This window comes from Rhinatrema bivittatum, chromosome 1 (assembly GCF_901001135.1).
Source record: "Rhinatrema bivittatum chromosome 1, aRhiBiv1.1, whole genome shotgun sequence".
Lineage (NCBI taxonomy): Eukaryota > Metazoa > Chordata > Amphibia > Gymnophiona > Rhinatrematidae > Rhinatrema > Rhinatrema bivittatum.
This window is the reverse complement of record NC_042615.1, coordinates 358,646,519-358,718,058: the sequence shown is the minus strand read 5'-3', so window position 1 is coordinate 358,718,058 and position 71,540 is coordinate 358,646,519. Positions and strand designations below refer to the sequence as shown.

The 71,540-nt window shown below is 42.2% G+C and overlaps 1 long non-coding RNA gene across 1 annotated transcript; it reads left to right on the top strand.

Annotated features, from left to right (window-relative positions):
• The first annotated feature begins 32,932 nt into the window (after window positions 1-32,932).
• Window positions 32,933-48,978, top strand: LOC115080811. Its single transcript, XR_003853675.1, has 3 exons — window positions 32,933-33,643; window positions 40,463-40,620; window positions 47,304-48,978. It is a non-coding gene; the product is annotated as an uncharacterized LOC115080811 (long non-coding RNA).
• The last annotated feature ends 22,562 nt before the right edge of the window (window positions 48,979-71,540 follow it).

Below are 71,540 nucleotides of genomic sequence, written 5' to 3'. Positions count from 1 at the left end.
AAACAAGAAGTAAAAGTACTTACTGGTATAATGGGTGTGGCACATATTGTTTTCTTGACTTAATGCAATAAAGATGTTTCTTTTATTTTTGCTATATTGTTTAATACAATATAATATTATTAGTGTCACAGGTACATTGAAAGGTAACAATTTTTAGCACACCATGAAAAACTTGATCTGGACAGTCGAGAGGGAGGTAAAAATATAAATATATTTTTCCATTGCAATACATTTTCTTATAAAACAAAAAATTCTTAGGCGAAGCAGAGTTGCTTACCTGTAACAGGTGTTCTCCGAGGACAGCAGAATATTTAGTCCTTGCACATGGGGAATGTCATTGGATGGAGCCCAGGTCGGCATTCATCATCTATCACTAAAGCACTTTAGCAGGCTTCACTGAGCATGTGCATGGCTTCTCGCAATGTAGTGTCCAAGTGGAGCCCTTCCCATTTGGGTGATTATAATCTATTAAAATAAAAGATCCAACTTGGAAAATGAAATCCTGTACAGAGAGAGATTTACCATTTACATAGTGATGGCTAAGCACCAGTTGCACTGAGATCAACCCTAATGGTGTTTCTCCGAGGACAAGCAGGATGGCAGTCCTCACACATTGGTAACATCATTTGACGGAGCCCAGAATGGAACTTTGGGCATCGATGCCATGCCACCATTGAGCACTGTGGATGCCAGTGCCGTGCTGCAATCGGGTGTCGTTGACATTGCCAAATGGCAATGAGTGTATTTGATGCTGTGGATAACTTTACCGTTGAGCAGTATGGGCATCTTTGCTGTTGAACACCGTGAGCACCATTGGTACATTGGGCACCACTGAGTGGTCAGGGGGTTCATCAGTTTTGGTCGCAAGTCACACAAGAAATTGCAAATATTCCGGGTTGTGCTGTGTATGTTGTGCCATTACTGGGCCTTTTGGGAAACTGGGATGGATCATTGATATCAATGAAATCTAGGAAATTGGTCAGACAGCTTCTGCTCACAGTCAAATTTACTATTGCAATCTTCTGGAAGTTTAAGCCAAGTTTAGATCACTGGAAAGTCAAAGTGTGAGATATAGCAGATATCAAAAGATTAAGACATGCTCTAAAAAGTGAACATTTTAAATTTGACAGGGTTTGGAGCATATACTAACAATATCATGGTCTTTCATTAACTACTTCTGTCTGCTAGCCAGCTATTAGTCTCCTTATTGGTATGGAATTTATGTATTATATTCTTATATGCTTTTGTATATGTTGCCTTCTCATTGTGTTCCCCACTTATGCCAAGTTATTTGGTTATTGCAATTTATGTTGTATGTCAAAAAGTTAAAAAAAAAAAAAGACAGTTGCATGGCAATGGTCCCCATTGAAGGTAGGGGTATGATATGAATTTGTGGCAAGAAGCCCATTTCACCGCACAAAAACCAATGCAGTCAGAGCTCCAGCACAGCAAGCTCTAATGTGCCCCACCAGATCTAGGTCCTTCTGTGTACAGGAAAGGGCACAAATCACTGACCAAGAGAAAGAGAGGTCTTGGATCAGGACTGCACAGGTTTCTGTACTGTCAGAAAGACAACTGAATAGGCCATCTGAGAATGGAGAGCCCTCCAGAAAGAAAACTGTGGATCACTAACATCTGAAGAGGAAGAACAGATTGCTTACATATAACTATGCCTGATGTTTGGCTATGATGAACCATTGAACCCAAGTATTTGTTTTGAAGAAGTGGAAAAGGCATCAAGGTCTGTGGCAGACTCCACCTGCCGAATGACTACAACGAAACACCTGACCTCCCAGGTCAGATGGCGTGAAAACAAGAGTACAGAGGCACAAAAGAGCTGCCCCCAGTGGGAGCACCATGCTGAGATCCCAAGCAAGGGAGCGAGCTTAGAATTAAGCCCATCCAGTTTAAGCACTCCTATGACAAGCACCTGGCAGGATAAGTCGGAGTCATAAGGAGACAGCCACGATTTTTAGAGAAACATGATGATTTCATGAAGATAAAGTAAAGTTAGTGGCGGGTCATAAAGAGTGAGATTTTCCTTATTACGATATATATTGCTAAGTTCATTATAAGGGGTGAAATTCTTCTCATTTAAATAAAAATTGTTGAGTTCATCAAACCATAGGTTAACATCATATTAAAGTGACACCGTATAAATAATAAGGAATTCTTTGAAAGAAAATTTTAGTAAAACAAAAATAAGAGAATATAAGACCGGTGACTGAAACAATTGGCTTTAAAGCAGTTTCCAAAATTTTGGGATCTCTTGCCAATACTGAGGTCTTTTTCTCTGAAATAAAAAATTGTTTACTTATATTAAGAGAAATAAAGTTGTATGATTTTAAAATAATAAAATATTTAAGATTTAAATAGATTCTCAGCAACAAACACATAGCTAGTTATTTTTCATGAAATAAGTTATAATCAATTAATACAATCAGGTGAAAAATATATGCGTAGAAAAGAAAAGTATTATAGATACATTGTATTATATCATATGAAAAATAATATAGAGGTGCAATATAATTATGGAATGCTGCAATAATGTTCTTAATTGGGTGAATCCGGTATGAGTGTGATAGTGAGAATTTTAAATGTCTAGATAGGATATATGGGTTTTCTGATAATAAACAAGTGTAAAAATCATTACTGAACACTGAAGTTTCTCTTTGTGTGTGTAATATATTTTCCACTTCTGGGCATCTGGTTCAGTATCAGGGAAGGGCTTCTGCCCTTGTCAGTATCTTCATGGATCTGGAAGAGATTGTCTTAGGAATCAAGAGGAAGTTGAGACATTTTGAAAGCGTTTTTGTCCTTTGCTGAGATTTTTGTGCTTTGAGACCTGCTTCTATCTGAGGAGGCTGTTACCCTGCCTTGGGAGGGCAGGAAAATGCTCTGATTCCATCTGTCCAATTAATGAAGGGACAGCAATGACCTGCCATTGTATTGAGAGAGAAGTCTTTTTTTTTTATTACAGTTTGATCTTGTGTTTTTTGGGAGGAATTATTTTGCCACCAATTCCTGCCCACTGAGAGAAAGGGCGAGAGGGTTTTTTTTGGACTTTGAACATTTTTTGGACTTTTCCACCAGAAGTCCAGTGAAGCTTTTACCATCAGAGAGAGAGGGGGGAGATTCCAGCCCTATTTGGAGCCTGCTTTCTACCACTAAAGAGTTTTGTGTTTTCATGGTGTTGCCATGAAGTAGCCACTGCTATTAATTGCATCAGTAGCATGGGATCTTCTTGGTGTTTGGGTACTTGCCAGGTTCTTATGGCCTGGATTGGCCACTGTTGGAAACAGGATGCTGGGCTTGATGGACCCTTGGTCTTGACCCAGCATGGCATGTTCTTATGTTTTTATAAAGAGACACTGACTCAGCTGACATCATTGAGATATGAGGCACTTTTGGACTGTTTAGTTTTATATGAAGATTACCTGAAGAAGTTTCATTGGAATTGGATTTTAAAGTATTTTTGGTTGCAGTAAGGTTTTGTTGAATACCCAACCAGAGGGTCCAGTGTCTTTCTTAGGTGCCCTAAAGCAAGAACATCCCAAGTATGTGTACATCTGTGAGAGCAATCAATAGAAAGACTGAAAACCAGTGTGTGGGTCTCCATCGCTGTGAGCCTAGGGATTTATCTTCTTCCTCCTCCCCCTGGAAGAACCCTGGAATCTCAATGGCCAGAGGACTGTGTTTATATGTGGAGAAAAGGGGGTTTGGGAGTAAGAGTGATCTCAGGGACAGCCATGAGCCTCTGCATTCTGGAAGGTCCTCAAAAAGAGGGTTACACATCAATAATAGTAAAACCATACTAATAATAAGAATAAACATTTAAAAATAGCCAAGAAGCAATAACATCCAATAACTAAAAACTAAAAAAAAAAGTTCTAAACACCAAAAAAATATTTAAAAATATCAGACATACTAATTAACACCCAATAATTAAAACTAACATGGATTAAAAAATTCCCAGATCTCCATATCTGGAAACTTTTGATTTCCAGATGTCGTGAGATTATCATAGATTAGCAGGTGGGATGGGGAAGGGGAGTTGTTGCACACACATTTTCCCCTCTTTCCTTCACACACATGAGCACAAATACTCTCTTACACACTCACTTTCTCACAGGCTCCCTCTCTCTCTCTTTCACAGGCTCCCTCACTCCCACACACACATCCTGACTGTCTCTCACTCACATACAAATGCAAAGGCTCTTTTGCTCTCTCCTTCCCAGACACTATACAACCTTACAGGCTCCCTCTTTCTCTCTCTCATTCTCACACACAAACCTCAGTAGGCCCCCTCTCTGTCACTCATATACACACAGGCTCCCTTGTTCTCTCATACAAATACACTGGCTCCCTTACTCTCTTGCTCCCTCTCACACATACAAAAAACCTCACAGGCTCCCTCTCTTTCCTCTTACTCCTAAACATACCCACAACTTCCCACTCTTCTTCACTATCATACACTGGCTTCTTCTCTCTCCCTCATATACAAACAGGCTCCCTTACTCACTCATGCTTACATACACACAATTTCACAGGCTCCCTGTCTCTCTCACTCCCACACACAGGCTCTCTCACTCTCTCTCGCTCACATACAAATACACAGACTACCTTGCTCTCACTCTAGACCTCTCCCCATTGTTGTCTGCTGCAGATAGGATGGGCTCTACCCATGGCCCTCTTGGGCCTCTTTTCTTCTCATTTTTGGCTATGGGTAGGATGGTATCCACTCGGGGCCCTTTCAGGCCTCTCTCTTCCTCTTCATCTTTGTCCATAGACAGGTTGGACGCTGCCCAGGCCTCTCCAATCTCTAACTTTGGCCAGCGGCCAGGGCTTGCACTGGCAATATTATTTCCCCCCACCCCCACCATCACCACCAAGGGTTGATGCTGTAGGCAACTTTGTAGGCAACTTCCCATTTCACCTAGTTGATGCACTGGCTCTGTAGTGATTGGAGCAGTGGTGAGAGCAAGGCAAGCCAGGGTTCATATTCTGCTCTCTCACTGAACTTGAGCAAGTCAGTTTATCCACCATTGCATTAGGTTAGATTATATGCTCTCTGGGGCAGTGAAATACCTACTGTATTTGAATTTATAACTCACTTGGATTTGGAAAGATGAGTAAATCCAAAATATCAATATTAAATCCAAATATTTGGAAAAAAGTGAAATTATTTTCAATAGGGTGCTAGAAAGGGTCCCTCCCTTCTTCAGTGTATGAGACTTGCCATAATCACTGCCATTCACAGATTGGGGAATGAGTCAACCAAATATAGGTTGTCCTCACTCTTGCAGAACAATATTGATATATTAATGACGTTATTAGCAAAAGGATTAGAACATCACATGCCAGGTATATATGGATCAGGCAGAATTTATCAAGACGTGAAATATGGGTAGACATCATCAGCAGGGAAAATAACCTAATAAATGTTTCAAAATCCAAAGGCAAGGCATTGGATGCTGAAAAAGCATGAAATCACCGGCACTATTTGAAATATAACTGCACCAGGGCAAGAGCAACTGGGGATCGCTTCTCCGCATTTCAAGACAATGGAAATAGGGTAAAATAGTGGAGGGGGATCGGAGGGGTGGGGAAAAGGCAGAAAGGAGCTTCTGAGTTTTAAAAAATATTTTTGTCGGCTGGGGAAGGGGGCCAGAATCCTGGATACAACACCATTTTTTATTTTGGTTTGTATTTTTATTTTCATTTTGATTCTTTCAATTTAAATAAATAAAAGGAAACAGAAAAGGAAATGCATGGATAAAAAGGAAAATGAAACAAAAAAAGTGCAGTGCAAACCTTTATTATTCATCTCCATGAGTTAATCATATGCCTGCAGAGGAAAGATCTACTTATCACCAATATATTTGATCATGTCAAAGCTTTCAATATTAAACTTTAATTCTGGGACTCACAATTGAGAGCTGGAAACTATGCACGCTTTTGCTGTATTGGTAATAGTGTCATATCATTAATACAGAAAAATGTGTGTATTAGTCCTGGCTCTTTTGTTAACATGACACACAATCAGGAATTTTTGTCTATAAAGGGGAGAATAATAGACAGTGCTCATTGGTGGGGGAACACATTCTCTTGTTCCAGTTGATATCATAAAGAAACCAGAATACTTTTGCTTGATGTTCCCAAACTGGACAGCAAAATGGCACCAGCCTTAGGTTGCTGGCGCCATTTTGAAAAATAGCAGCAGTATGGCAGGAGTGATTGAGGATCACTATTGCTCCATTTGGAGCTGATAGATGGATTAAGATACTATGGAGGGAACCTCAGGAGATTGGAAGAGTGGTTAAGAGGCTCAGAGGAGCCTGAGAGGATTTTAAATTTTAAACAAAATGTGTTTGTTTTTTCTTTTCTTTCATTTTCAAAATGAAAGGAAATAGGACATTTTGTTGACATTTCCTGTTTCATTTCCAATGAAAAAAAAGATCCACAAAAGATTCTAAATTACCATGAGCAATGTTGGATTTTTCAATTAAACAGCATGCAACCTGATGGATTAAATGGCGCCATCGAATGGTATTCCTTGTCATAGCTAACTAGCAATAAATGACTTCAAATTACTTCCTGATGAGGTGGCCTTAAGTTATTGGCTGTTTTTCCCTTTAAAAATGGCGCCAAAGCGGCCCCTCTGGTAGAGGAGACTCATTACCGGTCTGGAAAATGCCGCTGCCGCATCTATGCGTTAGGCAACAATACAGAATTAGAAGCCAAATGTCCGATCTGGATTCCTTTATTGGACAGAGACACACATTTTCAAACAAGCCTGGAGAGATAGAGTTTGCCGATGTGTGACCAGTTTCTTTCAGCGCATCAAATACATTGGAGAGCATTGTTCATTAATCACACTGCGGCACAGGATATCATTTTTGACTAGAAACCATTTGATGTATATTTATAATTTGAAACCCGGACACTCAGAAACCACAAAATAATAAAGCTGAGGCCCTGATGCAGCCCCATTGAAAGAGGGCGAAACTCGGCCTGAGTCAGGCTTGTTTGAAAATTTGTGTCTCTGTCCAATAAAGGAATCCAGATCGGACATTTGGCTTCTAATTCTGTATTGTTGCCTCCACGGCTTTGTTAGACAGCCTCCCTTGCTATTTCATCAGTGCATCTATGCGTTAGTCCCCATGATGTCAAGAAGTATGTATTTTTTCCATTTACACTATAAGGCTTTGAATAATTTCTCTTTGAATTTTAGATTCAATCGGCCCCTTAAAGAAGGCTGTTATATGCTGAAACGCGGTCCGTGTTGGGCTCGTATCATACAAAACCTCCATGACCAAGTCTCAGGCATTTCCTCCAACAGCATAAAAGCTAAGTGTTTAAGCCAAAGTGCTACTGCTATACTTTAATAAGTGGACATTCACAGTGTTAAATTTCACTATTTTACAGCATGACATTGCTAGTTTGAGCGTTGGTATTCACCTTATCACAACTGTGAATATTGAAAGAAAAAAGAAAAATGAAAGCGATGAAAAAAGACCTATGATTATACTAGTGGTATACTCAGTTTTGTGCTAATTAGCACAGTAATGTATGCATTTGTATGAGGTCTTATAAACACTAATTGCTCATGTGTAATCACACGTATATTTGGATTATCATATTGGGTTGGTAGCTTTCGCCTGTGTGAATATTAATTTGGCTATTACCCAGCACTGGCATATCGTGTGAGAGAATATTGTGTTTTTCATACTGATGTTGTTGTTCTGTCATTCAAGATAATTTGTTTTTGACATCAAATCATGTGGTCTAATGTATACAGTTACACCGACCAATAGGTGGCACAAGCCCTGCAGGGCACATTACTTCTAGATGAGCCGGTTCCATCTGATAAATCTTGGAATTCTTTGACTGATTCACATAAACGGCTCATTAGATCAGAGTTGCATGTATCTACACTCTTGCAATACATTAAATCTGAGATGATTCCTCGCGGGCTAAGTCTCAATTTGGAACCATCTATCTATGGCGATGACGAGGAGTTTGTACATAAATGGATTGCGATTCTCAATAAATGTTCTCTCGACATCATGCTCCTGATTGTGGAGACCACGAGCATATTGACGGAAACAGTAAAATCTACTCGTGATGAAATAAGAACAGCTTTACAATCTACAGAGAGTTTGGAGGAGTGCGATAAGAAACTCCATGAATTCTCAATCTATGGAAAAATTCCGCTCTGAGATTCGACAAGCTAAAATATCAAAGTCCTCTTGCAATTTCTCACAATCCTCTTGTGTTTTAACAACTTTTTAAATATTGGGGTTACTTTGGCCACCCTACAGTCTTTAGGTACAATGGATGATTTTAATGATAGGTTACAAATTTTAACTAATAGATCAGAAATTTCATTTTTTAGTTCCTTCAGAACCCTAGGATGCATACCATCCAGTCCAGGTGATTTGCTATTCTTTAGTTTGTCAATCTGGCCTACTACATCTTCCAGGTTCACAGTGATTTGGTTCAGTTCGTCTGACTCATCACCCTTGAAAACCATCTCTGGAACTGGTATCTCCCCAACATCCTCATTTGTAAACATGGAAGCAAAGAATTCATTTAATCTTTCTGCAATGGCCTTATCATCCCTAAGAGGTCCTTTAACCCCTTGGTCATCTAACAGTCCAACCGACTCCCTCACAGGTTTCTTGCTTCATATATATTTTTAAAAAAGTTTTATTATGAGTTTTTGCCTCTACGGCCAACTTCATTTCAAATTCTCTCTTCGCCTGTCTTATCAATGTATTACACTTAACTTGACAATGCTTATGCTTTATCCTATTTTCTTCAGATGGATCTTTCTTCCAATTTTTGAAGGATGTTTTTTGGCTAAAATAGCCTCTTTCACCTCCTGGACATAAAGTGCCACACCCCCACCAAGTTCGTCCTCCCTATCTTTGCGATAAAATTTGTACCCTTATATAGCACTGTCCCATTGGTTATCCTCCTTTCACCTATTGCCAATTATGTCAATCTCATTTACTGCTATACATTCTAACTCTCCCATCTTACTTCTTAGACTTCTAGCATTGGCATACAGACATTTCAAAGTGTTTTTTGTTTGTATTAACAACCTGCTTTTCAGTTGTTAGGGACAATTTGGAAATCTTTAGCTCAGGTGATCTATGTTTGCCTTTATTGGAACCTCTCTGTTGGGATGCCCTAACTCTCCTGTTTCATTAGAATCCTTCAAGGATACATTCCTCCGAACCATGCACTGTTGACTTTTCCCCTTGTTCTATTATAAAAGCTGCTCTATCTCCTTTTTAAAAGTTTGTGCCAGCAGCTTGGTTCCACTCTGGTTAAGGTGGAGCCCATCCTTTTGGAAATTTATTTATTTATTTATTTATTTAACATTTTTTATATACCAAGGTTCTGGTAATAATGTTACTAATCACCGGTTTACATGTAACATAAGGGTGACTTAGCATATGCGTCTTACATAGAACAGGAAAATGAACTTGGAGAAATTGAATTAAATAATACATAATAAGACAAATAAATAACAACAATCTTATAGACAGGCGATTAGAATGAATCAGTTGAGTATCTAGTATTTGAAACTTGACAAGATGGATTTGCAATTAATTCTAGTATTATTGAATAAAGTGGTATGAAATGAAATTGTCCAGGAGGGAGGGTATTGTGAAGATAAGCTCAGGCGTAGGCTTGAGAGAAAAGCCAAGTTTAAGTCTTTTTTTAAATGTAATGGAGCATTGTTCAAGCCTAAGATCAGATGGTAGGGAGTTCCAGTGGATAGGACCTGCTGTGGATAGGGCTCTTTTGTTTGACGAAATTTTGAGTGGAGGGGTTTTTAAAGAGCCTTTTTGCGCTGATCTCAATGGACGGGAGGATGAATGTAGCTGGAATGGGATCCTGAGGTCGAGGTGTGTGGCTTTGTAAATAGATTTATGGATGGATGAGAGGGTTTTGTAGAGGATCCTATATTTTATGGGGAGCCAATGGAGATTCTTTAAGATTGGAGTTATGCGGTCCCTTTTTTTTGTTTTGGTTAAAATCCTGGCAGTGGCATTTTGGAACATTTTGGAAATGTCTCCCCTTCCCCAAATGTTTCCCCAGTTCCTTATAAAACTTAACCCCCTCTTCCCTGCACCATCTTCTCATCCACACATTGAAACTCTGGAGCTCTACCTGCCTCTGGGTACCTGCACGTAGAACAGGAAGCATTTCAGAGAATGCCACCCTGAAGGTTCTGGATTTCAGCTTTCCAACTAAAATCTGAAATTTGGCTTCCAGAACCTCTCTCCCACATTTTCCTATTTTGTTGATGCCCACATGTACCACGACAGCCGGCTACTCCCCAGCACTGTCTATAATCCTATCTAGGTAACACGTGAGGTCCGCCACCTTCGCACCAGGCAGGCAATTTACCAGGTGGTCCTCACATCCCTCAGCCACCCTGCTATCTGCATTTCTAATAATTGAATCACCAACTATGATGGCCGACCTAACCCTTCCCTCCTGGGCAGTAGCCCTGGGAGACTTGTCCTCAGTGCGAGAGCTCAATATATCACCTGGAGAGCAGGTCCTTGCTACAGGATCACTTCCTGCTACACCAGGGTGATGTTCTCCTACTGGGAGACCTTTCTGATCCAAGGCAGCACTGGGACTGCCAGACTGGATTTGGGACTTGGCTACTATGTCCCTGAAGGTCTCATCAGTGTTCCTCTCTTTCTGCCTCAGCTCCACCAAGTCTGCTACTCTAGCCTCCAGAGATCAGACTCGTTTTCTGAGAGCCATGAGCTCTTTGCACTGAGTGCACACATACAATCTCTCACCGGTGGGTAAAAAATCATACATGTGACACTCAATGCAAAAGACTGGATAGCCCCCCTCTTGCTGCTGGACTGCTGCCTTCATCTTAATTTTATTGAGTTCCTAATTAAGTTAAGGTCAATAAGTAGATGTGTGTTTCAAGATATTTAAAATGAATATTTGTGAAATACACTTCAATATATTAGTCTAAGAATCAAGTTGATTTATATATGTTGGTAATTCCATAGTACAGACTTGTTTTGGGGGGTGTCGAGGATTAGATTTGAAAACCACTGGTTTAGAGTGTACTTTTTTGTGTGGCTCAAAGTTACTTTTTCATATCATGGTAAACAAGGCTGTCGACCTGACAAACACAATTGCTATGTTTTCGCTTATCTGGAAGAGTTTGGGTTGGGATCACATAGAATGCTCAATGATACATCATATATTTTTAATGGATGTAACATTTTAATAAACATTCACCTCCCTGAGCACTAGATTTTAAAATATGCTTTTGCCTTGAGCCATGTAGCTACCCAGCTGTGAGTTTTATAAGGCAACAATCTCCACATCATTAAATGTTATGACTGAAATGCTGTGTACGTTGTTACAGCTTCTGAAATAATAACTATGAAGAAAGCCCACAAAATGTAAATAAATTGTCATGATTACCCGTGATCAAACTTCTAGAAATGCTGACACATGAAGCCTCACATTTATTTCTGCATTAATTACAGTATTTAAAAGTTTCTTTGCAAGGTTTAGAAAAACACATAGTTGCTATTCTGTCACTTGACATGGTTTATATTACTGCATTTAAAAATATCAATGGACACATCACTTTTTGACATGCATCATGTGGCTGCTGATGTTTTTAAGTGACTAACTTTTCAATGGCAGTCCAAGGGAAAGGCTTCAGGAAGGCAATATTTTCTTTATAGCATATCACATAAGTAACATAGTACTTGATGGCAGATAAGGATCAATTGGCCCATTCAGTCTGTCCAGTTATGATGCTGTAATATTACGACTTTTCCCTATTTGCTCTGGGGTCAAGTCATTCATTTTGAGATTAGAAAAGAGACTAAGGGGCTCATTTTCAAAGGATATGGATAATTCAATGGTGTATATTGTAGCAATTTTCAAAAGTCCATTTATTTGAGTAAGGTGCATTTACTAGAGTAAAACCCAGTAAAATCAGGTCCTATGTGAGGTGAATAGACTACAATAGCTGCCTCATTTCCCCTATGCAAGAGCCTGATTATCTGTTTTCAGATGTGCAAAATCACTTGGGTGAGGACTATCTCCTACAGCAAAAAAAGCAAGATACCCACACTGATATGCTTGAAGAAATACTTAAAGTAGATAAGGTGATGAGGCCAGATAGGATATATCCAGGACCAGGAGTATTGAGGGAACTTAGAGATGTCCTGGCAGCTCCGCATGCCAATCTTTTCAATGCTTCTTTAGAGTCTGGAGTAGTTCCTGAGGACTGGAGAGGTACAAATGCAATTCCTATTCATGGATATATAAGAAGGAGGAAGCTGGAAACTTCCTATTCATGGATATGAGGAGGAGAAGGCTAAGAACTATAGGCCAATTAGTCTGACTTCTGGGGTGAGAAAATTAATGGAATCACTGCTAAAATAGAGGATAATGCAGTTTCTGGAATCCAAATGGATTGCAAGATCCAAGGCAGTACGGTTTTGCTGGAGACAAATCTTAGATGTAATGTATCTGGATTTCAGCAAGGCCTTTGACACGGTTCTTCACAGGAGACATCCTTGGTATGGAACCTAGAATGACTGACTAAGTTAAAAAAGTGGCTGATTTGGAGGAGACGAAGGCTAGTGGTAAATGGAATTTACTCTGAAGGGTGGTGGTAGTGGGGGGGGCATTACTATGGTGTGCCTCAGGGATCATTTCAACATTTTCATGAGCAATATAGCAGAAAGTGTGTTGGGAAAAGTTTGTCTTTTTGCTGATGATACAATAATCTGCAACAGGGTGGACAGCCAGGAAGGAGTGGAAAACAGGAGGACAGACTTAGTGAAGCTCGAGGAATGGTCTGAGACTGGCAAGTGGCAACTAAGATTTAATGCTAAGAAATGCAGAAAAAATGCATTTAGGCTGCAAAAACTCAAGGGACAGGTACAGTATTGGAGGGAAAATTCTTCTAAGGACAAAAGAAGAGCAAGATCTGTGGGTGATTGTATCTGGTGATCTTGAGGTGGCCAAACAGGTGGATAAAGTGACCTTAAAAGCCAGAAAGATGCTTGGCTGCATAGGGAAAGGAAGGGTCAGCAGAAGATGGGAGGTGATGTTGCCCCTGTGTAGGTTCTGGGTGAAACCTCATTTTGAATACTTGTCTGTACAATTCTGGAGACAGCACCTTCAAAAGGATACAAACAGGATGGAAATGATCCAGAGGGTCATTGGTCTTTATTCTAATGCATATGGGGATAGATTTAAACATGTATACTAGAGAGGAAAGGTGAGATAAGGGAGATATGATAGAGACATTTAAAAATCTGAAAGAATTCCATGTGAGCTTCTTTCAATGGGAAAGGAGGCTTTAGATCAAGGAGTCATGGGATGAGGGTAAAAGGGAGCAGGCTCAGGAGTAACTTAAGAAATATTTATTTACAGAGAGGGTAGTGGAAGCATGGAATGGCCTCCCAGTGGAGATGGTGGAGGCAAAAACGTTATCTGAATTTAAGAAAACACGGGTTATTTCTGAGGGAGTGATGGGAATTATAAGGGCTATATAAATTGAATGGATGGGCAGACTAGATGGGCCATATGGGTTTTTTTTTTCTGCTTTCATGTTTCTATGCTGTTAGCATGAGCTCAAGACAAAGCTAAAAACACCTGTGCAGACTTATATCTCCACACTGCCTCATTTACATACTTTCTGGAACATGTATTCATCTCAGATCCATAGGAATAAATTACAAAAACCTAGCACCTACATACATGAAAAAAAGACTTAGTACAATGACAAAATTAACCACCAAATGCTTTATTAAGCTACAGGACAGGAGAAATTGCTGGCATTCAATGCAACTATATATTTTCAAATTAAAAAAAACAAAACATTCTTTATTCTGCAGCCTTCTCTCAGTCATTTTGCCTTACATGCAGCATGCAATCCTCAACTTCTGCATTATTGTTATGGATCACAAATTTGCACTCCCCTTTCTTATAGGCCAGCAAAGCTAGGCGCACTTACCAATGGAAGCCTCATCTGTCACAGATGAGAATTTCCTTACTACATCACTAGGATGCATGCCATAATAGAGCAGGCTGCTGTCTTGATCTATTTCCCTGCTGCAAACGCCATGCTACATCATACACCAGGGGTCGCCCACTCCGGTCTTTGACAGCCACAAAACAGGCCTGGTTTTCAGGATGTCCATGATGAATATGCAGGAGATAGATTTGCAATCAATGGAGGCACAGCATGAAAATCTATGTCATGTACATTCATTGTGGATATCCTGAAAACCTGCTCTTTTTGCGGCTCTTGAAGACCGGAGTTGGCCACCCCTATCACACATATAAGTTGAATAGTGCCTTTTATGCTAGGATACTTTGCATATCCACTGCTGTCACAGCTCTGAACAGGGATACATGATAATATTCATGGAGGGAATTAAGCCATAAACAAATGGACACATTTGAAGGCCAAAATGTAACTGCTCCTTCTCCTTCTCCATTTTGTTTGCCCCAACTCTGAAGCCAAATGTTTAATTGTAATCAAAGATGGAAAATTCAGGAATAACAGCTATCCTAGATGTATTAAGTTTAATACACTAGTCTAGATGTACAAAGTTCTGTTATCACTATCGTTATACTGTTATTAAAGTCCACTGGTTACTACTCCATTTACCAGCCTTGATCCTCCAGCTCTCCTGCCTTTCCTCCTCTATCTCGCATTTTACTCCCAGTTCCTCGCACCCCTGTTATATGTAACTATTATTCTTTTCCATATTACGCATGTTATATGTAAACCGGTATGATATCTCTTGATGAATGTCGGTCAAATAAAACCTTAAATAAATAAATAAAATAACAATATTTCTGCTTCAGAAAGTGTGGTGGATGCAAGCAACAACTTTCCAAAGGAACTGATGAAGGGCAAAATTCAATAAAATGTAATTCCTGGCTATCAAGGATGATATTTGGGTACCAGTATTTGTTTCCATTGGTATTGGTGGTGATGGTGATGTTGGGCAAGATTTACTTCTGGGACCTGCCGGTGCAAGCATTAATTTACAAGTGGACCCCTTTAAAATCAGCAGTCAATACACAAATAGTTGTTCCTAGGAATTCTTTTTATTCAAACAATCAAACAAAAAAAACAAACAAGCATAATAGGGAAAATCTGATACAGGTGCACTTTCCACATGTGGCATCCATTCTTCATAAAATGTATATTAATCTTAAGAAACAGTTTCTTCAAAATTCTTTTAAATTTCCATAAAGTTACATGGGAAACCACTGACACCTTTTGTCCAGCGGTTTAAACTTTGCAGGGCCAACAGCTCTCAGAGAATATTGGGGCCCTGCATAGGGCTGTGCATTTGTTTTTAATGAATGCAAAAAATGTAATGAATGGAACAAATTGAAAATGGCAACAAAACTTCCCAAATATTTTTGGTTATTTTTGTATTCACTGTAATAAAAAAAAACATCACTTCGGCATCGTCTCCAGACAGTGCCATTTTTAAAGCACCGGGATCCAGGCAGGCGTGACTATGTAGGGAAGAGGAAAGAGGAGGTCCACAGTGGGAGCTCTCTGGCCTTGGCACTTCTGAAAGGCTCGGCCTGGTCCGGGGCTAGGCCTCAGTGCCCAGGGCTAGCTTTGGTATTGGGCCTGGCCTAGGCCCCAGGGCTCAGCTTGGAACAATATTTTGGCTCAGGAAAGCCAGTCAAGGCTGCTGGTGGCCCTTTTTTTTTTTTTGTTTGTTTAGTTCGCAGTTTTGGTTTTCGGGGGGTTTTTTTGGAGGGTTATTTTTTTTGTTTAATGTTTCTTTCAGTTTGCCACATTTAAACAACTGAAAACATTTTTAAACAAACTGAATTAAAAAAAAAAAATCCAAAATGAAAAAAATTAATCAAGGCACCAAATTTTGGGGTTGCACATCTCTAGGCCTGCATGTTTTAAACCACAGGATGACTGAAGAGTGCTTGGTGAGTTGAGGTCTGCAAAGTTGTTGAAGTGGGCCCTCGTATTTGTTTCACATCATGCGGGTGCCATGTGTATGGCCTGCCCAATGATCCTGCTCTTCCTCAGCATGTACAGGAGCCAAAAGTGCAGACTGCAGCAGAGAGGAGCAGAGCATCATGGGAGTCACAAGTGCGCTCAGTCTGCTCTCAATTGCCTCCTGGAGCTGCTGTGAAGGCAGCCTGCCCCTTGAAGGTGGTGCGTGTATGTGTGTGTAATCTGGAAAAGAAACATGGATGATGTTGCGGTGACAGAGAGAGAGAGAAGGTTGCTGCTTGCGGATGGGGGAGGAGGATACTGGGCTGGAGGGTGGGACAAGAGAGAAGAGGGATGGATGGATGGATGCTGCTCTGAGCAAGGAGAGATAGAGAGGGGACACTGGGCAGAGAGTGGGTGATGTTATGCTAGACCCAATGCTGAAGGAAGGGGAGACAGAGAAGGGATTATATTATGCAGGGGAGGGGAGAGAAATATGCTGGGCAGAGAGTGGAAGTCCCTGGGGTGGGGGCCAGGTAGAAGGGAAGATGCTGCTTGGGGATGGATACGGTGTGGTGGTGGGGCCAGGGAGAAAAGGGTTTGATGCTGCTGCTGGGGAGGGAGAGAGGGGAGGATGATGGTCAGAGGGTGAGGGAAAGAATAAGGAATTATTTGCAGGAGGTGAGAGAGAGAGGATGCTAACCTGGGTGAGAGCTAACAGAAGAGGTTATTGTAGGGGAGGGAGGGAGGGATATGCTGCTGCTGGGCAGGAAGAGCGAGAGAAAGAGGGGGGAACTGGGCAGAGGTTAGCAGAAGAAAGAGCTTGGGATGCTGTGCTGGAGTAACTGATGAAGAAGGGAGAGAGAAGGGGAGGGGGGAATACAGTGCAAGGCAGAGGCAGCGCAAGGCTAAAGCTTTGTTTAGAGCGACTGATATGCTTGCACCAGCCCTGGCTGCTCTTAGGATTGCTGGCACTCTGGACAAGAGACAAGAGAGTCATTTAGGAACCCCTTAGGCTTTATTTTAATGACCTATAGCATGGCTTCCCAAACCTTTGGCCAATGTGACCCTATTTTAGCCTTTGAAAATTCCCATGACCCCAGACAACCAAAACAAATTAGTAGAGATGTGGTTCCCTTTCAGCAATCACACTGCTCCCACTTTTACCACACTCCAGTTGATCCTCTCTCTCAAACTCCTCTCTCATTAGTCTTCTCGCTCAACTTCTTCCCGCTCCAAAGGACCTTCTTTATTAATAGCCTGCCCCCAGCGGACCCCCTCTCAACCTCTGCCCCTCCAGCTTATCCCTTCTTGCATCTTCCAGATCCTCTCACCTATCTAGCCCAACCCCTCTCTGACTTCCTCCATCCCTTTCTGCATTTCCCCTTACCACAAGCCTTTTTTTTTTTATAACAACCAACTGATCCTCTGTCATTCCTTCCTCTCATCTCCATCCTCTCATTACCCCCCAACCTCATCTCCTCTCTTCCACCCCTTCTTTTACATCCCCCAGTTGATCTTCTGTCATTCCCCTTCCCTCCCCCCTCCACAGCCAATCCCTCTCACTCATCCAACCCTCATACATTATCCATCCTGCATCTGAACCCTTCCTTCTAGCAGTCCCTGTAAAGATCCCTCTGACCACAGTCAGCGACTACATTTTCCTGTGGGTCCTAGGCCAAAGGTGGATAACAACTGGTGGGACGAGAGGGGAGGCTGAGGCCGAGGGAAACATTTTTCTCTTGGGTAAGTTTAGTGATGGGTGAGAAAAGAGGAAGAGTGGCAATCTCCACTGGCCCATGTGCACACAGCCCTCTCCTCCCCACATGGCTGGTTCCAAGCATGGCAGTGATCTGCAAGCAGCAGCAGCAGCAGCAGCAGCAGCAGAACATTAGTATTGAAAGTCAATGCAGGGCTTGTGAGTCCCTGCAAGCTCAGACCCTGCAATGGCCCTAAAACTTCCTGATGCAGGGCTTCCAGTTACCACAAATTCAGGCAAGGGCAGGGCTGCTGCAGGGCCTGTGAACACATTCTAGCTCACAGGTCCCATGCTTATACTACTAATGCTGCTGCCAGCTGAGCTACTTGGGACCCCAGTTGAAGCTTTTGTGACCCCATTTGGGGTCCCGACTCATACTTTGGGAAACCCTGCCCTATAGGCAAGTTGAATATCTTGTATTTGTTTCACTTTGCCCTATCCATGAAACTGTAATGAAAGTTGTATCATGGAACCTTTTAATATTCTTTGGAAGAATTAGATAAATAGTTGAGTAGTAAAATGCAAATAGACCTTCTTCCTGCAAAAACTTCATCCTAAAAAATTTGTTTGAAAATTTTGGAGCTCTCTAAATTGTGGGGCTCCGGTGGGGGGGGGGGGGGGGTCATCAGGTTTGCTACCCCTTAGGGCCTCCAGTTCCTTGGTCCTATCTCTGTGTGAGAATGGTAGGGTAGATACACATTGATGAGTGGCCCAATGCAGGCTGCTAAAGTGTCAGTAGGTCTTTCTTCTAGACTAGTACTTGGCTTTGCATTTGATGGATTCAGTCCACTATAGAGTGTCTTCTTTTGGGGGGGGGGGGGGGGGTCAGAGTAGGGCACCCTGTCTCCAGGATACCACCTGACAGAAGTGGAGAAAGCTAGGGCTAAATGTTTCTGGAAAAGACCCATCAGTGTTACAAGGGCCCAGGGGATCTGGTACATGACAACCAACCAATGAGAATTTCCCATACACATCTGTTGTCTATTATGGCATCTGATGTGTGTGTTTGTGTTAGCACACGTCTGTCTGTCTATCATATTAGTGTGTCACATGCTCCAACTTTTTTACATTGTATGTGCTCTATCTTCTGTCCACTCTATTAAGCTTGTTGGTTAGGCCCTGTGGGTTTGTTTCCTTTCTTTACTTTGGCCATGGTTCTCTGTTGCATGCAATAGAAACGCACGTACTATTTCTGTCTTAGAGAAGACTAGTAACATAACTAGTTGTGGTGCTAGTCTTTGTCTTTATCACTAATACTGTATATTCTGTGCATCATCCTAACTTTGCATTCTTTGTTAATACTTCTTAGGAGTCTATAAACAAAAGGCATTAATGCATGGTATTTCCATGCACGTTAGCGTTACTCCATGGTAACACTAATGGGCATACAAATAACTTCATTAGGTGTTAACGCTGAAAGTATTATCCAGCGTTACTCCCTACGAGGTTTAACACAGTCCTTCTAATGTTGCAAAGTTAACTACACCTCAGGTGGCTGCATGAACTCAGGCCTCCAGGTTCAAACTGCCCCATTCTCTAAAACAATGTGGGGCTTTTGTGCCCCTCCAGGCCCACCACCCCATCCTGCCCTAGACCCAATGCTTCACTGAAACTGGTATCTTTGTCTTTGACAGTAGGGAGGATATGGCTTCCTTCGTGCTAACAGCAACATCAAAATCATAATGGCGCTATTGACACTCTGACCCAAAAATCAAGTATGCGGTTTGGAGATTAGGTCAGAGTTTCAGTGATGCCATTTTGATTTTGGTATTAGTGCTGGCAGGAAGGAAGCAGGCTTCCTTCTGTTGACGAAAATGAAGATACTATTTTGGGGTGTGAAAGGGGTCAGGGAGGGGAGCCATTGATCTGTTAAATTGTGTGTGTGTATTTTGGGGGGGAAGGGTGGAGAGCATGGAGGCCTGCTGAGTTTCGTGGGGGGCGGGAGAGCCATGGTTAATTTTGGAGAGGTAGGAGAGGTTCAGGGTGGCTCAGACACAGTGCTGTTCTGGGTGGGGGTGGGCTGAAATCCTTTAAATTATGGGGCGTGGTGATTCAGGATTGCTAATGATGTTGCAGGGGGGAGGTTCCCTATGCTATCCCTTTAACTGTGGACTGATTACTGAGGGGAAATCGGATTTGTGAAGGCCATGGTATTGCTGCCATATTCTGTAAATTGTACTTTGTACATTGGGCGTTAAAGCCTGATTTACTGCTAGAGTTAAAGCTGACAGGTAATTCGCATTGCCATTGCTAGTTTTAACTTGGCTTAGTATCTAGATCCCTTAATGTAACTGTAACTTCCTTGTATCAGAGTTTCTTCCCAGTTCCTGTATTTCCCTCTGACTTCCCAGCCTATGCAGCAGCCTTTCCAAAGGGCTGGTGGATCCATGCATTCTCTGTGGGTTTTCTCTCCAGGTAAAGAGATTCCCCCAATGGAGGATTTGTTTTTATAGGCTACCTTCTTTCTTGCCTTGCACTTGCTACTTGCTGATGTGTCTGGGAGCATTCCTGAGTGACTGGTCTGATGTTTTTTTTCTTTCTCAGCCTCACGTAGACACATGCCTGTACTCTGCCTTTGAGAGTTGCAGGAGGAGACAGGATCTTTCCCCTGTCCTTCCCAGAGGTGGAGACAGGATCTTCAACCTTTATCCCCTCAACCTCCTCTTTAGAAGCTCTTCAACTTGGTTCCTGGCCCCCGTGGGATGGGAAACAAAAATTTAACCAAAAACAACAAAGCAGAAACCAAAATGATATATTGATCTTAGCCTTGAAGGTGTCAGCAAGCCTGACGTTGTGTAACTTCAATAGTAACCAGCCGGTCTTCTAATCATTCACCTTCAAATAAAACTTTTAATTCAAAAAGCATTTTTTTGTTATTTTTAAGTTAGTCTAAAAAAAAGTCCTCTGTTTTCAAAACAATATATATCAGAAGACTCTTTAGTACTGTTATTAAAAACAGCCCAACACGGCCGGTGTTTCGCGATGTAGCTTCCTCAGGGGCATGCGAATATTTTTGCATAGAGTCATAAGGGTTTTACCTAGAAGCAACAATAACAATATTGTAAAAAGTCATCCATAATAAAGATGAAAGGTACTTATCTGAATGTCAAAAGGCTACCATCTCAAAATGGACACTGCGTCTTGATGCCTCTTCACTGAAAACGGAGGAACCGAAGCCGAGGCTTACGTCTCTTTAAATGTCAAGTTAACCACCGACTCCCTTTGATTAAGCTGTGAAACAAAATTTAACCCCAGATTTTTTTCCCCATTAGTATTTAATATGTAACCATCTAGCTCAATCGATTACACACAAAATAATTTGTAATACAGAATTCTTTGTACAGTGGGACAGAATAAATCTGTTAGGCCCACCAGTGAAGTAGGACACTGCACTTCCAATACTTCAGCTGTCTTTCTCCCCAAATAACACCCAGCACACTTGATTTTATGGTTCCTAAAGAAGAGCAGACTTGTTAATGAAGAAATTTATAGCAAACCATCCAGATAATATTGTCTGCTCCTGCAGAGATACGGCAGGATGAGATTACAGAGCAACATCACAGTTTTTATAACTTATCCTCATGAATTTTATTCTTTGAACTGCTGGCAGACATCCACAGGCTGACACAACTTTCTCTACACCTCTGCACTGCATATCTTGGATGTTGGAAACATCTTTGCTTGTTGCAGGAGCTGCTCCTTTACTTTTCACTTCTCCCTGAAAGTTACTTTCTGGCTTTCAATGAACTTGACCTGCTTTGGAATAGGAGCTATTTTGGCTTGGCACGAGCTCCTTTCACTCCAGTCTCGGGACTCCTCCTTCACTGGAATCACAAGTTCAACTCCTTTTTCACTGCCTTCTGCAAGAGAACGTCTACTGCTTCCTTCCCGTAACAGGGAAAAAGCTCAGATCAACATTTTTCCTTTAGGGCCTCTGCACTGCTACCTACTGGCAGAAGCCACGAATTGCATTCACCATAACAGAGCAGCAATAAGGGAGCAGGGCAAACACACAAATATATATGTTAAGTCAGGGAATGCCGCAGTAATTGAAGATCCACTGGAGAAGGGTCCGATTCAAAGAGGGATTTATTCAAAAGTACCACAGAAAGTATCACATCACAGCCGAAAAACGGAATCCTCAGGTTGCAGGGATACTTACAAATTCTCTTTTTGTGTGTAGCCATGTCTTTCCCAGGCTGGTTCAAGTCCTGACATGGCAGACAAACATTTTTGTTCTGTCACAGAGGCTATAGAAATTAGGACCTCTGGTGCAGCAACAGGGCAGCTTTAAATAATAAAACTAACTGAACTGGCACAGAGTAGCTGGCTGCCTCTTAAGGGTTTTCTTCATGCTGAGGTAGTTAAGGTTCAATCGATAGCAAAATAACACAGTTCAGCCTCTGCGGTAAAACGATTACCATAAATCAGGTTTACAAAAGCCGATACAATGTAATAATAAGCAAAAGATCCAAAATAACCGGGTCCGAATGATTCAAATACAATAAGATGTAACAAGTTTAAACTTCAGAGATGTTATTTGTCTCTGCTTTCAGCCATGGCTCTCAAGCTATCAGTAGCAAATCAAGAGGCAGATATAATAAGCTGAGGTAGACCTGCTGCCGGTTTGTGTGCATGATTTTACACGCATTTTTCCCCACTAATCTTATGCGTGGTTGTAATAATGTGGTTAGCGCAGAAAAAAAAAGCACGTACAAACACGCTTCAAAAGCCGCATCTGGTTTAGTGGCGAGTCCATGCTAATGCCATGCAGAGGAGGCAATTAACTATTCATGGGCAATGCAGAGAGCCGCGCTGATATTAGTGCGTGTTTTTTTAAGCGGGTTTTTAAGCATCTGGGTGAGGGCAGGAGTTAGGTGTAAGCGCCTGTCTGGAGGTCGAAAAGTTAAGCGGCAGAAGTCAGAAGAGAGGTTGGAGAGGGAACAGGCACGTGTCAGAAAAGCTGAATGCTTTTGTAGCCCTTTCCAGATCTCTGCTGCATTTCCCCAACTCACCGGCATCCACCATTATAGCTCCCATGAGGCTGGTGACGGATCATGAAAGGGTTAGACATTGCTTACCCACCTTCAGTCCCACTCCTGGACCACTAGTTCACTTCTGTCTTAAAGACTTTCAACAGAGCATCAATCACGGGTCACCACATTAAAGCGGGTTTATGCGCGGTGTATTGCATAGGGCCTTCAGTGCGCGTTCTAGCACGCATATCTGTGCGGCTGTTTTGCGTGGATTTTCTGCATGTATCTCATTTGCCTGCCATCCCCTCATTATATTCCGTGGAGGCGCCTGCTTTTGCCGCACACTAAAAAAAAAAAAAATTATGCGCAGACAACTAGCGCCAATTTCACTTTGGGTCTTATTACATTGACCCCCCCAAGTCACTCTCGTGACTGATCACAGCCATGCCAACCCCATAGGATTCTTGGGTTTTCACCTTCGTCCCGAATAATCATTGATCTAGAGAATTTGATCTTGTCCTATAGGTGGATTTCACTTACTGAGCCCAAGAAAGGCAGCTGCTTAAGCTGTTAGCAATGGAGGAACACACCTTCCTGAGTCCTTAAGCATGACTCTGCCAAGAAAGATTTGCTCTGAGGATTAGCTTTATTGAAAGCACAGAGACAGTTTCCCTTTTGCCAGCTGATTCCAGCTTCACTCTGTATCCACTACCAAATCTGGATTCCCATAGCAGCTCTCTAACAAGAAATGAATATTCCACACTTGCAGCACAGCAGGACCCTCCCAGGGCCTGACTGCACCTTCCAGCAAGTCACAACAGGAGATGACCCTTATGGTCTGATTGCTGCAGCGACTTGCCCACAAAAATTCACGGTTGCTTCCAAAAGTCAGTGGAGCAAATTCACTGGGTCTTACTGACTCTTCCCACTGGTGGCTTTAGGAGTATTCTAGTAGTGGTGTTCTGGGTTATAGCACTTTTCCAACTTTTGTGAAAGTAAGTTACAGGACCCGTTACGTTTTAGGCTTGCGGATAATTTTCAAAAGCCATTTACCTGGGTAGATGCTGACTTATCTCGGTAAAAGGGCTATCTGGAAATGACCATGCATACATCATATTTTCAAATGTGCATGTGCTAATTTCCATGGCGAATTTAGCTCACGCAAAAAGCAAGTGGAACATCTGCTGACCGATGGCACCCATGGAGAATTTTCAAAGGGAAAAGTACTCACACACAGTTTTCCCTTTGAAAGTTCATACAAAGCCTTTGGGGTGCAACGTACTACTGTGGACTTTGTACCTTGGGTAGGCTGTTTTGAAAATTGTCCTCTTGGTGTCCTTTGTGTTTTTCCTAGGTTTGTGGTGTGCGCGCCTATAGGATGGAAGTACATATGTGGGTTCCAGTAGAGCGCATAGTTGTGAGAATGATTTTGAGAGAGAGGTTTGGATAGGGAAGTGGGCTATATGTGCAGGTAGTGCGTGGAAATGCTTTTGCTGTAGGTAGAGATGGTTAATGCCACTTTTCAATGGATATATGCTACGATGTGCTGTAGCCATTGCAGGACTCTGGGCCTGATTTACAAATGCTTTTTTTCTCATGACCAAAAAAACCCAAAACTTAATAAACCAGACCCTGTGTCTTTAAAAGCAGCAAGAAATGATACTGAAACACACTGTTTCCTGAAATGTTTTTGTGACTGTTTTCCAATGAAATTGGATATAATAAAAGTAAACAATGTGTTGAGGGCTAGCTCCCATGATTTTTCATGGGAGGAAATGAAAATAAGAAGGTCTATATTTATTTATTTTTTATTTAGACATCTTATTAACCGTCGTTCCATTTATAGATCACAATGGTTTACAAAGTGACATTCATAATTGTAACTCAACGAATAGACAGTAGGGGATTGGTTACAGTGGTGGTTTGCCGAGGCAGGCAGTTATCTATCAAATCAGAAATTTTTAGTCCATAGTAACATTGATCTAGTCCTTGTTTTTGTGGTTCTTTATATTCTGATGATTTGTTAAATTATGTGCGTTTTTGAATAACCATGTTTTAAATTCATATTTAAATCTCTTTCTATATAGTAAAATACGTAACGTCTCAGGCATAGAATTCCAGAGATTTGGACCTGCTATGGAAAATACTCTATCTCTTATTTGCATCAGAATTGTGCTCCATATTGTGGGAACAGTCAATAGTCCTTTATTTTGAGATCTTAGTATTTGCTGAGGATTATAAGGTTATAGTGACATTCCTAACAAGCCGGTGTTATAGGAATGAATGATGTTGAATATTATCATTAATACTTTATAGTAGATTCTGGATTGTTCTGGTAACCAATGCAGTGATATCAGCGATGGTGTAATATGATTATATTTCCTGGATCCTAATAATATTCTTGCGGTAGCATTTTGTAATAGTTGTAGTGGTTTTAAATGACTTGCTGGGAATTGCAGTAGTCAAGGTTTGAGAAGATTAGCGTATGCAGTACAGTACGGAAGTCTGCGAGAGTTAATAGTGGCTTAAATCAATGTAGAATACTCAACTTGGCATAACCTGTCTTAATTAATTTACTGATGTACATTTTCATTGTAAGGTTGTCATCTAGCTGTTCCCCTAAATCCCATATTTGATTTGAGGGATTAATTTGAAAAGAACTCAGGTTTAGGGCAGGTGGTTTATCTGTCAATGAGTTTCTACTCAGCCAGATGATTTCAGTCTTTTTAGGGGTTAATGTCAGTTTGTGTTGCGATAGTTCTTGTATAGCTTTCATATAGGTTGAGAGTATCGAACCTGTGTTTTCAAAAGATCTAGAGAGTGGTATGTAAAATTATGTCAGCAGCATATAAAAAGAAAGTTATTCCTAGATTTGTCAGTAATTTACACAGTGGGAGCATGTAAATATTGAATAGTGTTGCTCAGAGGGCTGAGCCTTGATGGATACCTCTATCACACTGGAAGGTGGCTGCCCAGTTTGACTTGGAATGTTCTGTTAAATAGGAATAAAGCAAACCATCTGAGAACCATTCCATCGATTTCTATATTTCTCATCTGATGCATAATAGGTTATGGTCCACAGTGACAAAGGTGGCAGTTAAGTCAGTTAGAACAAGGCAGTAAGTATGATTCACTTGCTTCAAGCCCTCGTATAAGCTAGTCTGTTAATGCCTCATTTGAGTGTTGTTTCCTAAATCTTAAATGGATTTGGGTAGAAAATTCTGGTCCCCGCATCTCAAGAAAGATATAATTGCAATGGAGAAGGTACAGAGAAGGGTGACCAAAATGAAAAAGGGGATGGAACAGCTCCCCTTTGAGGAAAGACTAAAGTGGTTAGGGCTGTTCAGCTTGGAGAAGAGACGGCTGAGGGGGGGATATGATAGAGGTGTTTAAAATCATGAGAGGTCTAGAACCGGTAAATATGAATCAGTTATTTACTCTTTCAGATAACAAAAGGACTAGGGGGCACTCCATGAAATTAGCAAGTAGTACATTTAAAACTAATTGGAGAAAATCTTTTTTCACTCAACACAAAATTAAACTCTGGAATTTGTTGCCAAGGGATGTGGTTAGTGCAGTTAGTGTAATTGGGTTTAAAAAAGATTTGGATAAGTTCTTGGAGGAGAAGTCCATTACCTGCTATTAATTAAGTTGACTTAGAAAATAGCCACTGCTATTACTAGCAACGGTAACATGGGATAGACTTAGTTTTTGGGTACTTGCCAGGTACTTGCAGTCTGGATTGGCCACTGTTGGAAACAGGATGCTGGCCTTGATGGACCCTTGGTCTGACCCAGTATGGCATGTTCTTATATTCTTATGTTAATTTTTGCTAGAAATGGCAGGTTGGATATTGGACTATAGTTATCCCAATCATCAGTTCTACCAGTCTTATTTTTAGTATCTGTTTTATTACTACTTTCTTTAATCCATGTGGTATAGTTCCTTCCAATAGTGAATGATTAATTAAGGTTGTCATTGTCAGAATTATAACATAGTGTATTTGTTTCAGGGAACTGGCTGATATTGGGTCAATGGGTGAGTAGCCGGTTTAATTTTAGCAATGATTTGACTGATTTCCAGTTTTAATACTTTGTCGAATGTGGATCACATAATTATGTCATTTGAATCTTCAGGTGTTTTGGTTGGGGAACTGATAGTGAATTGCTTTTTCAACTTATTGATTTTGTCTATGAGTGCATATTCATTGCAAGAGGTCTTTGTGAAGTTGTAGTTAAATTTTTTACACTCTCAAAGAGTAGTTTTGAGTTAAAAATAACTCAGTGAATTTGTTTAGCATAGTAATCTTTTTTTGCTTTATTGGTTAGTGTACGGTATTTTGTAAGGAAAGATTTATATTTTCCTAGGGATTCTGCAGATGGATGTTTCTGCCATTGTTTCTCTAATTTTCTAAGGTTCTGTTTAGTTCTTCTTAATTCATCATTGTACCAGTGCTTCTTGTGTTTGGAGTTATTCCTTTCATTGTTAATAGTTTTTGTCTGGGTTGGGCTAAAGTTTTCAGCTACATCATTGACTGTCTTATCCCAGGAATCAAATGCTGATGTGGAATTGGTTTGATTTAGTTCATGGATCTTTTTTTCCTATTGCTTCCGTCTCTAACTTTTTCCTGAAGGTAAAAGGAAGCTGATTATCTATACTGTCATGGATTTGGTTGGTGAAGGCTATATCCACTTTTATTAGTTGGTGATCAGACCAGGGCAATATCATGTGTGAGAGGTATTGATTAGAAGGTACTTGTACTGGCAAATATTAGGTCTAAAGTGTGGCCTGCTTTATGAGTGGCTTTAGAGACAAATTGACCATCCCCAGACATTTCACAAGCTGAGGTTCTTGGTGTTTTGTCTACCTGTAGGTTAAAGTCTCCTACAATTAAAGTAGATTCTGGGGTTGAAAATACTTCAGTGAATAATTCATTAAGTGGTGAGCGGTCTTTTTGAAGTGAACCTGGTGGACAGTAGACCATTCCTATATTTATTCGATAAGATTTTAGAATTGCCACTTCATAGGGTGGGTTAATCTCAACTTTGCAGGGTACAAGCTCAAGTTCATTTTTTTTTTTTTAACTGATTATTATTAATCTCCCACCTTTTTGTTTAGGTCTAGGAAAATGAAATATTTCATAGTTAGGGTGGAAAATTTGGTTTAGGGGTACATTGTCTTTGTCAGCCAGGTTTCAGAGATGCAAAATATAGAGGGATGTAAATCTTCTAACAGGTCATTAATCAAAGGGATTTTTTTTTTTTTTTTTTACATAGACTGAACATTTAATAGGAGCAGTGTTAACGTCAGACAGGAAGAGATAATGGTAGCATTAGTACTTATCGTTGGGAGGACCATGTCTGTTATCCTTCTTTTCTTCTGACTCAAGGCACTCCTTAGATCTCCGTACAGGCCTCTCATCCTTGTATGGGTTCAATGAAGCGCTTCTGAGCCATGATTGTAGTATTCGGACTAGTGATCAATAAAATAATGCACGTGTTGCTGCAGTGGTTTCCAGGTGTTGGTGGGCAGGTTGTGGGCAGCGCAGGTGCCTTGGCGCTGGGCGGTTTTTTCCTTACCTCCTCCTTCCGGGGTGGGGGTAGGGGGAGAGGACACCCTCAGCTCATTCGGAGCACTGCTCCTGTAGCCTGCCGCTGCTCCACTCTCGACCACTGCTCTGATCACCTTTTACATGCTCTGATTATTTTTTTCAGGTCCTTCTGAATAAGTTTTTGTATTTAGAAATAGCATGATTAATGGTCAAATAGTCCCTTTAAATGACAATAGATACTTGAGGAAACTTGATAGTTGGCTGTTATTTACCAAATGCAGGCCCAAATCTCTGGGGCTGAATTATTCCCATTATGATCAGATCCAATGAATAACCCCTTCAGCCAGAGATCTGCATCGTGGGAAGTGTAGTTTAAAAAGTCATCCACATCATGGAAAGACCTGCCTTTTGAATGAGGGGTTTCTTGTGAGAAGTATCAGAACATTTCATCTAAAACTAGGATTGCCAACTGGTTCCATTTCATTTGGAGTGGGCAGACATGAGCTGGTCTTTGTTTTACCCTATTGCTCACAGTTGCAATTTTTCAAAGAAAAGCTGCACTTCAAGTCCCTGCATGCAGCAGGGTAAAGCCAGTACTGGCTCAGCCTGTCTAGATGGCATGAAGCCAGTTGGTAACCCTACTGACAAGCTGCTAGCCATTGTTTCTTCTGTAGAGCGTGTAGTAGGCAGAGTAGTTCCATGAATGAGAATTGCTCCACTTAATGCTGCTCAGTAATGCCTGAATCTCAATTGCAAAGGATGCTAGAGCATGAGAGAGCTTGTGCAAGGGAGAGAGAAAAGAGAAAATGAGTGGGAGAAGAACAACTGAATGAGAGGGTACAAAAAAAGATAGGTATGTAAGAGGAGTCAGCAGAGAGGGAGGGAGAAAGTGCTAAGCATGGAGAGGGGAGTGGAAATGCAGAGAATAAGAATAAGGCTATAAGAAAATGTAGAATACAAAATTTTAAAAGGAAAAAGAAGAGCAAGGGAACGTGAGGGAGGATAGAGGGGAGGGATAGGAGACAGGGAGGTGGGAGGTTTGAGACTGAAAGGGGAGTGCGAGCCAAACAGGAAGGAGGGACAAGATGAGGAGATGGGAAGTGGTTTAGGAGAGCAGAAAGATAAGAGCAATCTGAGAAGTGAGATGAGAGAGAGAAAGTTGGCAAGGAAAGGTGAAATGAAAAGAAAACCAGGAAAAAGATTTGGAAGTCAGACAAGAGGAATGATCCTTATGATGGGAAAAAAAATCCTCTGACATCAAAGATAGAAAAAAAAGGTTTTTAAAAATTGTATTTGGTAGTAATTGGAATCTCCTCCGTTGCTGCTTACTTTACAGTATTATATCGATTGTTTTCTGTACCATTCGTAATTGTTTAAAACCATGAGAACAATTATCACAGCAGTACAAGTGTGCTTGATTGCCCCCAGTCTGGAAATCGCCTTCCTCTTCCCGGCTGAAAGTATGTGAGGGCTTCCACGGCTCGGTCTACCCCCCAGCCATGGGAGAAAGAGACGTCCCCCGAGCACGTTTCCGGTTAGCAGAGTAAAACCGCAGCACGTATACTCTGCTACCCTCCTCTACCGCCTGCAATCACAATAAGCAGGTGCAAGGTGTTTGGGAGCTTATATGGTGCCTGCTTTCTGCTGATTTTCAAAGCAACATTACCCGGGCAGTTTTTCTCTGAAAGTGAACCCAATGTATGCGAGCTTGAAAGTCCCTATGAACTTTGCATCCAGTGGGGGGCTGTTTCCAAATTGAGGGCAAATTTCAAAGCCATTTCCGTCGCTAAACATAAAGCTTTACCTGTGGGAAATAGTCTTTTACAAAACTGCCTTCCTTACATGCAATGTGCGCAGCCACAAAATGATCCCCTGTATGTGCAATGAGTGATAACTTTCCTGCTCTGCAGTTTGAAGGAGATGTGTTTGATGCCCTCTTTTTTAGCTGGTGGCTAGAAGATCTTGCTGGCTACCAAATTGTTTGGAAACTGTGGAGCCCTGCTTAGACACTATGCAGTGGCCGTAGGATAAAGAAGTCTTACCGAGGAAGTTACTATAAAATGAAAAATTCTTAGACACAGTAAGAAATCAGAAACTTGTTGCTGAGGCTTTCTGGTTGTTTGGGGATTGCTGCAGGAGTTGTCTCCCATTCTTTTGTGCTCACGTTGCTGCCCAAGCAGAGAGAAAACCTGATAAGCTCATACATAGACAGCTGCAAGCTTCCGACTGGCCCAAGGACTACAGAGGGGACACCCCTATCCTTCTCAAACTCTGGTAGATTAGGACTTGCCCTGGACCCGAGCTCTGAATCACTTCAAAGCCTTTGATGACAGGCAAGATGGCCGCAACATTGGAGGAGTTTCCCCTCCCCCCAAACTACTTGAGGAATCGTGGAGCCCAAGGACTGTTGTGTTTGCTGGGATGGCTCCACTAAGTATATCTGTGCCTTCACAACAGTGCTGGATTAGTGCTCGGGCCAGTCTGAGGGGCCCCTGGAAAATATTGAATGGATTGAAAGTAATTAATACATTTGGATACAGTTATGTTTTCAATAAGGTATTGAGGCTCTAAATGTTCTTATGCCCAGGGTCCCATTAAATCTTAATTTGCCTCCACTTCAGCATGTGCAGAATGCTTTCCCCTCTGCGTCATCCCAACACTAATGAGGAGGTCCTTGGGTCCCAGTTAGGACAGTTCTACAGCTCCCTGTGTAAGTGACAGGAACAATTATCTGTGGGACTGAACTGAGTGTTCTCCAAGATGGCCTGAATATCTTCTTTTTTCTGCAGCAAGAGAGAAAAGTGTTGTGAATTAATAATTTCCTTACATTAGGCCACCGATGGGGCTTGGAAATTTGGCAGACTAGAAGTCACATCGTTAAACATTAGGCATGTGCATCGTTTTTATGACGAATTAAAATACTGTACGATATTTCTTAATTTGTCATATATCAGTAAAAATCGATAAACAATCGCATTTTCCCTGAATTTTCATGAAAAATCGTTTTTTCAGCTTAGTGAGCACTAGCAAAAAACTCCCGTTAGTGCTCACTAAGCCGAAAAATGATTTTTTACTAAAAAAAAAAAAAAATGCCGATCCGTGGGAAAACGAGATTTTCCCGTGGCCACACGAACTCGAAAGCGCAAATGATCAGGCACTCGATGCACATCTCTATTAAACATACCAAGTTACATCAATATTGCTAATAAGTCTGCAAATACATGTAGACTGATGCTTGCCAATACATGTTTAAAATGCAGCTGACCCCAGCTGAGAGTGCTTCCACTGGACAGGAAAGCTTCCTTTATCCTCCCTGTTATCGTTTCACACAAATTCCATTCTACCATCCTGTGGGAAATAGAGGCACCACTGGGTTTGATTTTGGCGATAGGTAACCGCCAGCCCTCGTGTACGCCAGTTCACTCAGGTGTCCAGGATATCCGTAAAGAATATGCATGAGGTAAATTTGCATGCACATGGTTATCATGAAGGCAGAATGCAACCTTGAACATGCCGTTCTGTAATTTATCAATATGGCAATTTTTGGAGTTACCAACTGCATCACTTATACAGGAAGCGCTGAAGCCAGTCTTGGCTTTAGGGCAATAATTAAGAACTGCAAGTCCATGAATGCCGCATGGCAAAAAATACCAGTACCAGGCCTTCCTTTTTTGGGGGGGAGAGGGGGATTGCTGATTGACAATCCTACCAATTCCTCAGCTATTTTGGCATGCAGACTTGACTGAGGGAGCTCTCTGCTAGGAGCACTGTTTAATTTACATTCATTTTCACTCCACATGCTACCTTGAGAAGAGAACCCAAAAGTGGCAGACTTCAAAGTGAAGTATACAGCCTTTGTTATGTTTGTTGTGGTTCGTCTGAGAAATTAATTCAAAGTTGCCTGCAAGGAAATCTGAAGGCAATTAGAGCAACCAGGGAAGACAACAGTGTCCACATCGGTTGGTGTGTGTTCAGGAGAGTTGATCCGTCTCTCTTGGAGATAAATCAGAGAAGCATGAATTTGTACTGTTCATTGAGATGGAAAAGCATCTTTCAATTAATATATACTGTCTGAAAACCTGTTGCATGCCCGCTGCACAAACTAGATAGGAATATTTATTAGCAGACTGTTTTGTTCTTTTAGCACAATATTTTCAAAGCATGTATACAGATTCGGCGAAATCCTGAAAGACACGGCAGGTTATGACATTTCCCTAAATGTGCTGAGCTTTCTTTAACCTTTCATAAAACATTGTGATCTTTATGGACTGTATCATATTGTGCAGTAATGTGCTTTATTGTCCACAGAATAAGCTTTTCTTAAAGATAATTGGAAAGCTGGAAATGGCTGCTATCGGCTGATTTTTTTTTTTTTTAAATACATTATATCCGAAATGGGGCTGGTGTAATAATGACCCTATCTGTTGAAGATTTAAGATTGGCTTGGCAGAGAAAATTGATCCATTTCACCTTTGTGTAATGGAAATTTTTATCTGGGATTATCTGTTTATGTAAATGAATGTTCCCTCTGAAAAGGAACTGGAGGGTGCTGTAAATCTTAATGACGCTTTGGTTTTCACAGGGTGGGTAGGTGCGTGGGGGGGGCAGCATTGGAATAGGTTCTAGTATTTATCTGCCTGGAATTGGTTATAAAAACAAAATTATCTTCATGTACCTGCAGCATCTGATGTTTCCTAGCATTTCATTACGCTCTGTGAATAAATGTGACATTACAGGGTGAGCAGTAATTCTGTATTATTCATCTGCCTGATTTTTTTTTTTTCCCTCTAAACTTCCAGCAGCCTGAGAATGCAGTGAATGATGCTTCTGTTTATAAGGCAGGCTTTGGGGCAGTGTATCAGGTCGAGAGAATTGAACAATTGCCAAATTAACATGAGGAGCTTCTATTTTTTTTTTCTCTTATAGCTGTGGCATATAAAGAACAATGCTAAAAGATGACATTTTAAATGGTTTTTTTTAGCTGCTTGTATACTCATCACATAAAGGAATAGCAAAGAAAATCTACATTGAAACCACACTGATTTAGATTATTTGGCAGGTAGGTGAGATCAACAAAATGTATTATTTGATTTATTTTTCACTTAATTTCCTGCAGATTTGTTGACCCATTATTTTTCCTTTACGTGAAATAACAAGAGAAAACGGAGGGTGTCTCCTTTCAAGGAGAGCATCACATGACATGCGCCACTGGGGCATTCCAAAATGTTGCATGATGTTATGGATGTTTGCTGAAGTCCACATCTCATAGAAAGTCGCACCTAGAACGTGGTGAAATTTAAGGCTACAAGCAGTGGGGATGATATGCCAATAGTTGTGAGGTAACACTGGAATTTGTGCTTAGAAAACCCACTGAACACCCCCCCCCACACACCAAAAAAAAATAAAAAATTAAATGAATAGTTTAAAAAAGTTAAATTCAAATTTGCAGGGGAAAATAATGACGTTAAACGGTCATAGTGCATTCCAGTGCCACCAATTCTAGTTTTGCTTAATCTTTCCCTGGTAATTTTTTTTTGTCATCTTGTCCAATATAACACATCCTTTCCTCATATTTTACCCCTCTACTTTTATTCGCTATGCCTTGGATTTGCCTTTTTTTTGTATGCTTTAAATACATGGGCTTTTGTGAAATCAATTAAAAAAAATGCTTTTCTTAAAATTCTCAAGAACATGTGTGGGTGTGAAAACCTGAACCACCAATGATGTTTCCTCTAAACTTTGCTGAGTGGTACTGTTATCTAAGCATCTCAGCTGATTGCTTTGTTTTTATTTTTTAGTGCTTTTTTTTTTCTTTAAAAAAAAATCTTATGTATTCACGTTATCTGTCTACCTGTACACACATTATCTCCTCAACCATTCAACTTGCAGCTACCACATTTTCTGGATAGGTCTATCTAGATAAAAACTAGAAACCAAAATAATGTTTTCCCACTAAACTCGTAGATCTAGCCCAAAATGGAAAAAAAAAATAAGAAAAGAACTACTATTCTTTTCTTATTTGTTTTGTTTATTGTGTGTGTGTGTGGGGGGGTGTGGGGGTGTTGTTATAGGATTTTTCAAATAAATGTTTTATCGTTTTAATCAATTTAACAGGATAAACATAGTTTTAATACTAAAAATATAGATATCTGTTCACTGTGTTTTGTGTTTCTTCTATAAGCTCATTGTTGGATGTGTATGGAAACTGTCCTTTCATTCTAGAGCTTATCTGCCACATAAAGGCTGATGCAATAAGGTGTTTTCTCAGTTTAACTCTCAATTGTAGGCACATTTTTTGGTGTGGAAACTTTGCTGCCAGTGCAGCAAGGAATTTTATGCACAAGAATATGTGTTTGTTAGTGCCCTTGCTTGGTATCCCATGCTAATGATGGCATTAGCTATTATCCCCCCCAGTGCAGAGAGGTGTGCTGCAGTACCTCATGTTTTTATAGCGCTGGAAACTTAACTCCTCCTCTGAGGTGGAGTAGAGTTTCCAGGGCTAATGTCAGCCTAAAGGTGGAAGCTGGAGTTGCAGTGCTGTGACCTGTAGTTGGTATTTTATGCGCAGAATACATGCTTCCTGCACAAAAAGCATGTTTTCCACAAATACAATATAATTTATGTGCGCAAAAATGTTTTATGCACTGGAAACATTTGTCGTGTATATAGTTCATATTTTACGCACAGAAAACATGGTTAAGGAGTAAAATAGACAAATCATGTTATCCGTGCGTAAAATATGAGTTATATGCAAAAAATGATTTTTTTGTGCACATAAATCAAACTTTCTATGTGGAAACATGATTTGCACAAATCATGTTTTCTGCGTAGAAGATATGAGTTAGGCGCATCAATCATGTTTTCTGCATGCTAAGCCTTTTCTTTGCTGTTTAATGGTTTGTGCGCCTTTTAAAACTTCTGACAAATCAGCATGCCATTAGCTTACTGCTTCGGGAGTTAAAAAAAAAAAAAAATCAGGCTGTGCGTTAAGAAATGGCACGCTGAATTTCAGCACACAGTGTTAATGTTCTGCTTTTTGCATCGGCCCCTTAGATGGTAATAATGCTGCTTTGGAGATGAAGGTAGGTGCACTCAGGACTCACCTCTGCCACCGACTGTGTGACTATGGGTAACGCAGCACTTCTGAGAAAAGAAGGGGAGGCAATAAGCAAAGGTTCTGACCTGGATAAATGTGCACTGTGTGCGGATTAAAGTATGCCTGCTGTTTTATAGCGCATACTGTTAGCCGCAGGAAAAAACGGGGAGGAGTTAGTTTGGGGGAATGAAAGCAAAATGTGAAGCGTTTGTTTTGGAGTTTCTGCCTGTATGCAAAGTACATGGGTACAACAAACATAGCCACCTTGTGCTCGCCAGCTGCATTTCCAAAGAGAAAGTCTATGAAACTCCCTTTCAAAATGAACTAGCAAGTTATGCAGGTACAAAGTACCCAAGGGGGCTGCAAGATGCCCATGACTTTTCAACTTTGCCCTCAAGGTGTTTATCTTGAATCTGTTTTTCCTGGTCAGTACATTGGGACCTTTGTTTTCACTTTTTATTTTATTTTTCCTGGGAATTTCAATGTTATAACACAAAACAATCAGTGGAGAAATGACTTTTCCCACTGATTTTTATGCTGTGTTAAAAGAAAGTCAATTTTCCACTGATTTGTTTTATGTTATAACATTGACATTCCCAGGAAAAATAAAATCAAAGCTAAAAATGAAGATCCCTAACAATACATTAAAATCAAAACAAAACTGTATTGCCCTGTCTGTATGAGTCAACACTGTCCTGGAAATAATAGCTCTAGAACTACAGATCAAGCAATGGCCTTTCAACCAGACATATTTGCAATGGAGGTAATTTAAAAAAGGCATTGCACGTGTAAATGTAACATACTATTGTAGCAATTTTAAAAAGCCATTTACACTCATAAGGTACACTTCCACGTGAATAACCTATGGAGAATTCAATGGCAGATACTTTAGCAACTTTCAAAAGCCACTTACATAAGTAACATGTATTTACACATGTAAAACCCAATTTTAAGCTGTAAATGCTTTTTAAAAATTAGGCCTAGTGGGGCAGATTTTCAAAGGCTACGCGCGTAACCTGAAAAAATCTGCCCCTGTGCACGCCGAGCAAGCCCCAAGATGCGCGTATGTCCCGGGGCTTCGAAAAAGGGGTGGTCCGGGGGCGGGTCTGGGGCGTGGCGGCGTTCCGGGTGTGGTCCCGAAGCCTCCTTCATTGTGGCCATGCCGGAGGTTCATTGGCCGGCGCGCGCAATATACGCCTACCTCAGGCAGGTGTAAGAAATAAAATAAGGTGGGGGGGATTTAGGTAGGGCTGGGGGGTGGGTTAGATAGGGGAAGGGAAGGGAAGGTGGGGGAACTGAAAAAAAGTTCCCTCCAAGGCCGCTCCGATTTCGGAGCGGCCTTGGAGGGAGCAGCGAAAGCCATCGGGGCTCCCCTAGGCCTTGGCGTGCGCAAGGTGCACAAGTGTGCAGCCCCTTGTGCGTACCGACCCCGGTTTTTATAACATGCGCACGGCTGCGCGTGCATGTTATAAAATCTACGCCCGCGCATAAGTTTTAAAATCTGGCCCAATGTGTTTTATAATTTATTATATTTCTGAAACAATCATGTAGTCATGTCTGGTAGGGATGTGCAGGGAAAAAAAGTTCAAATCAGTTTGTTCATTCGGTTCAGTGATTTGTTTCATTTGGTTCAGACCCAAAATATTAAATTTTTCATGTCATTTGGTCATTAGTTTTTCATTAATGTCAGTCGGGAAGCAATACATCCTAATTTAGCTCTAAAACTGGAGTTTTCTATTCAAGTTTAGTGAAACTTGCTGGGTGACATCAGCGTCAGAGGAGAGAACAATCCAAGACACCAACAGGCTGATGCAATACCATGCACTGAGACTAGAGCCCAGGTTAACCCGCGGTTGGACATGCATCTATAACCCTTCATGCATTAAGGGGATTAGTGCATCCAAAACATGCATCCAAACCAGCGTGTAGCTAATTGTGCTCATCATTTGTAAATACTATGTTGATGAGGCTATTAGCTAGTACCCCTGATGTAAATAAATAAATAAATAACCATGCACCAGACACACACATTTTTGCCTTCAAAAATTAACACGAGTCCCAGAGCTGGCGTTAAGTCTTGAGGACCCCCAAAAGTTTACAGAAAAGAAAATACTGCTTTTCTGTGGTTCCTCTGACTTAATATCAAGGCATTATGGAGGTAATTTTCAAAGACACACACACACACACACATATATATATATATATATATATATATACACACATAAGTAGCCTGTACTTACGTAATAACAATTTTATAAAAGTAGAAAGCAGCGCATACTTTTTGTGTGCACACATACGTGCACAGAAAAGGGGTGGTCTAGGAGCATTCTGGGGTGGATCCAACAGTTATGCACATAAGTTGCTATTTTGAAAGACGTGTGTACATTTGGCAACTTATTTGTGTAATTTTACTCTGCAAATTATCTTGCAGAGTTGATATCAGACTTGTTTATTGTGTAGTATTGCCTGGGTGGGAAGGGCTGGGTGAACGGGGTGGGGGATCTTGATGACATGGAGAAGGATTGGGCAAACTGGTGGAGTAATTGGCAAACTGGTTAACTTCAATTACACATGTATGTTTTAAAATACGCTGACTTGCGTGTGCAAATTGGGTTTTATGCGAATAAGTTCTATGTTATTTTCGCACGTAAACTATGCATCCATATATTTTGAAAATAGGTAAGCAAAGTACACATGCTCAATGCATTGAGATATTCACTTTCAATGCATTACATGTATTTGTGCATAAGCCTAAATATGCACGTATGTTCCGAGGTTTAGATATATGTGTTGGAAGGAAGGCTCAACTGATTAGCGCACTTTGATCTGGAGAAGAGATGGCTGAGATGGGATATGATAGAAGTTTATAAAATCATGAATGTGGTGGAATAGGTAAAAAGAGGATGGTTATTTATTCTCTCAAATAATACTAAAACAAGGGGATGCACTATGAAGCTAACAACCAGCAAAGTAAAAACAATTCATAGAAAATATTTTTTCTTTTTACTCAGTGCACAATCAAGGTGTGGAATCTGTTGCCAGAGAACGTGTCAAGGTTTGGACAAGTTCCTGGAGGAAACCAATTATTAGCTAAATAGAAACTAGAAAGCCCTCATTCCCTTGTAGTGAGCAACAAGAAATAGATCCTACTTTATGGGATCTGCTGGGTACTTGTGACCTGACTTGACCACCATGGGAGACAGAAGTGGTGTGATGGATCTTGGTCTGAACCAGCATGGTATATCTTATGTTTTTATTAAAGCAGCATCCACATTCTCTAGAACACATCTTGGCTTCAAATGAAGAGCAAATGGTACCAACAAAAAAATAGCCTGAAAACTGGCATTGCCTCTTACTATAGGCCAGCGATGTAATAAAACAGCCCATGCACTCCATGGTGGCTTGCAACTGATATGAGGGGTGTGGGCTGCTGGCTTGTCACCTCACTGGAGGAAAGAGTTGGGGGTTAGCTTGAGAAACAGATTTTCCTTTTCCTCTGCATTTTCTGTAGCTTCTGATTTGAGTAGGTCCCCACATTTAGCAGCACAGAACTGGTGGCCTCCTTCGCTGTCTTGCGGGATTCTCACTTCCTCTTTGGATTCTTGGATGCTGCTACCGGGGCTGAGGTCGAGGGCCTATTGAGAGAGAGAAGGCAAGAGGCATCAGTCATGCACTCCGCAATCTGCTCATCCTGGGGGTGCTCTTTGCCCTGACAGTACCGTGTGCTGCCTTCTGCGGCTGTTCGCTGGAAAACATACTAGTAACTAGACTTTCTTAATCTTCCTTCTCTACAATATCCTTTGATTTTGGAAACCCCAGACATGATTCAACTGAATCACTACGTTCTTGAAATATTTTGCAATCTTTAAGAGGAAACACCAAGTGAGCGTGATGCTGTACTGCTTTTGACTTCTCCACTGTTAGTCCATTGGTGGTCTCACTTTTTATATATGCTGCCACCTTCTGCCCCTGGTGTACCATAGTTGAGGCAAAGATAAGAGTAGGCAACTGCTTTTCTAGCTTTTTACCTGACCCTCCCTCTATAACTGCTTTCCCCCTGTTAAAAAATATACTCTTTATCTTGGTTGGGAGACTTCTGGTACAATCACTAATATCGTCTATGCTGCTGATGCCTGTACTAGTTCCCTAAACAGGAGGGAACAAGCTTTCTGCTTAGACCCCTTCTTCTCCCATTCTTGCCACTATGTCTGCCCTTTGTTGCCATGGACAGTGACATTGTGCAGTTTTATACAGATGTCTAGTGGCAATGGTTGTGGTCTTTAGTGTAACAATACACCCAGTAATGCGCAGGCAGCCACTTTTATTGAGAAGCAAATCACAGATTGCTCTACTGTGTGCACTGTTTTTGCACTAAATGACACATACAAAAGTTGAAAGAGGACAGCTTGCAGTGCTGTATTTCCAGTCAGAGTAAAGTAAAACACACGGATCTCTTCTCCAATCTGCCGGAAACATTGAAGCACTGTATATCTCCACAGTCCTTTAACTTATTTTGATAATGTAACCTTACAGTCAGAGAGATCAAGGTATCTCCTTTCATACTGATAAGAAGCAACAGCAGCCTAAGCCTAATAACTCTCTCCTGTCTAAATGTTTTAGAAACTTTTCATTCTGTAAAACATAGATCTACAGAAACTAGCAACTCTCTCTCTCTCTCTGAACTCCAAGAGAGAAATGATTCAAAATGTTGACAGTGCTCAAATTTCTTTTCAGATTTAAGTTAAAAAACAAAACAAAACCCAAAAACATGAACAAGTCACTGTCAGTCCATGAAGCTGCCAGCTGGGATAAACTGGTTAAAAAATGGCCTGATCTTGATTGGTCCGCCTCCATCTCAGTTCTGTCTTGTCTGTCTTGCCTTTAGTAAAAATAAAAACCTGCTGTTTTGCTTACCCCATAGATTTTTAATGGATGATAACATAGATGAAAACAAAAATTTGTATTGTTTTCAGAGTCTCTCCCCATTTCTTTTGTTTGGAATGAAGCAAAGTGAAAAAGATCCGGTATCGAAGTGACCCTGTTTTCCCACTTAAATCCATAGAGAGAGAGAGAGAACTCTGTGGGCCGGGACCCTGTTGGGCAGGGAGAGTCCTGAGGATGGGAACAACTGAGGTAGGATAAGAGTGGAAGCATAGCTGCATCTCCAGAAGCAAGCAGCTCCTGACCCTCTCTGAAGGTTTATAAGTACACTGTCCTGAGGTAAGGCAGTCTACTATTGTGTGAAAGTACTGTGTTTGAGAATAAAACTTGAAATTGCATTTGAAAAATCTGGAGTCAGTGTGGTTTTTTTGCTCCAGGCTAGGTGATTTGCTCGGTCACCCTCATATATGCTGTCAAGGATTTTTTTTCTAAGCTCGGCACAGAAAAACCCCAAGCCTCCATGGGAGGACTGTGAATTACAATTTGTGGTGTCTGGCCTGGCAACAAAGTTTTGCTCAAGGAGTAGGCAGCCAAAGTTTGTGTGGCTCAGGGAGTACACAAATAAAGTAGAAAAGCGAAGAGAAAACGTTTGTGGAAATCCTGCCTAGGAAAAGGGGCCAGGACAGAAGAGCCTTGCTGCTAGAATTGCAGAGCACTGAAAAGGTAAAAAAATTGCTGCTCAAGGAAGAGCAGAAACAAAAAAAAATCTGAAACTGCCTTTAAAATATAAAGTGGTTTGTGGGGCCTGGAAGGAGGCAGGTTTAGGTTTTTCTTTGGAGACAAGCTCCGCCTGAAGTTAGGACTGCTACACAGTGAAGTTAGTGCCAGAGAACCAGGTTTTTTACATTTTTATTACCCTTACAGGGAAAAAATGTGAGAGAGAAAAGCAGTTGTGCACTGTGACTGGAGCAACGTGTGCCTTAGGCAGAAATTGAAACTGCTAACAAGTGCATAGCCATGTACTTCTGCATAGTGGGGCATGCCCCAGTCTCAAGAGCTTGGATGAGAGTGAGAACCTGAGGCTTGAAGATTGCCAACTGGAGAGGCGAGCCAGGCTAATGGATCTAGAAAGTCTATTCCCAAGATTCCAGATCCAGCAGAGAAGTGAATGCCTAGAGTTTCTAGACAAGGAGTGCCAACAGTTCCTGGAGGAGCTAGATGTGTTGCTGACAGAGTGGCTCTGAGAGCTGAGTGAACCAGGACAACATGCTGAAAAGACCACTATGGGGCCGATGCAAAAAAAAAAAAAAGCGCGGAAAGTGGGCACTGAAAAGTCAGGGGGTATGTGATGAAGTGATCCTGTTTTCCCACTTTTTGTATGTTGAATACCAGGCTAGATACCTGGTCCACCTTAAATCCCGTAGAGTGAGAGATCTCTGTGGGTGGGACACTGCTGGGCAGGATGCCCCCACATCTCCAGGAGCAAGGAGTTCCTGACCCTCTCTGAAGGTTGTAAGGCAGCCTACCATTTTGTCAAAGTACTGTATATGAGAATAAAACTTGAAATTGCATTTGAAAAGGCATCAGTGTGGTTTTCTGCTCCAATCTAAGTGATTTGCTTGGTTACCCTCATAGAACCCTAATGTCTAGGATGTTTCTGGAAGACATAAAGCAGATTATTTTTAAAAAGGAAACAGGAGAAGGACTAATGTTAGTGTTATTATCACTCAATTACAGTTAGGTAAACTGAGGTACAGTGAAAGTAACTTGTCCAGTCACACAAGGAGTCAGTGGCAGAGGGGGGGACTCTTGCTTTCACAGTCTAGGACTCCTCCTGCCTTATACAACACAGCAATAAGGAGTTGTCCTCTAGAAATATTTGGATAATGCACGACACTGTGGGATGATGCAGATAGCTGGCAGTTTGTAATGGATGGCATTGAATTTCACTGTTATAATGTCTGGACTGCTGATCACCTCTTCCTTGAAACCGGCAAGCTCATTTTTCATGACGGTTCCGCCTTTGTCTTCTCTGTTAAAATACAGAGGTAGTGTTTATGTGGTTTTGTTTTTATTTTTAAGTGACATGAATTGTCTCTTGGAAACTGAATTGAAACCACCAAGGCATTTCACATGAGAGCACCAAAGAATGGCTCTTGGTCACCAGAGTCATGGAGCTAAAACTGTTCAGTCACGACTTTTCCCTACTGAAATACACCAATCAAAAGGAGCAATGTATTGAAGGTCCAATGGAAATGCACCCAGTAGTGTGAAGAAGCAAAGCACCCGCCCCATCCAAAGGAGCCAATAACTTTACCAGGAATAAAAACGTAAAACGGCAGTACAGCACCAGAACTAAAGAATGAAGAACCAGCTAACACAGTATTGATGTCAGCTGCAAGCCGAAGTCTTTGGAGCCTAGCTATTCATAAAAATCTAATTTTGTGATCGAGCCTTGTGACCATGATTTAAATCAAGATTTGCAGATCATAGATATCAACCAAGAGAAATATAAATTATTTGATATATTTTAAGAGCTCACCCTTTCTTTAAAAGGGAAAGACAATTAAACTAAATGAAACCTTCTGGACTTAAGAATAATAGTGGAAGTAAAAAAGAAATACAAATTTATAAACCCCCCCACTAGCAGTGATTTAAAGATGACCAAAACTGTGGACTTGAAAAAGATGACTTTAGTATTTCTCCAGCACTGGGGTTTCACATTTCCATTCTGTAGGTAGTAGGCTTGATAAATCAACACCTCCCCCCAAAATAAAACAAACCCCCAAAATCAACAAACAGAAGCAGTGTAGGTCCTAGAGAAAAGATGTCAGCTGGTATTTATAAATTATGCAAGCAATGTGTGTGTGTTTTTTTTTTTTAAGAAACGGAGATATGGATTGGGCATAAGGACTTCTCATTAACAATAGATTCATAGCGCAAGTTGGAATATTAGCACCATCTTGAGTGATAGTTCTGTCAGCGGCACAACGTGGCTCCTGCTTTGTGAACACTCTTGTCACCTACAGGCTCATAACTTTCAAACTGGCTGAAAGCATCATCCATTAAAGATGGAAGCGTTGACCATTGATAGCAGTTGCAACACATGCTTTTGTATATAATTTTTGGAAGCAGGCACTTGCAGTGATGGCTGACAGGTGTTCCTGTATGTGTTAAGGCTGACCAAATGGTTCTCTTCTCCTTTTAGTCCACTACCTAAAAGGGGATTGCCTTCGGGTGCTGATTTTCTAGCATTTTTTTTTTGCTATTACGCCTCAGTTTTGGGAAAGGCCAGACTATGCTTCGGTGGTAGATAACTTAATTGCCCGAGAACAAAATGCAGCGCTCTCGTTATTGTTACATAATTGCTAACGGACTGAAGCTTTTGTAGTGAAGAGGATTTTATTGCAGCAGCAAATTGAACATGTCAGCCTTGAAGACAATACAGGATGGAACTGTACTGAAGCATTGCAACAGAGTGGTGGCTTCAGGTAAAATGCCAAACTTTTTTTTTTCAAATTCCCATGAATATGAGCTTCAGAATTTGTGCGGAGGACCAGTCCGGATGCACTGAGGAAGCACTTTGTACTATTGCAGCGGGTGGTCAGCCCCTGAAAGTTCTAACAAATACCCAGTCTGATGTTTGACTTCTTTGTAGAGAGTTCCAGCCCAGGTGCCATGTAGTTACAAGTAGTGAGAGGGGGCTTTGGAATGACATGAACAAATTTGTCGGCTGACTTACTAAGGCTTATCTTCCACGCTGAATCTGTAAGAAGAATGCTTAGTAAATGAGGCCCTTAGATGGTAAGCTCTCTGGGGATAGGGAAAGACTTACGGAACCTGAATGACTTGAAGTGCTGAAAGGTGGAAAATAAATCAAACAAATAAATATGTCGGTCTGTCCACAAGCAGGCAGGCTGAGAGACCAGATTGTTCATTTGTCTGGTTCAGATTTGAACTGTGGACCAAGGGGTGAAATGTTCATTTGGGTCTGTGCCAAGTCATGGAGGCACCCATGATAGCGGAAGAAAATTATCTTAAGCAGGTTAAGCACTTGAAATTTAATCAGCGACAGTGACAATTATTTGATTGCTGGCAGGGCTTCTCACAATTCCTTTGTTCCCCGACATGGGACCGTGTTTTGCTGTGGCTTCATCGGGAGGAACAATACTATAACATAAAATAGATGTTAAAAGGTTTTCAAATGAACCAAATAAACTGTTAAACAAACAACAGACCAGAGTGGCTACAAAAAGTGCACATACCATGCTGCAATACGCAATTTAAGGAACCCCCAAAACACTCTGAATAGTGACATGAGTGAATTCCCTTCAGGGAGCATTTCTGAACACATTTGAAAACATTCCAAAAGCCTATTTGGAAAGACAATTATAAACTTATTGACAAAGCTCCCTCCATATACCTTTTCATTAAAATGTGTAGAGAACCTTTACATACATACCACTTTTACATATGGGTCACTGTTACTGGTGGTGTCTGTGAGGTATAGAAGGATCTAAAGAGAGAACAGGAATGAAAGGTGTTGAAAAAATGCTGGGAGTAAAACATGATGAAAAAAAAACAGAAAAAGACTATGATGGAAACGAACTAACCTTTATGTTTTAACGCAGTTTTTGTTTTGTATAGTGCACATTGGTGTTCACTTTAAATCATGAGCTAGAGGGTGACAAAATACAACAAAACATTCATCAAAATGCGTTATGGCATTAACAAACGCACTAAGGCGTTAACACGCGACAATCGTGTTACTGCACAGCACAAATGCAAATTTTTAGAAGGGACGGGGATTAGGGAGGGGTTTGGGCAGGATTAATTAAATGAAGGGGCAATATCGCGCCGTGCGATAGCATAACGCATGCTAATGCATGGTTTTAATGCCAGAGCTACACCTTATTTCCTGGCGTTAAGCTGTGCGATATGTCTGAAATGGCCGTCACACAGATTTGCGTTAAAGATTGCAAATTGCATTTCGGGCATTTCTGGGCTTGGGTAGGGAAAGGAGTGGAGGAGGGAGAGCCTGAGCCTCTGCGGGGCCTTCACAGTATTCAATTATTTATATCTCTATAGGAGGGCCAGCTAATAGCTCGAGGTGAGGTGGTGGTGGTGGTTTAGGGTTTAGGGGCCAGTTTTAGATGCGGAGTGAGACGTACAAACACACAGTACACTAAGGTGAAGATTTGATGTCATTTGGAGTGAGGAAAGTCTCACTCCGTATCTAAAACTGGCATGGCCCCTAAACCCTAAACCATCACCTCACCTTGAGCTATTAGTTGGCCCTCCTATAGAGATATAAATAGTTGACTACTATGAAGGCCTTATAAGTAGGCTCTTTCTCATGCGTGGTGCGGTAACTTTAGAATTACCATAAACACGCCCCTTTTTCTTGCCGAGGCGTTATCCATGCATTATTATAGCATTTCGATGAATCTAGAGGCAAGCGAGCTAATTAAAGCGGTGAAATGTCGCAATATTAAACTGCAAGTGAAATTAACAAGTGTGGGCATTCAACAAAGTTTTTAAAGCACTGCTTAAAAGCGAGAATGTGTCCGAAAAGGCTGCTAATGAACTGAACAGGTTTGCGAAAATGGCTGACAGCATGGGGGCGGAGCTATGTCGCAAAGATGACGGGATTGCTGAATCGGCGGCGCTGACGGAGGAAAGGTTCTCTGAGTGCATTAAATGCCACAGGAGCAAAGTACTTTTTAAATGTGTTCAGAAATGCTTCCTGTAGGGAATTAACTATTCAGAGTGTTTTGGTGCCTTAAATTGCATTATTGCAACATGGTATGTACACTTTTCATAGCCACTCTAGTCTGTTTGTTTAACAGTTTGTTTGGTTCATTTAAAAGCCTTTTAACCATCTATTTTATGTTATAGCATTATTCCTCTGGATGAAGCCACGGCAAAACACGGTCACGTGTCGAGGAACAAAGGAATTGTGAGAAGCATTGCAAGCGTTCAAGTAATTGTCAATATCACTGATTACATTTCTGAGCTTAACCTACATAGATTTAAGTTTATTTGAATCTCCAGAGCACTGAACATTTCGCAACACACCCTATGCCATTTTGCTAATTTAATTTTTGGAATGATTTGCCTCATCTCCACTTCTTTAGAGGAGAAGAAAATTATCTAGCAACTTGCTTCTGCTCCATCCAAAAGACATTTTGAAGATGATAACGGTAACTTCTGAAACTTATTCATGTGACTGAAAATAGAAATATGGATAATGAGCTGTGAATGCTTAGTGCAAGGAATAATCTGCTTGGAACTGCCTCCATTTGATTTAAGAATACATCGTAACAATGGCAGACAAAGACCAAATGGTCCATCCATTATTCCCAGCAAGTTTCCTTACTGTGAAAGCAAGAAGACTTGGTGTGAAAACATTTAATATTTCTTTTTGACAAAAAGGGCTTATCATAGTAATATATATCATTCAAATGCAAATTTAAGAGGATGATCCAACAGGCCTTTACTACCTACAAAGCAATATCTGGAAGTGAATTTCTTTTTCTATGGCTGTCAAAATCTAATAAAATCCCCATAAAGATATAAACGCAGAATTTGGCTGCAGATAGAGAGTACAAGGCCCATTTAGTCTGGCCATTTTCCCTAGCTTGCATCACTTCTCCTGTTACAGACCTTACTCGGTCTCTGCCTTTACCCTTACTTTCCGCATCAAAGCATCCTGTGGGTTTGCCCCGTGCTTTCTTAAATTCTGATACCGATCCATTTTTGCCACCTTCTTAATGGAATGAAACAGATTTCCTCTCTGTTTAGAATGATTTGTGCTGCTGGCAAAGTCTTGATCCGTTTACTCGTGCACTGTATGTTTGTGGGTGAGCTGAAGGAGAAATTGTGCCAGTGTGCAATGGAAACATAATGTAACTGCCGATAACATTTTATGCTGTATGTGATTTCAGTGCAGTCTTAATATGTACCTGGATTTTGAAAACATACTGTAAAACCATCTCTCTCTTTTTTTTCTTTCTTGCTAGAGCTGATGCACACAATGAGAAAAAAAAAATGTGGACCATCTGTAGTTGCAGATGGGGATTTGTGGATGGTGTACAAGTTTCAGTCACACAGTAAGCAGAGATGCCCAAAATATGTCATCCAAAACTGACCAATAAGGGCAGCGAGAAGAACATTAGGCCTCTCTGGATGCTTAATCTTATGGGCACCTCCTGGAGTCACGGTCAGGGACACAACTTGATCATTCGTTTCTTCCTGCTGCTCAGCCACCTCAGACCACAGACAGCCTCAGTGAACTATGAAACGATCTGAGCCACCTAAACATTTGCAGTCTCTGCTCAGTATGTTGCCTTTTTTTTATTATTATTTTGTTGGACAGACACGGATTGGGATTAGTTTGTACTGAAAATGTAGACATCATAATGTGCTGCATGCGGATGGGGTTTATTCTGTGAAGTTATTCCTCCTTCTGTTCAGGTATATTCTCTTACATATACCCACAGTCCTAATCCAGTATTTAAGATATTGCAGTACAGACATTGAGCTCACTTTTTTTTTTTTTTGTTGGGACATAGGAAAGCTGGAAGAGAGCAAGAAGAGTGTGGCCATAGACTACTGCTCGTCAATGTCAGAGAAAAGTTGAGAACTTAGAGTATATAGCAAATGTTCTACCCACTCCATTTTTGTGTTTGATTTCTGTATGACAAGGAAAGCAGCCCCATTTTTTTCCCCATGAAATAGGAAAGTCATAAAGGAAAACTGAACAATCTAATTCAGTTCAGGTGCTGCTAGATCAACAGAGGTGATGCCCCTATTGGGTTCATGTTAGAATCAGGAAAGGTGACATAATATATATTTAATATACTTTCAAATATTATTTCTTAATATTCAAAGTTAGATTTATCACACTGCTGGAATTATCTTGAGATATGAGTTATTTTCCAGTTTTCTAAACTGTTGGAACAATCGCATATTCAGAAACTACAAGATTTATTTTATTTTAAAAATAATTAATACACCATGTAAATCAAATGCTAAGTGGTTTACAATCTCATTAAAAAAAAAAATCCCTGCCCTCTCCCAACCATCCAACACCTTTTCCACCCACCTAATAGCCACCTATCCCTTAAAACAATTCCTACTACATAAACATTGTTATTCCCACCCCAACTGTGATATCATCATTAATCTCCCATTATCCCAAATTCATATCATCATTAACCTCCCATTAACCCATTTCACTAATAATCCTTTTTCTACTAAAAAACAAATCCCAGCCTCCAGTAATCTGCTTCAACCCTATACATAATCTTTTCAACTATCCACTCAACTTGCTATCCCAAAAAGCTTTAGCAAATAATCATGATTTCAGCAGTGTTTGAAGCTTTAAATAATTATCTTCCTGTCATAAACCCAAAGGTACTTTATTCCATAGAAATTGTGCTTATTTTTTTATTTTATTTAAAAAATACTTAATATAATAGGAGATTTTGTACAGGATTTTTTTTTTTTTTGCTAGAGTAAGAATTTAATTTTTATTTTTGTATAATATTTATACTATTTTATTTTTACACTATATATTTTATTAATGCTAGTAAGTAATGTTTTTGTAAATACAATTTAGCATCTTCTTTAACAAAAGATGAAATATTAATGGAATTGAAAAGAATTTCTACAATCTAATGGAGAAAAAACATAAAAGAAGACATTTCTCAGAAACCATGAAGAATAAAACAAAGATTTCTAATCTGGTTTGAGTTTCTTTTAAAACTGACAGAATGCTGCAGACAGGAAATTTGTTCTTTTGTGCTGATTTTGAATAGGTGCTTAAGTAGTAAAAAATGTTTTTTTCAAAATGACTCTCCCATCAAAAAAACTTTGAGACTTTTTAATAGGAAATAATAACAATACATTTATTTTAAATATTCTGAAACATTATTTGCCAGCATTTTGGTTCCAAACCAGAACCACCTTCAGGATTACAGTAGTGATTATGTATATATTATTTATTTGTAAATATTTGACTTGCACCTTTACCGATTCATCTCAAAGCCTATTATAATCAAATTAGCATTAAATACCGGATGCAATAGTATCACAGTTACAGATTACATATAGTGAAATATGCAGGAAGAGAAATAAATATGATAGTTTTAGTTTAATTCAATTTACATTCCACCTTACCCTTACGTCACAAGGCAGATCACAAGGAATGTAAAAATGATAAATTACAAATACATGCACACAGAAATCCTAGCCTGAAGCCTGCCATAGCCCTGTGCATTGATATAAATTCTTTCATATGGACACACTGGCTTATGAACTCCCACAATGATGACCTAGAGAAGCACTATTATATTTCAGAATCCACATGGTTAAAATTTGTTTCCAGTATATCAGATAAAACTTAGGAGGAGAAGTGCTGTAAAGATGGACGTTTGCCAGCGCACACACAAAAATAACTTGCCTGTTAGAAATGTACCGCCACTCCTGGCATCAGGGGCCTAGGCCGAGCTGTGCACATTGCACACTATCTTAGATTGCCTACCTATGGTTTCACAGTGCTTTGCCACCTCTGTTTTCAGATGTTTTGGATATGATCTAGTTTTTGTGATTGTGGAAATTCCTGGTAAAACGTTATTTTTATTTTTAGAAAGTGCTGCATATGTAGACATCGATGTACAAAAGATAAAACAGTGAGATAAGATAAAGACACAGTACAAGAGCCGTGCATAAGAGGGGCAGTGTGCAAGCGACAAGAGGGGAAACATTTTCCTAAAGAGTGTAGGGTTCGATTCACTAAGGCTATTCTTCCATTCTGTATCTATGTAGGGGGAAAAACCCATAGTCAATCAGGTGCTTAGCCCAAATCTGGTCCTTGAGGAACCCTGGCAGTGCCAATCTTTAGGCTCTCCTTCACCAGAATATTCATCAGATTATTTTGGTCTATGGATAAGTTAATTTATATATTTTGCTTAGTTGGAAAACCAGCCCTGGGGGAGCTCGGGGACCAGGATTGTAAACCGCTCATCTAAGAGCTTAAGAAAGGTGACACAAAAAAGAAGAAGATGCTGTGCCTATGAAATCCATTTTATTGTCTGGTTTGTGACCACTCATCTACTTTGGTTTCCAAAATACTTAAAAAAAACCAAAAACAACTAACCCTTAAAGCAGCAGTTCATTTGCTGGTAATAGATATGGCTGCTCAGGAATTGTCACAATGCAGCCCAATTAGTGTTACACACTAGTAATTGCCAGTGGGAGAGGCTGAGGTAAGTAACTAGTAATAGGCAGAGGAGGAGTATTACATAGCACTGTGTGATGCATTTCACTGATTTCTGTTCTGGGTGTGCATATGCATGAGCACATGCACATATATACAGAAGCGCTGGCACCAGAGAGCAGAACGTACATCCCTTTGTTTTCTTTCCTAATCGGAACCTCTACAACTCTCTATTCCTTCTGCTCCTCCTCCCCCTCCTTCCCCCCTCCTTCCCCTCTTCTCCCCCCACTATCTCACCACCCAACAAAGTCTTAGCCTCCTTCCTGCTTGTAATTTGTCGCTAATCAGCTGTCAGTGTTGGAGCAATGATGAGAGGTTCATCTCCGGCTGAGGGTAATGGCCTTAAAAGTCACAGAGTCAATGTCAATGGGATCGCTCCAATTCAATCAGAGAGTTGAATGAGGGATGGCACCTGCTGACATGAGCACTCATTTTGAGCTCAAGCATCTGGGCCCTAGTAAATAACCATCAGTGGGTGGGTCCGGGGGACAGGTCATTAGCCCCACGAAAAATAAATATCGCTTCCCTTGATGGCTGCAAGTAATTTAGCTCAGACGAGGAAATTTCACCCTAGATTAAGTATGATGAGCCAATATCAGTCAGAGGAGGCCAAACAGTGAGGGCTTGATGAGATGGAGGGAAATTTATATGCAGCCTGGCTGAATGCAAGATGAGTTTAAAGAAATGATGAGTTCTTCCAGGAATTTTCTATGTGCAGATGACTGCAACTCTTCTCTTTCTCTTATTTAAAAACAAACAACCCTCCCCCCCCACACACATATATCTGCTCTTTTTCATGCTTATGTTGTGCAATATCCCTGAATATAAAGTTTGTCTGAGCATTAGGCATGTGTAAATCAGCTGCCAAAGTGATGCCTGCGGGCTGACTACAGCCAGCCCCTCTGCTGCCTCTCGCAGTCTGTGAAAACACCACCCTGCAGCTTCTTACCCATTGGTAAATTAAAAACTTCCCTATAGGAGCACTGAAAGATGCCTACATGTGTTTATCTGCACATTATGCCACCCATCAAGTGATTTATTTCAGTGGCATCGCTTATCTTTTGTTTTATTCAGCAGCAGCCGCATCCCAGCTCTTCAGCAGCCGGGACATCCCAGCTCTTTCTCTTTGAATAATTTTGAACACCTGTGGGGAATTGACCCTATGATGGATGAGTTCTGTCTTGAGTAAGGAAAAGGTTAATGGATATTCCCTAGTGTGACAACATTTTTTTTCGGCATAGTTTCTCTTGTAAGGGCTTTCTCTTTCCCATCTGGCTTCGATCAAGGAGCCATCATGAATGTCAGCTGGTATTTTCTTTCTTTTCTCCTATGTACAAGCCAAATACTAAATCAAATTTAGGTGACTGGGACAGCTCTCAGAGATAGTTGTGGAAATACTGTCCTTTCACAAACTCAGGGGCATTTTGTGTTCTAGTCAGCCTTGCATGTAAATGTTGGCTCCAGTCACTAGATGGCAGTGAAGTGCATTCTATCAGAGGGCATCTGCATCCGCTGTAGGGGGTCTCTGTGCTCTCTGTAAACAATACATGCAGGCATTGGCTTCTGAATATGATATTTCCTGTTTCTCCTTATTCACTCTGTGTGAGGGTGTAACAATTTGGTGACAAGAATAGAATTTGTCCCTTTGGCCCATCCATGAATAGGAGATGGAAGAATTGAAATCTCAAGGAAAATCAAACAAATAACCTCCTGAAGGCAAGAGGGACTCTATCTGGGAAAAGCCTTGACCTTGCCAAATTCGTGCTGGGTATGATTTTTACATTGATACAACAAGGAATCTTATTTATTTATTTATTTATTTTTATATACCGGAATTCCTGTATACAATTCAAATCAATCCGGTTTACACATCACTAATTCCAGATTTCTCAATATTGTAACACTGGATCATAGGCAAGATTTTGACCATCAAACATGGCAATGTAGAATGTATATGCAGAGAATATTTCTTTAAAGCAAAAACTATGGATGAAACTGGAAAAAAGGCTATTATCTTTAGTGTCTCTATCATTATTCACAGATAAACCTTAGTATGAGATTGTGTCAGTACTGAAAGAACATTTCTCTCATGACCCATTTACTGTGCAGGGAAAGTGCATTATTTGGTTTGTTCATTCAGTTTATTTGGCTCAGTGATTCATTTAGTTTAAGGACCCAAAAATATATATATTTTTTGTGTCATTCGGTCATTTGTTTTCCATTAAAGGGTTTGATTCAATGGAGGAAGCAATGAACTCTTATTTCACCTCTAAAATGGGGGATTTCTATCTAACCTCGAGATTCATCATTCCACTATAAATATAGCAGAATGATGGCTAGTGGGGAAAAAAAATGTGTGTGGGGGGGGGGAGGGGGGTCAAAAGAATGTTTTTCACCTGCCATGGCTGTGGTTGGGCTGCACACTTTCACCCCCATAGTGCTATGGGAAAAGGTATTGCTATTTCCCATGGAACTGCCGGCAGTAATGTGGAAAACATCGCCCACAGCGCTGCTGGGCCATAACCCCAACCAAACCCTGCCCACACTCCTCCCCTTCCCCTGATTTAAATTGTACCACTGCGATGCAGCACATCGCAGTTTAAAAAATGAGCCTGTAAGATTGGTGAAAGAAACTTGCAGGCAGGCATCAGCAGCGGAAGAATGAGCAACTCCAAAACACCAAGAGTGACATCAATTGCCCAGGGCCCTGTGACAGGGCAAAGCAGCCCAAACAGAGGCATCAATACTTCACTAGACTGTGAGAGGAGGAAAGTAGCATCAAGAGTGTCAAGAAGATCCCAAGTCAAACAGAACTCACAATATTGGCATGAAAACCCTCACCTTCATGAAAAGGTCCAAAGCCTATTTGTTCAGCTCTGCCTTCCCTTAGTTCCGACTCCATAACCGTGACAAAGGTACAATGAGGTCAGTAAAGAAAGATCCTTTTATCTCTTGACTACCAGAACTTTATATTGCGACCTTAGCATTGTCTACCGCCGATCTTTCCTACTCAATGAATCTCTCTTCCATGGCCCTGCATCCATCCCATCCCTTCTACCTGGAAACCCCAAAAATACTATACCCATCCCAACACGGATTCAGAAAAACACTCAGCATGGAAACACTCCTACTTACCCTTGCCGACTCAGCACTCAGAGGTCTAGATGACGGCCAATCCTACCTTCTTATACTACTAGACATATCCGCTGCTTTCAACACCATCAACCACAACAACATCCTGACTAGACGGCACCACAATCAAATGGTTCAGATCCTACCTATCGAACAGAACCTATAACAACAACAAGGAATCAAAACAATTCCCCCTTTCACACGGCATCCCTCAAGGATCATCACTCTCCTCCACCCTTTTCAACATCTACATGCTCACACTATGCAAACTCCTCACTGACCTGGGCCTCCAATACTTTGTCTACGCTGATGATGTCCAGATCCTTATCCCCATGAAAGAAAACATACAGAACACCCTGCTACAATGGAATTCCATCATAACCCAAATACAAAAACTCCTATCCCAAATAGCACTCACCCATAACCACACAAAAACAGAAATCTTACACATTTCTAACAAACCCCCAGCATGGAATGTTCAGGACGGCACTTCCACGCAAAGCACGAGCCATCTCATCACAACTGCAAGAAACTTAGGTGTCACCTTAGATTCAGACTCCGAGCTCAACCTGAAAACTTACATCAACACTATAATAAAAGAAGGCTACTTCAAACTACAAGTCCTCAAAAAAATCAAACTCCTACTACTCATTCAAGATTATCGATCTGTACTCCAAGCCCTCATTTTCTCCAAACTCGACTATTGTAACTCCATCTTCCTTGGGCTCCCAACCTTCACCCTCGAGCCCCTCCAACTACTCCAAAATGTGGCAGCCAGATCCCTCACAAACAGCAAGCGCTCCACACACATCACTCCCATTCTAAAAGACCTCCATTGGCTCCCCATAACCCACAGAATTATATTCAAAGCCCTTACCCTAATGCACAAATCCCTTAACAACGAAAAGACAGACTGGCTAAGAGACACCCTTTATCCATACACTTCCCAAAGAAACATACAATCCAATAACACCGGATTACTGTCCATCCCCTCCAACAAACAGGCCCACCTCACCTCAACGTGAGAATGAGCAATTTTGATAGCAGGCCCCGCACTATGGAACAAACTACCAGCAAATCTCAGAACGGAACCCTCATCACAGATCTTCAAGAAATCACTAAAAACATGGCTATTCCAAAAAGCCTATCCAGTCAACAGTTAATTCCATGTCATCCCCAACAACCACTACCAAACAGAACTCTAACCCCGCATATAACCTACATAGAAATGACGGCAGAAGAAGACCAAACGGCCCATCTAGTCTGCCCAGCAAGCTACGCACTTTATCCATTTTCTTCCCCTTTTTTTCTCTCCCACGTGTTACTATTGGCTTCCAGTACCCTCCAGCCCTAATTCCCCTCCACCCCACCACCAATTTAGAGAGCAGCGCCGTATCTGCATCCAAGTGAACGTCCAGCTCAATTAGGGGTAGCAACTGCTGTAACAAGCAGGCCACACCCTTACCCCATTCTCTTACCCACCCCTGTTTTTATTTTTGTTTGTTTTTTGGTTTTTTTTGGAGATAGCAGCCCTTCATCCTTCCGCTCCGTGAAGGTGGAACACTAACTGCTGGCCACTGGCATCCCGCTCCGTGAATGCCTCTGTGGATACTGCCACTCCGTGCAGTGTTTGAATGCCTCTGTGGCTACTGCCGCTCCGTGCAGTGTTTGAATGCCTCCTCTTTATTCACGCCCTCTAGACTTGATGGATCCACAGGGTTTATCCCACGCCCCTTTGAAGTCGTTCACAGTTTTAGACTTTACCACTTCCTCCGGAAGGGCATTCCAGGCATCCACCACCCTTTCCGTGAAGAAATACTTCCTGACATTGGTTCTTAGTCTTCCTCCCTGGAGCCTCAGCTCGTGACCTCTGGTTCTGCTGATTTTTTTCTGACGGAAAAGGTTTGTCGTTGTCTTTGGATCATTAAAGTTTTTCAAGTATCTGAAAGTCTGAATCATATCACCCCTGCTCCTCCTTTCCTCCAGGGAGTACATATTTAGATTGTTCAATCTCTCCTTGTATGTCATCCGATGAAGACCCTCCACCTTCCTGGTCGCCCTTCTCTGTACCGCCTCCATCTTGTCCTTGTCTCTTTGTAGATACGGTCTCCAGAACTGAACACAGTACTCCAGGTAAGGCCTCACCAAGGACCTGTACAAGGGGATAATCACTTCCCTTTTCTTACTCGATATACCTCTCTCTATGCAGCCCAGCATTCTTCTGGCTTTTGCTATCGCCTTGTCGCATTGTTTCGCAGACTTCATATCATTAGACACTATCACCCCAAGGTCTCTCTCCTGCTCTGTGCACATCAGCCCTTCTCCCCCCATCGAATACAGTTCATTTGGATTTCTACTCCCCATATGCATGACTCTGCACTTCTTGGCATTGAATCTCAGCTGCCATATCTTCGACCACTCTTCCAGCTTCCTTAAATCCCGTCTCATTCTCTCCACTCCTTCCGGCGTGTCCACTCTGTTGCAGATCTTAGTGTCATCCGCAAAAAGACAAACCTTACCTTCTATCCCGTCCGCAATGTCGCTCACAAATATATTGAACAGGACCGGTCCCAACACCGATCCTTGCGGTACACCACTTAAAACCTCCCTCTCTTCAGAGAGAGCTCCATTTACCATCACACATTGTCTTCTGTCCGTCAACCAGTTTGCAATCCAGGTCACCACCTCGGCACTCACTCCTAAGCTTCTCATTTTATTCACCAGTCTCAAACTACAAATGAGAACACTTAATAGTCAAATCAAATGTTAGCTGTTATATTGTTAAGAAAATAAGTCGTTTTTGTTTTTACAATGTTATAATTTTATACTTTACAAAACTATACTTCGCTGCAGTTTTACAATGTCTCAATGTAAAGATAGTATGACCTGTTATCACACTATCTCACTAGATATTGTGTAAACTGATGTGATACTCTTGGGAGAATGTCAGTATATAAAAACAAACAAATAAATAAATACTACCCTAAAGGACCTATTTAATCCCGCCTCTACCTCTAATCATATCTTTATATGTCTTCCATGTTTCCCTATCTAGATTATATAAAATTGTAAACTGTTCATTGTTGTAATAAGAATTTAACTTTAGTCTGATTGTAATGCACCATGAGACTAGCTTGGTACAGGTGGAATATCAAGTGGTTATAAATAAAAGCATCAAAGGAAGGTCAAAGGTTGCCAGCAACAGTGCCATGAACAGCCAAAGGCATCAAAGGACCAGCAAAGCAACACCAACAATAACATGAACACCCCAAGGTACCACAGGGGGGGCAAAGCTGTAGGGCCAGTGTTACCTCTTTTGTTGCCCTCTGTAAATGGTTACTGTGCTTCCCCTTCCCCCAGCAAAGCTCGATGGATTCTAATGGAACCATTCATGGGCTTCTCCTTTTTTCTTAATAACTTTCAGTGTCTGAACATCCCTTACAGGTGCAATAAGGTTAGAGGAAAGCCACCAGATTTCTGATGGCAAAATTTGGGACACTTCTTCTCTGAGGTGCCAATAATGGGTAACTGATTCATTTGCAGAGAGGACTGGTTATCTGGTAGACCGTTGCCATGGAAAAATGCAATAATCAACTCCAAAATCTACCTAATAGCACATTCTTTGAATATTGAAACCACTAAATATTTCAACCCTGATACCCAGTCCTTGGGTTGTTGGATTATGTCCTATGTAAGGGAAGGGAATTAATTGTGCACCCGAAAAATTCAAATCAGCCAACAAAATCCAGCTGTTATCAACATGTAAATTCCCAAAAAATTAATAAATAAGTGTCAATTTAAATTCTGTGTGGAAGACATGTTCTAATTGGAAACTTTGAATTGGGTCCCAGGATATTTTTCATCAGAATAGGAGCAAGGGTATTAGGTACCTTAGGTGAACCTTACAGCCTTGCACCCTTGCCCTCACCCCCATGGTCCTTTCCACACACAATTAAAACATATGCATTTATAATAGGTTTTATATGAAAAAGAACATTCAAAGTACAGTCTTCTGAGGTAAAAAGGTCACTTAAAGTAACGTGTATATTTTATTTACATGCACTACTGTGGTGCCAATCAGAAAACCTACTAAAAAAAAAGCAAAAAAGACCTTGGAACCCATATGGCATTAGATCTATTGAACATGCATTGAATGTGGACTTGGTCCTCAGAAAACCATGAGCAAACTGAATTATAATTGCAATATAGTAAACATCCCATAACAAAACAGCACTAACTGCCAGCACTCAAACATTAAGAACCTTACCTAAGAAATGGCAACACTGCAAATATTACAGCAGACCTTAAAACAGCAATACACCTCCAATTATGAAAACAGAGCAAGCAGACTGATACGGATCTTTATACAGAAACTACATGCTAGTAGAATACCTCACCTTGGTCACACATGCAACAGAACATAGACAGGCCCTCATCAAATACAGAATAAAGAGTCTATAAAGCACAAATAAAAATGTGCAGACCTAGAAATCTGAACGTAACTCGGCTTGAGCTATCAATGAAAAAGGCATGAGCTAAATATACAATAAATAAAATTTGTCTCATTCTCTCAGATGATGGCTATACCAAGTGCTACTTTATCCCAAATCAGTTTATCAGTTACTAACATGTCACTGCCTTCTCTCTCAAACACGTGCTAAAGTTATCAATAATTCACCCTTCTCTTATTTGTGGCAGCTAAATATGTATCTTTCACATATTACATTTTTTTCAGATCTGAAATGGGCTTCCAGTGCAACAAGTATGGCTTTTGTATCCTTTATCTGTTTCTTTGTAAGGCTCAAATTATGCTTATAAACTTGATGGCATTCATCACTCGTCACCCTCCTCAATGTAGCTGCTTGCACTTCAGCTCATTGTAACCTGTAGCTAGAGAGTAGTCTTCAAATTCTGCCCTGAATGTTCCTAGTTGCTGCTTGTTACCATTAACCTTCATACCTTCAGGAGGTGGAATTAGAACTATTAGCAGCTCTCATGATGCATAAATGCTCTCATGCTGCCGTATCCAGAGGAGGGCAAACGCGATTCTAAGCCTATCATTATGACTTCAGCCCTTGCCTTCTGCTCACAGTTCCTGAGCTCACTATACTCTGGAAACTGTCTACTTCAGATGTAGGGAAGCAACGTAGGTTCAGTACTGACACCATGTTTCATATGAAGAAATAAACACAACCAAAACCTGCTAGTGAACAGATGTTATATTGTATTGTATTACTCAGCAAGCACACACAAGTTTAGAGTAACAGAGACAAGAAGTAGAAAACTTTGAAATATAACAATCAACCACAAGGTGACATCAATTTATAAGTTAACATCAGTAACAGGAATGGCTGAGTATTTCTCATGTCTGGAGCAGGGCCCAGAGACTTCATAAGGAGGAGAGGAGTATAGCAATCAGTAAAGGAAAGAGAGTATGGAACTGGGGAGGGCAGAGCTACAAAGCAGAGCTTTTGGTGGGAGGGAACCTCCAGGGTAGGGGCAGTTCTATCATTAGGCAGGGTGAAGCAGCTGCCTTAGGCAGCAGAATTTTGAGATGGCAAAAAGTGACCCTCCCCCCCCATTCCAAAATACTCCTGACACAGTTGACTTATCCTGTCTCCAGAGTGACACCAGCAGCGTATATTGATGACGTGCCCATGGGGGGTGGGCAGGAAATAAAAAGCTGCAGTGGTGCAAATTTAATGATGTGCCAGCAGAGATACCATCCCATGGGCAGAAGAAAAGAACAGCAGCGCTGTCTTGATGAGGTATATGTGGGCTTCTCCTCCCCACAGGCATAAGAAAAAAACTGCGGCAGCTCAGCCTTGGTGACCTGCCCATATGGATCCCATCCCTTGTGGGCAGCAAGAAGAGCTTGGCAGGAGGAAGAGGTGAGGCCAAGCAGTGAAAGGAAAGAGGAGTGTGAGAGAACGACCCCTTCCCCTTACATCAGCTCAGCTTCCCTTTCCTTCCTTCCTCTCTCTCCATAGTCAGAAGAGATGGAAGGGAAAGGAAACTGAACTGTGTGAAGGGGGAGTGAATTGAGTGAGAATTTCCCTTCCCTTCTGGGAGGGAAGTGGGGCTATGCTAACTGAAAAGGAAAGAGAATTTCTCACTCATCCTCCTCAACCCTTCCTTTCCTCTTCATATAGCTCAGTTCCCCTTTTTCTCCCTTCCTTCTCTTCTCACTAAGAAGGGTAGGGAGAGGCCAAAAGAGAATGGGGGTGAGTGACTGAGCAGGAAGAGTTGGGAGTGGATTGTGAGTGAGAGGGAAGTGTGAGTGAGAGGAAATGAGAGGATGGGGAAAGGAGGAAGTGTGAATGAGAGGGAAGGAAGGAAATGTGAGTGAGAGGGAAGGGGAAGATGGAGTAGAAGGAAGGATGAGTGAGAAGGTGGTAGTGAGGGAAGGGAAGGGGTCTGAGTGAGAAGGAATGGGTAAGCAAGGAAGGAAAAGAATTGAGTGAAGGAAGGGGGAGAAAGAGGATGGAGGGGAAGGGAAGGCAGTTGAGTGAGAGAATGGGGTAAGAGGGGAATGAAGGGGAATGGAATGGGGTGAGTGGGGGGCAGGGGTAGCTCAAGGCAATATGCTGCCTGAGGTAAGGGATGAAATGGTGCCCCCCCCCAATAGGTTCCCTCTCTCTGGCACCCACACTCAAGCATCCTTATAAGTGCTCTCTCTCTCTCACAACCTCCAAGCATGCTCACACATGCTTTCTCACCCTGCCCAGGCTCGCAATCTCTCACACACACACATATACTTACACACACACCTCTCTACACATACTCACTCTCACCTGGGCCTTCATCTTCACCATGAGTGGGACGTGCTTCACTCACGGCATGCTAGGGGCCTCCATCTATGCTGTGAATGGGACGTGCTCTGCTTGCGGTACGCCGAGGTCTCCTCCATCTTTGCCATTTTCTGTGCAGGGAGCGGAGACAGGTACCAGGAGTCGGGGCACGGAGTCAGGAACCAGGAGCACGGAGTCAGGAGTCAGGAAACATGAAGCAACAAACTACTCACTAGGAGTGGAACCTTTTGCTGAGGCAAGGGATAACCTTGATGCATGGTCGAGGCACAGGGCTGGTGGCAAGAAGGAACGTGCCTAGTCGGCTCGGGTGAGTCCTCCGGGAGCGGCTGGTGAGGAGAGCCAGCTGCAGAGGTTTTCGGGTAGTGACCACAACAGGACCTCCTCCTCTATACCCCCTTCTTGAGGGCTTGGGCTTCCTGGGATGCATGCTGTGGAAGTGTCTGAGCAGATCCTTTAAGATATTGGAAGCGGGTTCCCAGGTGTTCTCCTCGGGCCCGAAGCCTTCCCCGGAAATCAAGTATTCCCATTTCTTGTGACATCGCATCACGTCCAGTACTTCCTTTACCTGATAAATCTGATCTTCATCAGAGGATAGATTTTGGGGTTCCGGAAGTTTCTGATGGGGTCATGACAGGACCAGAGGCTTGAGCAGCGAGACATGGAAGCTGTTATGAATCTTCAATGATGAGGGCAATTGCACCTGGTACGTGATGGGTCCAATGCGCCTGATGATCAAGAAAGACCCGATATAGGGGGGGGGGGGGGCAGTCTCATGGAGGGTATTCTGAGTCTAATGTAGCAAGTACTGAGCCACACTCTGTCCCCTGGATTGAATAAGGGCATTGCTTGCCCTTGCTTTGTCTACCATCTTTTTTGCCCTCTGTGCTGCTTCCTTGATCATTTTTTGGGTTCGATCCCAAAGCCCCTGGAGTGCCTGGGTGGTTAACTGAGCCACAGGAGAAGGTTCTGGGAGTGGTAAAGGTAGTGGTGGCATGGGTTGTTTCCCGTGCACTATGAGGAATGGTGAGGACCCTGTGGCTGAGTTGAGGTGAGAGTTGTGCGAAAACTCTGCCCAAGGGAGAAGAGAGGCCCAGTCATCTTGGTGATCATTTATGAAGGAACAGAGGAATGTTTTTAAGGTGTGGTTAGTTCACTCCGCTTGGCCATTCACCTGGGGGTGGTAAGCAGTAGTGAAATCCAACTGAATGTTGAACTTACAGCATAATGAGCACCAGAACGTAGCGGTGAATTGAATTCCTTGATATGAGACAATATGTTGTGTAAGTCTGTGCAGACGAAAGATGTGAGTGGTAAAAAGCTTCACCAGCTTGGGGGCCAAGGTTAGGCTCGGAAGAGTGGTGAAGTGGGCCATCTTGAAAAGTAGTCTCTGACAACGCAAATGACACAGCAGCCGCTTGAGAGAGGAAGGTCCACCATAAAATTGGTTGACAGGTGGGTCCATGGTTCCTTGGGGGCTGGCAGCAGCTGTAACAACCCCCAAGGTCATCTGATCATTGGCTTTTGCTGGGCACAGACAGGACATGAGTCCACATAGGCTCTAACGTCCTTTTCCACATGTGGCCACCAGTAGTACCATCGCTGTAGCTTTAGAGTTCTAGACCTTCTTGGATGTCCCAAGATGTGCGAGTCGTGGCCCCACTCCAATACGTTCTGGGAATGCTGCAGGGGAACTACGGCCTTCCCAGGAGGTGTCGGCAGGGCTATGACCAGGAGTATCCGTGCTGGGTCAATAATGTAGCCTGGGGAGTTGGGCGTATCTTCAGACTCGAAGGCCTGTGAGAGTGTTCCTCCTGGGTGTTCTTGGAAGCCACACAGTATTGTAGTATGAAGTCAAAGTGGCTAAAAAATAAAGACCAGCAGGCTTGGCGGGCATTCAGTCGCTGAGCGTGGAGAAGGTACTCTGTTTTTGTGATTGGTGTATACTGCAATGATATGCTGAGCGCCCTCCAACCACTGGCGCCATTCTTCAAATGCCAGCTTGATGGCTAGCAGCTTCTTGTCCCTGATGCCGTAGTTCCTCTCAACCAGGGAGAACTTCCAGGAGAAGAGAGAGCAGGGTCATAAGGTTTCTTTATCGGAATGCTGGCTTAGCACCGCACCTACCACTGTGGAGGAAGCATCCACCTCCAGGATAAATGGTCATGAGGGATCTGGATGACGGAAGCAAGTAGGAAGGCTTGCTTCAGATTATCAAATGCTGTCACTGCTTCAGGATAGCACTTCTTGGGATTGGCTGTCTTCTTAGTGAGGGCAGTGAGTGGAATGACAAGTTGGAAATACTGAGGAATGAAATGTCTATAAAAGTTTGCGAATCCTAGAAAGCACTGCAGAGCCCGAAGGCCGGACGGTTGAGGCCACCTTTGGATGCAAGAAACCTTCTCCGGATCCATGTGAAATCCTGAACTGGACATGATATACCCCAGGAAGGGGAGAGATTCATGCTCGAAGAGACATTTTTCAAGTTTGGCGTATAGTTTATGGTTCTGTAACCGTTGGAGTACAACCCTGATGTCCTGCTGATGAGAGGGGAAGCCTTGGAGTAGATGAGAATATCATCAAGGTATACTACAATGCTTGTGTGTAATAGGTCCCTGAAGACCGTGTTCATCATATGTTGGAACACTGCGGGGGCGTTACAGAAGCCAAAGGGCATGACCAGGTATTCAAAGTGGCCGTTTCTGGTGTTGAACGTGGTCTTCCACTCGTCACCCGGCCTGATTCGGACCAAGTTGTACACACCCCTAAGGTCCAATTTAGTAAATATCTTGGCACCCTGCAGCCAGTCCAGGAACTCTGGAATAAGGGGTAATCCCTTTTAATGATGGAATTCAGGCCCCGATAGTTGATACAGGGTCTGAGTGTGCTGTCTTTCTTAGCAATAAAGAAGAAGCCGGCTCCTGCCAGAAATGTGGATGTCCAGATGAAACCTCTCTCCAGGTTTTCCTGAATATACAGTTATATGGCTTTGGGTTCTGGGGGGGGGGGGGGGGTTACACACGGCCCTGGGTGGCATGGTACCTGGTAAGAGGTCAATAGCACAATCAAATGGTCAGTGCTCCGGGAGGGTCTCCGCTATCCTCTTCAAGAAGACATCCTTGAAGTCGGTGTATTGGGGAGGCAGGTTTAAGGAAGCAGTGGCCAGAAGAATCACGGGCCGTTGAACTGGGAGGATACAGGCAGATCAGCAGTGGTCGGCAGACCCCCAAGGGGTGAGCTGCAGTGTACCCCAATTGATACTGAGGGAGTGTAGCTGTAGCCATGGCAGCCCCAGTACGATAGGATGCACAGATTTTTCAATGACAAAGCTGATGAGCTCCTGGTGCAAGATGCCAGTCCGTAGGCACAGCAGTGTGATGATTTGAGTGATCCAGCCCAGAAAAGATTCCCCGTGGATGGAAGAGATTATTAGGGGAGGAGTCCTGGGTAAGGTTGGTAGGGCTAGCTGAGACGAGGTTGGCACTACCTGCAGGCAGGAGCCTCCCTGCATGTCCTCATCGTCGGGAGGCGGAGATTGCCAGTGCGGAAATCCCACAGGACCTTCACCAATACCAGCCCTCATTCCCTCAGGTTGAGCCCTTGGGTACCGGGGCCGGCTAGACTTAGGTGCGGGTCTCCAGTTGAAGAAGGAATCCAAAGGAGTGGCATGGTCTGATGTTCCAGAGGTTGGGGCCGACGGCGAACAGGGGAATCCAGGAGGAGGCCATAGGTCAGGGCAGGCAGCGAGATGACAAAATCCAGAGAATAGGCAGATGGTCGGGACAGGCAGCAGACAACACAGGGTCTAGGAATGTACCAGGGTCAAAAGCTAGAGAATCAGTCTGAGGAAGCAGGGAGCTAGGAGTAGGAAGATGGGGACAGGGTATCCAGAGCAGGAACACAGGGACAGAAGTGGAGACACAGGTATCAGGAGTTAGGGCATGGAGTTGGGAACCAGAAGCAAGGAGCCAGGAAACACGAAGCAACCAGCTACTCACTAGGAGTGGGACCTGTTGCTGAGGCAAGGAAGAAGCAGCATGGCTGAGCTTAAGTAGTCCCCCAGACAGATGTCATCAATTGGGGACACCGGGAGCCTCCCTGTCGCTAGCCCTTTAAATTGGGGAGGAGCGCACATGTGCCTAGGGAGGGCCAGCAGGGAGGATGGTGTCTGTGTCATCGGAGGGAGCAGTGGTGGCTCCTTGTCGCTTGATCGAGGCACGGGGCTGGTGGCAAAAAGGAGTGTGCCTAGTCAGCTTGGGGTGAGCCCTCTGGGAGCGGGTGGTGAGAAGGGCCGGCCGCAGAGATTTGTGGGCAACGACCGAAAAACACTGCACCTGAGTGGGGGAGAGAGAGGGAAGACCAAGGAAGGATGTTGAGTGAGGGAAGGGGGTGAGACGGAGGCCGCTACAGCTTGGGTGTTAAAGAGGGGAAGAAAATGTATGTATTAGCAAATGAGAGAATGTGAATAATGAGCATGTGTGAACGTGGGTGTGAGAATGAATTAGTGTGGTAGTGTATGTTTATGAGAGAGAGAGAGTTTGGGAGTAGCCCTCTCCCCCCACTAATCCATGGCAATCTCAGTGTGACTGACCATCAAAAGTTCCCAAGGATGGAGAAGAGGGAATTCTTTTATCTTTATTAGTTTTTGGAGTCATGACCATTAGGCCAGTTAGCTGGATAACTTGTCCCATGTATTCAGTGTAAAGAACGTTCCACTGAATATACTTGCCTAAAATATTCCAGCTACATGTAAGGATCCTGACTACTGTGTGGCCTTCCTGCCTGCAGGGATCTTCAGTAGGCCACAATCTGAACTACACAGGTGTCACGGATTAGAAGAATGTGAGCTCACGCCACCATCAGGTTGGAAGTAATTGCGAAGGTATGGGTCAGGTCCAACTGGTGGTAGCAGAGACACCCCCAGGCTGGAATCGTAGATCATGACATCTTCATCTAAACCAGCATCCTCTGCAGGAGGAATCCTGGGGTTCTGGGGACCAACAGGGTTTAGAGGGAACCAATCAAAGTGAGCAGTCAATAGTCTTGGAAATCAGCTGGCAGCAGGGTTGAGATCCAGACAAGGGTCAATACATGCAGCAGACAGCAGAGATGAGATCTGAGCTATAGTCAAGACAAAGAAGTCAGTCCAGGATGGGGAAGACCAAGAAAAGGAACACAGCAGGGAGGTAACGGTAAGGACAAGAGACAGGACAAGACATATAGGAAACAACAGCTGGAAAGGAACCCCACCGAAAAAGCAAGGCAGACAGGACACTGGAACAAGGCAAGGCAGGATGAAGCAGGAAGCAACTAGCACCAATGGAGGATGCTGGGAGATCTGTTACTGAGGTGAGAAGTAGGACCTAGGCTGGAGTTTATATGTACCTTGAGACTGACATCATCAGGAAGCACTGAAGAGTTTCTCCCCACAACTGAGTGAATAAATAAGCTGGAGACATGCGTGCACCTAAGGAACATGCACCTAGCAGCCTAGGACCTGAAACTTGTTCCAGTCAGGGTTCACTAGCCATAGGGTGAGCACCATGGTCAGTGGGGCATTAGAGTACCTCCCTTTTTCAGTCCCCTCTCTGGGCTCTGTGGCTTAGACTTATGGGGAAAAAGGTGCAGTTGAGGCGCATGGACATTGTGAGCCAGTTCTCATTTATTCTCTTCAGACTCATATTTTTTCCAAGATATTAAATACTCCAACTTGCCACATGACTTACTGGCATCCAGTATCTCTTGGCCTTCATATTCCGGATCTAGATCCAAAGATACTTCAAAGGTGTGGGAATCTTCTAAGAGTTCCAAGAAAGCATCAGGGGCTTTGGTAGAGACACATGGAACAAGTTGTGTATCTTTAAGATAGATAGCAGCTGATGTTAATACATTACAAGCCCTATCCAACATAACACAGAATAGGGACCAATAAATCTTGGTAAAAACTTTGAAGAAGGAGTTTTCAAGCAGAGATTCCTAGTCCTGAGTTATACTTTGTCTCCTGGTTTAAATTGGGAAGTGGTACAATGCTCTTTGTCGGCCTCTTTTTTTTTATATTGTTGAGCAGCCTTAATCAAAATTTTGCAGGTCTTCCTTCAGACTTGGCAAAGCATCCAGGAGGTCTGCTCCGCCACTGGGCATTGAGTGTCTACTGGAACAAGCAGGGGAGTCTTAGGATTTTGTCCATAGAAGATAAAGAATGGCTAGGATCCCGAAGATTCGCACATCCGATGTAATTGAACTTTGCCAAGGTAACAAGGAGGCCCAATCATCCTGCTGTTCATGGACTTATGCCTGAAGGAATGCTTTCAGGATTTGGTTGACTCTTTCTGTTGTGTGTCCTGGCCGCGTTGGCGCCATGGCCGGACCTGCTCACCTTGCGCTTCCTTCAACCAGCTCCGGGCACCCATCCCTTGATGCCGCAGCCAGCTCATGGCGTTGGGACTCCGTCGTTGGCATCCTCGGCCATGCCCCTAGGCGCGCGTGCGGCCGATGTGCAGCCCTTTAAAGGGCCCAAGGCGGGAAAACCCATGGGGACGCCTCCTGATGATGTCACGTAGACCTGCTATTTAAAGCGAGGCCCTATCCCCAGGACCTCGCCTTGGCAATTGGGTCAACACCGTTGGTGTACTAGTTTGCCTCGTGTGTTCCAGTGTTCTCTCGTTCAGTGTCTCCTGTTCCAGCGTCTCTTTGTTCCATGTGTTCCAGTATCCTTCTCAAGTAGTACCTCTTCGGACTGACCTCTGGTACTGACCTCTGCCTGCCTGACCATTCTTCTGCCTGACGCCTGAAACTGACCCCTGCCTGCCTGACCATTCTCCTGTCTGCCACCTGGAACTGACCACTTCCTGCCTGACCATTCTTCTGCCTGCCGTCTGGAACTGACTCTGGCATTGACCCTTGCTTTGGCTGACTATTCCTGGACTGATATTCTGGCTGTGACCCTTGCGCTTCACTCGGACACTCTCTTCTGGCCTACTGTGACTACCAGAACAACCTGCTTGGAAACCAACTGTGGCTTCCAGTTGACTAGACCCGCAGGTGCTGCCTGTCTCGCCCAGAGGACCTCCCTGAACTGCTACTTCCCTGAGGTATCTGGAGTTTCCAGTTCGGGTCTAGTCCATCCATTCTGCATCAGCTGCGCACTCTTGCTCGTGGTGGGTACACCCCTCTGCTACCTCTCTGGGAGACCACCAGAGGCCCACCTAAGTCCAGGCGGTCCGGGTACCCAAGGGCTCAACCTGCGGAAACCCCGGTCTGTTATTGGTGAAGCTCCAGTTAGCCTCTGTCTCCTTGTGTGCTCAGCCTCCTTGTGGCAGGCGCTCTCTGGGTCTGACCAGAGGGCCGTACCAATCCTGCACCAGGCCAAGGGTCCACCTCCAGCGTAACACTTTCATTCTGCTCATTGGATTGAGGATGGTAGGCAGAGGTGAAGTCTAGGGTAATACCGAACTTCTTATACAAGCTCTGCCAGAATCAGGAAGTGAATTGAATACCTCTGTCACTTACAATATGATTAGGAAGCCCATGTAACCAAAAGATAGTTTCAAAGAAATATTGGCCGGCATGGGGACTGAAGGTAGAGATTTGAGGGGCACGAAGTGAGTCATCTTAGAGAAGTGGTCCATGGTGATCCAAATAACTAAGGCTCCTTTGGACGGAGGGAGATCTGTAATAAAACCCATAGAGATATGGGACCAAGGTTTCCCTGGAGTTGGTAGAGGATGCAAGAGTCCCCAGCAACAAGAGTTTGAAGGCTTGTACTGAGCACAATTGGCACAAAGATTCTACTTAGCTCTGTATGACCTAGCACAGATGAAGCCACCAATAATGATGGGAGATAAGTTCTGAGATCCTGCGTACTCCTGGATGTCATGTGAGTTTGGAATCATGCGCCTAGTGAAGGACCCTTTCCCCAAGGTATTTAGGGACCACTGTCAATCTAGCAGCTATACTAAAAGTTGTGGTGGCAATGATCCTTGCAGGATCAATAACTAGTTGGAGGAATTCTATAGCCTCCAAATCTTTGAAAGAATTCCTCAAGGTGTACCTAATTAAAAAGGCTGAAAAAGGTCAGTTACCTTAAAAAAAATGTGAGAGTAGTGTGGATTGATTTGAGTAGCTGCCAACATTTATTAAACAGAAAGATTAGCAGCGTGTTACCCAGGCTCACTAATAAAAGTTTAATTCAGCAAAAGTCCTAACCCCCCCCCCCCCCCCCCACACTTCTCCGGGGTGCATTCGTAGTGACCCTCCCGCTGTGGTGGCAGAGACAGCATTGGGACAGCAATGGGATTTCAGGTGGTATCAGAGAAGTCACCAATTTTAATTGCCTAGAGGGTTGAAAGGATAGAAAAGGAATTCTCCTTCCTACCAGGTCTTCCAATATTAGGAATAGGGGTCTGAAACCCACCTGGCAAGTCTCCAGGGGAAGAGAGAGAAGGCAGGACCCAAATAGAATAAAACTCAAATGTACACAGATAAAACTGTTTTACAAATTCTGAGCTATGACTCAGATTTATTAGCACAAGTGAGAAACAAGTAATGAAAATATGGTTTCTGGGCTGAACCTGGCCTGAAGAACTCATTCAGCCGACAATCAGATAAATATTGTTTGAGTATTAATTGCTATACTTTCTATATCAAGAATACTTCTGAATCCAGCTCTGGACATTAGCTGCCATAGTTGGCCAGTAGTAGACATCCCAGAGATCCTTTAAGGTGTTCTCCTCTCCTGGATGTCCTGCATGGTCATGTTTGAATTGAATCATCTCCATCTGCAAAGCAGCTGGTACCAAGAACTGAAAAATGTCCTGATAATCTCTTGGTTCTTGTAGCTTTCAATACCACAATTGCTGCTTACATACTAAGTAGTTCCACTGACCCTACAGATTTTTCTGACTTCTGGACCAGGTAGACGTAGTTGGTGATTTTGTTTTAGTCATTTTGGCCTCTATTATCAATTTGAGATCTAGATCCTGTTGTAACTGGTAGAGAGCATCCAGTGAATAATTGGCACGGAGAACAGGCTGTTTTCTCTTAATCAGCCAAGTTTCTGCAGCAGTGGAGGGCTTTTCTTTCTCCCATAGCAATCGCTGGATTTCATTTGGCTCAGTTTTTAGAAAATCTTTCTCTTCCTCCATGGTTTCTGGTTCATCCTGCTTAGGTAAACGGGACAGGGCATCCACTATGACATTTTGTTTACTGGGTTTATAGCAGATCTCAAATGTTAATTCAGACAGCTGGGCAATCCATCTTTGTTCAACTGCTTGGTCATTGACGGTCTCCAGATATTTCAGCGGGTTCTCATAGTAAATTGTTTATACATGGGATATTCTTTGAATTTCTTGGTAGCTGCCCACTTTAGAGCCAGTAACTCAAATTTAAAAATACTGTAGTTTTTATCATTGTGCTCTGACTGTTGTAAGCCCTGACCAGCATACGAAATTACCCGCTCCTGTCTGTCTTGTATTTGACTGAGTACCGATTCCAAGCCTTTAAAACTGGTGTCTGTGGTTAGAATGAAAGGCAATTCGAACCTGGGAAATGCCAAGATGGGCACTGAAGTCAATTTTGAGATTAAAGTCTTGAATGCTTGCGGGTACTCTGATGTCCATAAAAATGGTTTTGGCTTCTGATTTTTCTTTGCTTTACCCATCAGTTGGTGTAAAGGAGAAGCAAGTTGAGTGAAAGCAGGCACAAACCTCTGGTAATAACTGTCAAATCCCATGAATTGACGAATTTGTTACTGTTTTCGGAAGTTGCCAGTTTCGTAGGGCTGCTAACTTGTCTGCGTTGATAGTCACTTATTTCTCAGATATCACGTGACCCAGATAATTAACCTCTTTAGGTAGGAGTCTGCACTTAGATGGTTTTAATTTGTCTGCACTCTGCCAATCTCTGAAATACCTTGTCCAGCCGTTCCAGAATACTAGAAAAGTCTTTTGAAAATACCAGGATGTCATTGAGGTATAAGAGTAGAATATCAAAGAGGTATTTGCAAAATGCAAGTTTCATCAACCTTTGAAATGTAGCTGGGGCATTGTAAAGGCCAAATGGCATTCAGATCCACTCAAAGAGACCAAAAGGAATAGTGACCACTGTTTTTAGTTGGTCTCTTTCCTCCATAGCCACTTGAAAGTAGCCAGAGGTTAAATCTAAAGAGGAGAACAATACAGCTTCCCAAGTGCCTCCAATGACTTATCGATTCTTGGCAAAGGATAAGCATCTTTGGTGGTGATCTGGTTCAATTTTCTGTAGTCACTGCAGAACCAAATTGAGCCATTTTTCTTTTTTATGATAACTGCTGGAGAGACCCACTGTACACATGACTGTACACACACACTGTACACATGCAGAGAGACACGTCTATACCGCTGTTTGATTGGGGCCAGATCCCCAGTATGAATACCTTTGCAATTCTTGCCCGTGGAGCCAGTTGTATAGGCCTCTGTCCAGCATTTATTAGTCCACTACTACTTTGTCTCATCTAGGAGTGACTAAGATATTTGCTACAAGGAAGTAGATGGAAGACTCGCCAGACTAGTACTGGTCACCACCACTTTGTCTACTGTTGTTTGTTGCAGATGAATGCATTTGCCAATTAGCATTGTTTCAGTTAAAGGAGGCAACATGATTTTTTTAGGTCTCACCTTCACATAACCGATTCTTCCTTTGTCTTGTTGTTGTAAAGCATTCCAGACCTTTGACAGCTTTAAATATTTGTTCAGGCCAGCTCCAATCTTAGACAACTTAATATCCTGCAGCACATTCATACCCAGTATTCCAGGTGCCTCTATCCTGGTTTGATGTGATGATACATTGTCTGGAACTATGAATATACATTTCTGTTTTATCCTCTGTCCAAGACAGTCTATATCAACTTCCATGCACACAAGTACTGGTATTGTTAAACCATTTGCTTCCGTTAGCTTCACCCAGCTGCATCTTGAGCCTGCAGTTCTGTTCAAAGTTGTTTCTGAAATGAGTAGCAGTAATGTTGGTCACATCAGCCCCAGTATCAAGGTAACATTTGG